Source organism: Ornithodoros turicata, chromosome 1 (assembly GCF_037126465.1).
Source record: "Ornithodoros turicata isolate Travis chromosome 1, ASM3712646v1, whole genome shotgun sequence".
In the NCBI taxonomy this organism is placed as follows: domain Eukaryota; kingdom Metazoa; phylum Arthropoda; class Arachnida; order Ixodida; family Argasidae; genus Ornithodoros; species Ornithodoros turicata.
The window spans coordinates 217335605-217407693 of NC_088201.1; the positions used below are offsets into that span (position 1 = coordinate 217335605).

The following is a 72089-nucleotide window of genomic DNA, read 5'->3' on the forward strand; positions in this document are numbered from 1 at the left end:
TAACGACTTTAACCAAGTACATCCCAGTATTAAATTTACATTCAATTACTCCTCCTCAGCTGTTAATTTTCTGGATGTGGAAGTTAAACTACATAATGGAATCATAACCACCAGTCTGTATCGAAAGCCTACCGACTCCCAACAGTATCTATCGTTCCAGAGTTGCCATCCCAGACACACTAAGCTAGCTATCCCTTATAGTCAGGCGCTGCGTTACCGGAGAATATGTTCTAACGATGATGAACTAGACAATCATCTTGAGAGCCTTGAAGAAACTTTCGCAGATAGAAAATATCCTAATCAGGTCGTAAAAGATGCCATAGCCAGAGCTAGATCAACCGATCGAGAGAACCTATTCCAAACACAGCCCCGAGCCGATAAGAATTCTTCGGTAAACCTCACTATTAGCTTCAACGGTTATGCCCCGGACGTAAACCGCATACTTGAACGGCACTATGCAATCCTCACCCAATCTGACCGTATGAGTCAGGTGTTCCCGGAACCACCCCGCGTTACTTATCGTCGAGCAAGGAACATCCAAGACAGACTTGTGAACGCGAAGTTAAACAAGCCGTCGGAACATAACGGTTGTCAACCATGCAACGGACGCAGATGCCAGATCTGTAAATTAATGCAAACTGCTACCAGAGTAGAAAGCACAAATTCCAGCTATCGCACAAAAATTAATGGTCCATTTAACTGTAACTCTTCTAACGTCCTTTATCTCCTTCAATGCAATGAGTGCAAGGCCCAATATATCGGTCAAACAGCTACATCCTTCAGAATCCGATTCAACAACCACAGGTCCGACGTATCAAAGAAACCTAATCTGCCAGTGTCTCGACATTTTAGTAAACCCGGCCACTCAATTAACGACATAGCCATTTTCGTTCTGCAATCGGGTTTTCCATCCCAACGCCTTAGAGAACAAAGAGAATCGTTCCTGATCTACAAATTTAAAAGCCAGATTAACGAGGACCCCGGCGTCCTCTCAACAGTTCGCAACCTAAATTCCTGATTCTCTCAAAATACATACACTCTTTTGTATCTCTTTCAGACTCCCCGGTTGGTCACCCCATGAAATCATTGCCCTCCGGCGAAGAATATGACTGCCTGTGATTCATTGTACCCTTTTACCTTTGTTTGACAAAGCACGTGTGCTGCCCTCTCCCCTTGTACATATTCCCCTCTCATTCTTTGCAATTGTCTTGCGTCACCATAATATCCCATTCCTGTTGAAGACAGCGCTGCTGTCGAAACGTCGAATACTCCCTCTTAGTTTTTAATAAAGTTCCCCTTTTATTCCTTGTCCTGTAGAAGCACCGTCTCCACTTCTGATCTTTATTGAATACCTATATATATATATATATATATATATATATATATATATACTCATTGAACGATGCGACAGCACCAGAGGACACGTGTTTCGCCGTGTTTGCGGCTCGTCGGCCCTGGGTAGCTGCGCATCGTTCAGGATTGGCAAACCAGGGCTCACTCAGCGAGCGATATACACCTGGGAGGGTGACCGAGCACTCCTCAATGCCACAGTGCAAGCCAGTGAATTATAAAGAGGGGGGAAAGCCATTAAAAAAATAGGTAAATGATGCTAGACGTGTTTGAAATTCAAACTTACAGTTAAGATGGCTTCTATGGCTGCACGTAGAGAAACAGATACTCATTGAACGATGCGACAGCACCAGAGGACACGTGTTTCGCCGTGTTTGCGGCTCGTCGGCCCTGGGTAGCTGCGCATCGTTCAGGATTGGCAAACCAGGGCTCACTCAGCGAGCGATATACACCTGGGAGGGTGACCGAGCACTCCTCAATGCCACAGTGCAAGCCAGTGAATTATAAAGAGGGGGGAAAGCCATTAAAAAAATAGGTAAATGATGCTAGACGTGTTTGAAATTCAAACTTACAGTTAAGATGGCTTCTATGGCTGCACGTAGAGAAACAGCCATAGCCAGAGAGCAGCCATAGAAGCCATCTTAACTGTAAGTTTGAATTTCAAACACGTCTAGCATCATTTACCTATTTTTTTAATGGCTTTCCCCCCTCTTTATAATTCACTGGCTTGCACTGTGGCATTGAGGAGTGCTCGGTCACCCTCCCAGGTGTATATCGCTCGCTGAGTGAGCCCTGGTTTGCCAATCCTGAACGATGCGCAGCTACCCAGGGCCGACGAGCCGCAAACACGGCGAAACACGTGTCCTCTGGTGCTGTCGCATCGTTCAATGAGTATCTGTTTCTCTACGTGCAGCCATAGAAGCCATCTTAACTGTAAGTTTGAATTTCAAACACGTCTAGCATCATTTACCTATTTTTTTAATGGCTTTCCCCCCTCTTTATAATTCACTGGCTTGCACTGTGGCATTGAGGAGTGCTCGGTCACCCTCCCAGGTGTATATCGCTCGCTGAGTGAGCCCTGGTTTGCCAATCCTGAACGATGCGCAGCTACCCAGGGCCGACGAGCCGCAAACACGGCGAAACACGTGTCCTCTGGTGCTGTCGCATCGTTCAATGAGTATCTGTTTCTCTACGTGCAGCCATAGAAGCCATCTTAACTGTAAGTTTGAATTTCAAACACGTCTAGCATCATTTACCTATTTTTTTAATGGCTTTCCCCCCTCTTTATATATATATATATATATAGGACAGTTTCAGTGATCCTAATAATCCTAGTGATCCTAATAATAATGTTTAAAAAGGGAAGCCAGCGCAGCTTGTACCTTGGACTTGAAACATTACATGGGGAGCACACCAAATTTTAATTTGTCGCATTGTAACAATTTGAGATCGGCATCGTTTAGCTCATTCTCAACATTACAAATCTTGCGGGAGGTATGGTTGCTTCTTCTGCAATAGGCATTGGAGGGGATTTGTGAGATACACCGCTCAGCAAAGAGGTTTTTGTCGGAGGGATGATCAGAGGCAGCGTCAGATAGGAAAGCAGCAACATCGAGTTTCGAAGGCGTCACTGGTAAACAAAATTTCGGGGTAGCAGAAAGGACATCCAAAGTAGACTTAGATGTAGAGGCATTGGTTGGACTAGACTGGCATTGGTTGGACTGTGGCATGTAGGGCAAAGGAAAATATGCATCAATCTTAGCCTCCTCGAGCATAACCTGAAAACGGGAAAGAAAGCAAACTTTGGACAAACGGACGTGAACCTATCTTTTCTCAAAGTGAAGTAGTCCTATTTAAACCTTGGTCGCCATTATGTTCTGTGTCTGAGAACTTGTCTGTTATTTGCTCATTATTGTCTCCTCAGGTCGTCAGTATGAACCAGCTAGTCTGCGCCCTTTCACTATTTTCACCGGACGTGCGGGTTGCATTGACCTCACCTCACACGCTGATTAGACGATGGCTATTAGCACCGCCAAACACTCAAGGTGATAATCACCCATCATCAACTGTACTTGATATCGAAGCTCTATTGCAAGGCAACTGTATGATGTAGAGCAAATACTACGCTACGTTTTCACAGGTACGCTTGAAACATTGTTTCCAGGGTGGCCTTCTTTCCTAGTTGCTTACGTTGAGCGGCAGATCTAAAATACCAAAATGCGCGGCACTGCATCATTTGATGACTCATGTCCTGGTCGCGCTCGTCAGCCTTGTCCTCTGTCGTCTGTCCTCGCCTTGTCGCTTGTCCTCCGGACTCCGCAACAAAATCACAATAAAGGATGTGGTATATCGGAAATATATCCAATTCGAATTTCCAATTCCAATTTTTCTTTATTGAAAGTCAAGAAATAGCGAAACATAGAAACCGGAACCACAGGGCAAGCCCATGGAGCGGTTCCCCTTCAAGGATGACAAAGACTTAGAACTTAATGGAGCGCCATAAAACAAACAATGTCACAAGCAGCAATAAATGAAAGTGCAAGCGAAATGATAAAGTAAATCCAAAAACAATAGTACGATTAAAGCAAAACAGAGCACCAATATAGTAATAAACAACATGTTGTATAGCACCAATGTATTACATGAATACAACAGCTGTAGGGCAGGAGCATAACTGCAAAAATGGAAAAAGAAACCATCGATCGAAACACATCGAAATTCACTTAAGATGTGAAATAATCTTATTTCGAAACACATAAAGCGATGGGGAGTCACGGACGTCATAGGGTAGACAGTTCCAAAGCTTCCCAGAATAATAATAAAATAAAAACATACCCTAGTTAGAACGGGGATAGGGAAGAGCTACTGTTAGGTTATCAGTTCTAAGATTACACACATTCCTATTGAACTGCGGGAGAACTGAGCATGAGTAAACCATACCATGAACGATTTTGTAAAAGAATATAGGGCATTTGTATTTAACAAGTTCAGACAACGGTCTAACGCGCAAGGGTGTGAAAGCAAATGAAACAGATTCTCGAAATGGTATGTGAAGCATAATGCGCAATGCACGTTTCTGTAACACATACAAGACATGGAGGCGAGTGTCATGAGTGATACCATAAACCTCCAAGGCATAAGAGAGATGACTGTGGAACAACGCGTAGTAGACTGCTAGCAGTACCTTCAGAGGAAGGAGATACTTTAAACGATAAATAGCATACAACCCTTTCTTAGCCTTTTTCCTCACATGTTCTATGTGAATTGACCAAGATAAATAGCACTCTATGTATACGCCAAGAAATTTCGTGTTGTCGACCCGCGGCAGCCGCATACCCCTAACTAATAATTCCCAGCTACCATGGTCAATAGATTTTTGTTTTGGATGAAAAATCATATAACATGATTTGTTAACATTGGGTTTTAGCCCGTTCACAGATAACCATAAGCTGAGCTTACTGACCACAGACGTAGCCTTGTCGTATAAGTCACGAAGGGAACTACTTTCAACAAACATATCCATGTCATCTGCATGTAGCGCGGTTAGTGGTTGATAAAAAATTAGGTAGGTCGTTAACATAGACTAAGAAGAGGAACGGACCAAGAACTGACCCTTGTGACACACCACGAGACATGTATTGCATGGATGAGGTGTACTGGCCTAGTGGTACATATTGTTTCCTTCCTGTCAAACAACTAGAGCGTAGATCAAGCGCAGTACCCCGAATCCCATAGTATTCAAGATTCCTAATTAATATTGCATGGTCCACAACATCGAAAGGCTTCGACAGATCGATAAATATACCCAAAGTGAACAATTTATTATCAATATTACTTTTAATTCTTTCCATATTATCCACCAGAGCAAGCTCAGTTGACTTGCCCTTAGTGAAACCGTATTGAGAAGACGACAGGAGCTTGTGATCAATAAAAAAAAAATTATAACCTAGTCAAGATTACCCTCTCAAGTACTTAACTAAAAACAGATAGGACGGTAATTGGAAACGGAAAGAGAATCAGCTTTTTGTAGACCGGTATAACCTTTGCAATCTTAAGATTATCCGGAAAGCAACCCTCAGAAAAGACAAGGTTGATTAGGTGGGCAAGAGGACCTGCTAGCAGGTGGTGAAAAATTTTAACGATGTTTACTGAAATACCATCATGACCCACTGCAGCCGTATTATTTAGTTGCCAGATAACAGATTCCATATGGCCTTCATCTACCGGCGCTAGAAAAACTGAAGCCGGATGTCATTCAAGATTCAATAAGTGAACCGATTGACAGTCACACTCTGCCGTTCCAATGTTCGTGAAGAAGTTGTTGAACATATCGGAAATACTAAGTTTGTTCGAGGTAAGCGTTCCATCGTCATCTCTAATCGCCATAATGTTGTGTTTCTTGTTACTTGTGTTCAACGCCTGACTGATGGTTTCCCATACCGTCTTTCTGTTGCCGCGAGCTTGCGTAAAGCGGTCCTGGTAATACGACGTTTTTTGCGTCTCGAAAAGCCGAACGTAGAATGTTGTTATATGTGCTAAATCGTTTACGTAGAATTTCATTATCTGGATACATACGTACTTTTTTTGTAGATGTTATTTTTGCGTTTAATACATCACAGCAGAGATGCCGTTACCCAAGTCTTCCTTAATTCATTGCACTTACTAAATTATACAACAGCAGTGTTGGTAGCCACGCTATTGCTAATTTCGTCGATGAGTTGGTCAGTCTTGTTGCTAACAGACGCGTCATCGGTCAGAAATTCCCAATTAACATCCCGCAATGATTTCTCAAGCAGATTATAATCAACTAAGCGTTTCTGCAGTTTTCTTAGAGGTTTTGTAGTAATTCCTGTATCACAAAGGAATACCGTTTCGTGATCTGCGACATCAACTGCCACAACATCAGCAGATACACTCTGACCATTCATATTTGTGATATGATCTAGTGCTGAAGCAGTTCCTGTTTCCATGTATCGAGTTGGGGACTTGGTCACTTGTTCACATCCATAGGATGAGATTAGCTCCAGATATTGCATAGAAGCTGAGCTGTGTCTAAGGACGTCAATGTTGATGTCACGGAGCAATAGTATATTGAGTTTTCGTGAAGAAAGCTCATGGAGTAAGGCCTCTAATGCTGTTAAGAATACACTGTTGTTCACAACTGGAGATTTGTAAATAACACCGATAATAAGCGGAGAATCCTTAAATGCTAAGGAGGTGAGACCACTAGTCACAGGAATGTGAATGAACATATTTTCGCACATAGGGACGTCGAGTGCAAAGTTACCACAGACGCTATAAGCTATTTCGTTGCGAATATATAGTGCAACGCCACCATGGCTACCTGACAATTTATTCGCAAATGTGCTCGTGTAGCCATTAACATTTGTGTAAAAAAAAAAACATTCTCGTTCAGATATATCAAACAAGTCTCAGATAGTGCAACCACACTAGCTGACAAACAAAAGGGCAAAACATTTGTGATTATTGGATCAAAGTTCTTATTTAAGCTTTGTACATTCATATGTATTACACTTAGGTTGGCGTCCTTTCCAAGAGAGAAACTGATGTTCTGAGGCTGGAACATCAGTTTCTCTCTTGTTCAACAGGTGCCGCTTGCGTCGATTTCCGTCGTATGAATGTGTGTATGAGTGAGCAAAAAATGTAAGAGTGAAAGGAGGATGAGTGAGAGTGAGTGGCTGGTTTGTCGTCCCTTCAGATGACTCACCCCGAAAGTCGCTGGAGAGGCGTGTTAGCTTAGCTCAATTGGTAGAGCCCTGGACCGGTAATCCAGAAGATGTGGGTTCGATCCCTACAGCTGGCTAACCTTTTCAGTGACTTTCATCTTTCTTCGTCCTTTGCAACGTTTGCATATTCACACAAAGACATTAGTGCCATTCGCACTGGTGGTGTGAATCGATAAAACGAGGAAAGGAAGAAAAAAAAAGTTATGGCACGCATCATTCAGCTGCAACAGCCTACAGTACACTTTGATCATTGCTCAATGCGTACCATTTCAGATGTGGCCATCCTTCTTTACAAAGATATTTCCATTACGAACCCACACAAACATGTATCATTTTTGTTTAGCTTGAAGCCTGGCTTGCCATAACAGTTTTTTGTTTACAGCCGTCAAGTCCTCGCACACAAATGCGTGTTGATACATCGTTCCAAAACTGCGCAGATTTTAGTCAAACATATTTATTACAAAGCGAGCGCCCCTGTGAAGCTGTAGGGCGCTCAAATAAACAAACTTTTGATATAGTGGACTAGGATTAGTGGTGTGCTGAGCGAAGGATGGTACTCTAGCTATTAGATGTGTAGCGGCACCTGCTGACAACGACGAGCCCAGTCTCTGCCCTGCTCGTGCTGACTGTTCGTGCGATTATTCGTTAGTTGAGATCCGGCACTCACGCAGTAAAGTGGTTGTTGCCTCTGTCTCCTCTATTGTCGTAACTTGACTTCGCGACAATCTGGTGACCCGAACACTGAATGCCGATGCCTGATCCTCCTGCCTCTATGCCACTGCTCCGATCGGGTACCGACACCTCAGCGGCAGCCACAGCTGCGGCGCAGATTGCTCAACGCAGCACCACAGAAGCTCTCGGGGGTTCCGAAGATGCTATTCGTCTCCGTTTTCCGCCGTTCTGGACCCAAGACCCCGAGCTCTGGTTTGCCCAAATCGAGCGGCTGTTCGACGCCCGCCGCGTCACACCAAGCCGCCAGGATCAGGACATGTCGTCAGCGCTCTGCCCATGGATGCCGCTGCCGAAATTCGTGATATCATTCTCCGTCCGCCGGCAGAAGTGCCGTATGATACCCTGAAACGGGAATTGCTCGCCCGTACTACTCTCTCTACTCATCGACGTCTTCAACAGCTCCATAGCGCTGAGGAGTTGGGCGACCAGAAGCCGTCTCAGTTACTCCGCCGCATGCGCCATCTCACAGGTGACACACCTCTCGACACTACCATCCTGCAAGAACTCTTTCTCCACCGCTTGCCATCCGACATTCGTGTGGTCTTAACCGCAGCCGGCGAGATGACGTTGGACGACATGGCGCGGCTGGCGGATCGTATCCTCGACTTACGCTCAGACTCCGTTGCAAGCGTTACCCGCTCCGTTCATGCATACGGCAACCCCGTACCTCCCGTACCTCCCGGAACCCGGACCCCGTACCTCCCCCGGCTCACACGGTGCCGCCCGTTCCGGCCATCACACCTTTTGCCGACTATACTGATGGTCAGCGCTCTATCTCAAGTATTTCCGTCAATGTCAACACCCTACAATCCAGCGTTGATCGGCTCACACAGCTTGTAGCTGGATTGACCACTCTGGTTGCCACGAGAACCGCGCGACAACATCGATCGCCTTCACCGCACTACCGGGATAACCGTCGCCGGCACGCTCGCTCGCCCCGACGATACCGCTCTCCATCTCCAGCTCAGTCTTCACCTTACTGTTGGTACCATGCCAGGTATTGCATACGGTACCCAAAAAGGAGCCGGGAGATTGGCGACCGTGTGGGGATTATCGGGCGCTGAACGCTGTCACCATACCCGACCGTTACCCTTTACCACATCTTCACGACTTCGCCGCAAATCTCCACGGTGCCTCACACTTTTCCAAGATCGATCTTATAAAGGCTTACCATCAGATCCCCATGGAGCCCAGTGACATTCCGAAGACCGCAATCACGACCCCCTTCGGCCTCTTCGAATACGTTCGAATGCCCTTCGGTCTTCGCAACGCCGCGCAAACTTTCCAAAGATTCATTGACGAGGTCCTTCGCGGTCTGCCTTATTGTTTCGCCTACCTCGACGATATTCTGTGGCTAATTCCACTCCCGAGTACCACGCCAAACACCTTCGCCAATTGTTCCAGCGTCTACGCCAGCATGGCATTGTCATCAATCCGGCTAAATGCGAACTCGGTGTTCCCTCCCTCACCTTCCTCGGCCATCGCATTGACAGTTCCGGCATCACCCCTCTGCGGCAGAAGGTTGACGCCATCGACCGCTTTCCCCGCCCTGGCGGTCCGTCGTAAACCACAGAGTGGATGCCATCCGCTGACCAAGCTTTCCGGAAGATAAAGGAGGACATCGCCTCCGCTTCATTGTTGGCTCATCCCATCCCAGACACTTCACTCGCACTCTTCGTGGATGCCTCCTCAGAAGCCGTTGGGGCCGCTCTGCACCAGCTCGGCCCGCACGACCAGTTACAGCCGCTGGGTTTCTTTTCAAAACCCCTCAAGCCCGCCGAAGCACGGTACAGCACTTTCGGGCGCGAGCTGTTGGCGGTGTTCCTGGCTATCAAACATTTTCGCCACCTTCTCGAGGGACGCCAGTTCATTGTTTATACCGATCACAAACCTCTCACCTACGCAATCACATCTGCCTCTGGTTCTCACTCGCCCCGAGAGATCCGTCACCCGGCCTACATCGCCGAGTTTACGACCGACATCAGGCACGTTCCTGGTCATGCTAACGTCGTTGCGGACGCTCTCTCTCGAGCTCACATTGCTGGTCTGGCCCACCATCTGTCACCAGACATCGACTATGTTGAGCTTGCAGAAGCGCAAGCGAACGACCCCGACATGCCTGACATGGTTCAGTCATCCCCGTCACTCGACATCCACAAGCTTTCCTATCCTGGAACCTCGAGCCTCTTGTTATGCGACACCTCTACGGCTACCCCACGTCCTCTGGTTCCCCAAGACTTCCGTCGCCGCATCTTCAACCGCTACCACTCTCTGCATCACCCCGGCATCAAGTCGACGCAGAGACTCATTGGCACCCGCTTCGTCTGGCCGCCCATGAATCGGGACATCCGCCAGTGGGCTCGGAATTGTTTGGGCTGTCAGCGTTCCAAGATCCAGCGCCATAAGACATCCCCGTGGATGCCCTTTCCCACCCCTGATGCCCGCTTCCGCCATGTACACTTAGATCTGGTGGGTCCTCTTCCTGCGTCTGCCGGCTACGCCTACCTCTTCACCTGCATTGACAGGTACACCCGGTGGCCTGAAGCGGTACCTATCAAGGATATCACGGCTGAGACAACCGCTCTCGCGTTCCTGTCCTCCTGGGTGGCGCGTTTTGGAGATCCCGCCGTTATCACGATCGATCGCGGACGCCAATTCACGTCCCGCCTCTTCGCCGACGTCTGCAGATTCCTTGGCGCTCGCCATCACTTCACCACGGCCTACCACCCAAGCTCCAACGGGCTGGTCGAGCGGTTCCATCGCACGCTCAAGACCGCTTTACGTGCCGCTGAAGACCCAACCCATTGGGTCGAGCGCTTGCCGTTAACGCTCCTTGGCATTCGTGCAACCTCCAAGGTGGACTGTGGCGTTGCACCATCCACCCTGGTCTTCGGGTCTGCCTTGCGTCTCCCGGGGCAGTTGTTCGACGCAGCCACTCTAGCCCAGCCCGCACCCGACCCTCTCCACTTCGCCACACGCCTCGAAGAACAAGTGGCTGAGTTTCGCTCGCCACTCCCACGCCATTCATCTTCTCGTCCGATATTCGTGCACCCAGACCTTTCCACCGCTACCCATGTCTTCCTTCGCCACGACGCCATCCGCCGTCCACTCCAGCCTCCTTACGACGGCCCCTTCCTGGTGCACTCAGGCAAGACAAGACCCTTACCCTCAAATTTCCGGGTGTCTCGAGGTCGTGTCCATAGACCGCGTCAAGCCGGCATTCCTGGACACTTCTCCAGCGCCGACCCCTCGGCTCCTGTCCCCTCGCCCTTTACCCCCGCAAGCTGCCCTCCCAGCTCCGCGGTGCGTCCATTGGGCTCCAGACTCCCCGCAAATTCACACCTTTCCCGCTTCCTACCCATCCGGGAGTCTGCGGTGACGACCCAGCCGTGCGCGGCCTTCCCGACTTCCGCCACGTCTTCCGGCCTTGCCTTCGTCAACCTCCGGTCTAGGCGGGGGGCCCTTGTAGCGGCACCTGCTGACAACGACGAGCCCAGTCTCTGCCCTGCTCGTGCTGACCGTTCGTGCTATTATTCGTTAGTTGAGATCCGGCACTCACGCAGTAAAGTGGTTGTTGCCTCTGTCTCCTCTATTGTCGTGACTTGACTTCGCGACAATCGGTTCTACATGCGTCTGGATAGCGCGCGATTGAATCGCCTCTCACGAATTTCCGCCGAACTAATCGTTACGTGGCCGCTCCAGGGCCGTTAGCCCAAGATCATGTATTTCTTCCTTCTTGCATGCGCTGTGTTTCACCTTGTCCGGGGCAGAGAGCCCCGCCAATGCCACACGAAGATCCACTTTCTGAAATATGTTTTCTGTGCATTATCTGTATGTTATCTCAACCAGCACGTTAATATCGGTATGCGCGAGCTTCAATGACAATAATAAGGCATACGAAGCCAACTTGGATGTTTTTCAGTCTGCGCGGGGAAGCTGGCAGTTCATCATCCTTACCTCACGCATTTAAGGAAGATGGATTGTCTAAGTGTGGCCTCCGCATATTTTTGATAATCAGCGTGACAACATCAACGTTACACAAACAATCTTTAACAAAGTTTAACACCGCATAACTTCATTCAATAACGATCATCATATTTACAACAGAGACAATTGATACATTATCCCATCCCAAACAAACGGCTCAACCGCTGACTACTTATGTCTATGAAGGTTAAGCATGATCACCTAAAATATGTTGACAGTTGACAGAAATAGTTCATAGCGGCGGACGCCATCAACTCTTTTCATCACGAAAGATAAACATTGTTATCTGCTAGCAGTGACGGTGCTATGGAGGGACTGCCATCCCCCTCACCGAGGAGAGCAATATATCGGGTGTTTCAGTTAAATTCGCCAACCGGTGCACCAATCGAAGAACTTTGTTTTTTATATTTGTATTCTTATATAATTACATGTATTTATCTTTTTATAAGAATGTTCATTTGTTAAGTATCTGTCCGACACCTCCTACAAGCTGCGCTGAATGAGTGGGAGGCGGTCATTATTTAAATAAAACTTCAAATGAATTTCATCCAAAAACATTATTCATGGCGCCGTCGCTTTCGAAGTGGGTACTACCCGTTTGGCACCTTCAGCGGACATCACCGAAGCCGAAGCGGGCCACTGCAGTAATTAATCAAAAGAAAAAGAAAAATGTGTTTTTATGTTCATGCGCAACATCCAAACTTCCGTCCTTGGTTCCGTATGAACTGTAATGTGGAACGGTTACCGGTATTTTTCTAACTGTTCAGTTCTAGCTCAGCACCAAAACGGCATCGACGGTTGCGGTTTGGTTCAGTTCCGGCTCGGCCAAAAATAACGGTTAGTAACAGCGTTCGTTTCGGATTGGGTTTGACTCTCTGACACACATTGTCTCAATAAACAAGTGCACGGTTCATAACCTATGCATGGACGTAGGAAAGTGGGACACTTACACTTTTTGTCCTCCATGACCAAGCAAAAAGCTCAGGGGAAGAAAAAAATGTGCAATGAACCACTCGCGCTAAACTATTCCACTAGTAAAACCGCGATCTAGCACGTTGAGTCTGATGACACGGTCCCTTGATTGAAGTAGGAAGTAGCCGATAGGTGCACGAGGCAAGTAACCTCTTCGCTTTCTCCTGCTACGTATATATATATATACATATACAGGCAATATATAGTGTGCATGTTTGATGGATTGCTCTTTGCGAACTCACTGATAAAAATGAGCGGCCACCGTGCCTGCGAGATCGCATGCGTTGAGCTATTCCATTGTCTTTCCTTGATAGTGCACACGGACTGAGTGGCGTCACAGCCCGGGTGTCACCCGGCTTGAGTACAAATACTTGCTGGCGAATGAAATAGCTGACTATCCAGATAAGCAAGTTGCTTTGAAAAAAGCTTCTGCACCGAAAATAGCCACACACTTGAATAGTGAGGCCGTCGTAGTTCGACAAAAAACCCGCTTTGTGTGCGGCAATCGCGTGCTGTCAAAGATCACGTGCCCGGCTTCAATCGAGGGGTACACGCCTGCAATGCTTTGCATAGGCCACTAACACTAGTCCACCTTACTGCTGACGTCATCCGAGGAGAACGAAGGTTTCCAAGCGGACGATAATGCTGGTGGGTGACGTCATAGTATCCTGCTCCGGGCGAACCACCCTAGTACGGAACTTTTTTTTTTTTCTTTTGCTCTTCGCATTTCGGTTTGGGTGTGCTATTGTCATCATGTACGAATTAGCTACCAGCGCAAAAAGAATTACTTTGTTGTATTCGGCATCGAGGAGGTGCTCCGTGTTCGGTGTGATGCTCACCTTTTTTTTTTCGAATCCTTGCGGAGTCTCCCTTTAACCTAACCCAACTGAACCAGGTGTGCAAGTGACAAGTGTTCTTGCGTGCTGGTATTGTGGAACTATTTGGCATTCCATTACTGTATTTATAACGCGTAATGTGTCATGGTCATCTCTGTCCTGTCGTTCACCATGACATACGCAAACCAAATTTGAAAACATTGGGATAACCCACACTTACAAAGTAGTTTGACGGCACTCACAGCGCGTAATGTAGGATCACCATCCAAGAATCAGCCTTGTTTCGAGTTGCATCCCACTTTACGCAACCTCATGTTATAGCTCTTGTAGCAGAGTTTCAACAATTATCGCACAGGAGTGGCAACCAATGCGTTATAGAGTCACATAGTCCACAATTCTGACCAGTTCTGAAACAGTGTCTCAATGCAGTGAACATTGAACACAAGTCAGCCGCAGCAGTCACTTAGTCAAAGTAATGTGCACTGCACGACCAGGTAACTTGAGCAGATTAACGCCACATCATGGATATTTATCACAGGCAGCAGTTTCGTCGTAATGGCTGTCTGGTATGTTCCAGTTACGACGGGCCAGCGCTTTTATCTCCCTGTATTGCTTTCCACATTGCTTGAAGAAGCACAGCTGTAGAAAGAAAAGGAGAAACGATTATTGTTTAGCACGGAAAGTAGAGCGATTTTGTCCTTTATGACATTCCGGTGACTTGTGACAATTCGTGCGTAAGCCAGACGGGGAGGTACAGCTTGGGACAAAAGTTTACGGAACACCGGGGTGTCGCATTCCTCCAATGGAGAGACAATCTAGCAGCAAAAAGGAGTGGACATACATACAGAGAGATGGATAAGATAGCCCGCCACCCGTTTCCTATTCGATCGCCTCGGGATAGCTAGCAGGGAAGCGCTCCGATGAAGAAATACGCAGGTGCCGTGTTCCGTAAACTTTTGTCCCAAGCTGTACGTTAATGATGAGGTTGTGTAACCTGGTACTTCTCTGAAATCAGGGACAGGAAACAATTTGGTGCTGAACTGAGGAGCATCTGGCTACTGGCCTATGTTAGGGAGCACTTGGGTTTTCGCCAGACAGAGAGATCAGTGCACTAGAGCGATATTCGACGTGACAGAAAAGAAAGCTGTGTCTGTGCACTTTGCATTAAGCTTCAACTACGGGAGATTGCCTATCTAGAGGCGTCTTCTGTGTAGCCGATGTGCCCTGTATTCCCTTGTTTCCTCCCATTTCTCTTTTCCTTTCCTGCGGTGCACAGAATAAACTTCAGCTGTTACTCAGCGCCTATGTTCTGTGTCTCGATGGTTGCTGCGCTGTGTTGTTGTGTTCATTAATCAGATCGCACCATGGACGTACACATAGACGAACACCTGTGTCTGAATCCAAATCGCGGTCCAATAACTTCAATCTTATGAGAGTTATTCAACTTTAGACCCATCGTCATTTCAGCTGAGTCGTTGGAATGAAAGCATCGGCACACGAATTCTCTTTTTTTTTTTTTCGGCAAAAATAAACATTCATGTGATATACGTAGAACTGTACATGAAGAGATGCGAGGTTGTACAAACTCGCTTAGATAGCCAATGATTTTTCGTCGTGTATTGTGCGGTATTTGAGTACAAAATGCATCTCCGCGGCTATATGAAGCATGAACCTTCGAACATTTTTTTTGTTTCATGCCACGCAACCAGGGATTGTGACGGGAAACAGATGCGGAAACTATGAACGGTATCTACCTGAATTTCATCGGAAACAGAAATAGAAACAGAAACGATAATGGTTTTGTTACTAATACCAGAAACCGAAACAGAAACAAAGATATATTGTCATTCGTCTTACCAAGACCGGGAAGAGAAACGAGAACGGAACCCGACACCGAAAGAGCTGAGACACAAAAACAACCGAAATACATTCTGCAGGAACGGAAATCGTTACCAATATTTAATCACCAATGAATGAAAACAGTAAGGAATACAATAAGCGGGTAACTTCGAGGGACAAAAAATGGAAGAATGGCTAGTCGCTGACGGCCGGTTATGACAAAAGCAGCAGTCCAGATTATGTCCCCATGTGACCAAGATTGATAGTGATGGATAAAGGTAATGAACAGCAGGCGTTTTGTGAAAGGCATTAGCTCGGTCATAGGTAGTACGAGCTTGTCGAGAGGTCAGTGGCAAAGCGTTCAACCGAACTTGCGTAAGATTAATGTAGAAAATGAAAATAACTTCTTGTTGACGCAATCATCCGCGATCGGAGCCATAAAATGACGTAAATGCGTCGCGTTCAACTCCCATATATTGCTAATCAGCCTTAGACAGTGTTCCGCGGCGAGAAAAAAGTACAAGATAAATAACTTTCCTGACCTCCAAGACGTTACAGCTTCGGAGACAAGCTCGCGAAAATCCTATTCTGCTCCGAAAAGGAGGTGAACACAACAGTGACTACTGAACGATACAAAATAGATGCCGCAAGGAATCGGAACCGACTGAATATGGAACCATCTTGCCTTGTCATGCCATGCCATGTCAGGCACAAAAAAATTAATGACGGTGTCGCCCAGCTGGTCGCGTGATGACACAGTGGTGGTCCAGATGACATCTCCATTTGGCCAGGACAGATATCGATGAATAAAGGTGTGAACAGCAGGCGTGCTACCAAAGCCGACTTTTATTCAAGTTAGACGTTATAGAAGATAGCATTAAGACTTTAGGTTCGTAGAGGGTCGAATTAAAGAGCTCGTAGATGTTGATGCGTCGATTCTGGCCTATGAAGTCTCGTGGCCTAGCCCATCGCTTTTATGAACGCAACGGTGAAAGTGATGAAATGTCAGAGGCAGTGATGACGACGATGATAATGCTCACACAATATTCTTTTCAGTAACAATCACTGCACATAACGGCAAAGGTGGCTTTCTTGAAGGCCAACTAAATCGTACGGATAGAGGTTAGAAGGAAAGGCGGGGAGGAAGACCAAAAGAGAGCAAATGAGCTGAACGGAGCTCTAATTTCTCTGTGGGTGGCCGCAGGAAGGCATACCGAATCAGTCGATGGAACGTAGCGTATTTTTAGCTGGTGAAAGCAGGCGCAATTCCGAAACCAATTGGCAACGTTTGCTCCGGAGCTTCCGTTGGCTACGGATTTTGTCACAGTGCGCTTCAGTCGAGGCTCGTAGCCAAGGCTAGTGGAGGCAGTTGCGTTGGTGTGGCGGTGGTGGGGCAGTCTGGGATGTGGCATCCACCCATCGAGATTCAAACTTGTTCGACCGCGTTCTGGCAGTAGTGGATGGTTCTGCGGATCATTATTTTTCTATTCAGCCTCAGCTTCTTAGTATTTCTCTTAAATATATTGGGCGACCAGGTTGTACTGAAAAAGTGTTGTTACATGTATTGCCCGTGTTCTCAGCAGGCAAACAAGGTCCCACGAAAGTCTTCAGGTAGCACAGAATATTGGCCCACAAAGGCGAAGCGTTTCCAGGATTTGGATGCCCCATATTGGCTGAGACTTGACAGAAGGGCTCCATATTGCCAAGTGCGAGCCAGTAATGGGGAAAATGTCGGCAATATGATATCATATTGCAAAGATTCAAACAATTTGGTGAAAATGTCTGCAACATTCCCCATATTACCCGTGTGCACCCCCTATTGGCTGAAAATGCAGAAAATGGGACGAACCCGTATTGGTACCTGTACCAAATGCCGAAGTAGCACGGCGAGATAGGACGTTGAAGCGTGTGAAACGCACTACTCAAAGCTTCGTTACCTTCAATAACTTCCCGTACACTATTCACATTGCTCGAAACAATTAACATATCTGGCAATGCCACTGTAAGATGCACTGGAACTCTGCTTGTACGCCTGCTGTAAAGAGTCATGATATCACTTGCATTGCTACGCGATGCCAATCGGTCGTAACTGTGGATGTCGTACGACTTTTCTGTTGCTAAGGTGGTCCAAAGTTCGTAATGATTTCGAGAACTAAAAAGGGATTAGTAAAGTTAAAGAATTGAAAATATATAATTCATAAATAATAGGACAAAATAACTGAATGTTAGAATAGACAAATTGGAATACTAAGTGCGAATCAAGATGGACTTACAAAAGAACTACCCCTAAATTCGCACTTACTATGCTAATTAATTTATTCTATCTTTCAACACCATACAAAGTAGAATATCTTTCATGCTGTAGCATTACAATTCCCGAGTTCGAAAACAGTGACAGTCTGATTGGTGTGTGAAGGGCCGGAGGAAAACCTTTCCGCTCCCTTCCTTATTCAATACTGGCATGCCGTGCAAACACATTGGTAGATGGAATACCTCTCTACGGCAGCGCGGCCAGGGGGGGGGGGGAAGAAGGCTGGCGTCCCTGTTGTGGCTTTGCAGTTAGTGATAGTGATTTCTTAGGGGTGGATAGATGTGGGTAGAGGTGGATAACGCTGCGCAGTAGTAGTGCTATAAAAAAAAGAAAAGAAAAAACAACAACAAGAGAATACGCGCATTCCGCTGCATTGGTTAATCGTACTTCGACTTTTCCAGTGAAGCCGTTCCCTGGGATAGCAGAATTTTCTAGCAGAAATTGCGTGTGTAAACAGTGGTCAACAAATTGTTCATCAATGTAATTGTTTCATGTATTTAATGTTTATTTTCACAGGTGCCTGCAGTATCTTGGATGGGGTGACGGAAAGAACGGCGGTCTGTCCATGAAGCGTCTGCTTGCTAAGTTGTGATTGTGAGATCATCCTATCAGCTTGGTCTCAGTCAACTCAGTAACTCAGTCTCAGTATCAACTACAGGGTGACTATCGACATAGTGACTCTCTTGATTGTTAAGTGCCCTCCCGTCCTGGAGGTCGAAGTCAGGGCTCAAGTATTTGCCCTATTAGCGCAGCACAGCTGCGTTAACAGAGCCAGGAGAGTGGTAGCGGACGTGTGCAAGACATTTTAGGATATCCTGAGGGTTGAGGGAGGTTCGGTATGCCATCATCTCTATATCTAGATATGTTTTGAAGTTATACTAGTCGAATGAAGATTGAAAGACAGAGCGAGCTCTGGAAGGGATGACGTTTTTCAGACGCTTCAAACGGGTGCGTGAGCTGCAAGCTGCGTCATCGGAGATGAAACAGGCACTTCTCTCCAGACATCAAGAAGATAGGTGTCTGCGTCGTGTCTGTCTGTGTGTAAGCGTCCGTCCTTTGGGTTGTTTCTGGCACTGGATTAATATTGTGGCATCAATGTCCTATGGTGCTACCATAAAGCATTAAAGAGTGCTTGACGGAATGCCGAATGGTGCAGCCAGTTTTCACGAAAGATTCTGGTGCTCTCTGTCAATCTATCTGGTCATGGTATAGCTAATAAAATTGGTTGCACGTACCACATGGTCGTCGTCGAAGCATGCTTGTCCGGACTGAAAGGCAATAACAAAATGTTAATCAATTTTATGACGCTCTCGTCCATTTGGATCAGTTCATAGCACACTCAAGGGTACCAAGGAAAATGTTTTCTCTGTTTTACAGACAAACATTTTCTGTGCCCCATTGTTTGATAGATATATTATCATACAAAGTTCGGCACCAACCCCTGATGTGAGAACAGATAGGGTACGGACTATCGCATTTGTTCTCGTTAGGACGCTACGCTACGTCACCATACGCTGCATGACGATACGTCATCTGTAGACGTCTCACTGACGGAGATGTCTGCCGTGGCCATGGCCGTAATATCACACAGTGAGCTCCAGTATTCTTGGTATATATTTACACCCTACTACCTAGTTGGGTTCACATAGGAGCAAATGTACCCTCCTTAAATTGGGGTATGTCTATATATATAGTTATTCCTCGAAAATATTCTGGCACAGCGTCGCTGTATTGTGTGTACTAGGATTGTACTGAAAAAGCGTTCTGACATGTGTTCCCACTGTTCGACATGGCCCAGAACGGTTCTCAGCGCACCACCAACCCAGGCAGCACACGACATCGGGCCGCTATCGGCAGCAAGTTGGGCATGCCGGCCCAACATATCCCCGACATTGCCAACTTGTGACCGATATACGACAGACTTTGGCAATGTCGGCTCGATGTTCTGATTCGCTGACTATTAGTAGTTACGCCACGTCCACGGGTGACAAGGCTTTATCCATTTAGGTAGTGTACTGTGCACTGTGTACTTACAGTCTGTGGCGCCTTGCATGGGCCAAGGAAGGTGGTGTCATACGAGTTCCCCGAAACCCCACACAGCGTGGTACACGATTCGTTTATAAAAATGTATACATGCCAGGAGTTTTGTTTCTCTGGTAGCGAGGTGAAGGGTCCCCCTGAGGTAGACGACTTGCTTTGTGAGTGACGTATTCATTGTGTGGGTATTATATTAACGTATCACTAATCATATGTGAAGAAGGACACCACGGCAATAACTCCTCTAGGTTTGCAACACTGGGTTTCCTTAAACCTGAGTGCAGGATTTATTCTTTGGTTCTATCAAGAAGCGGTCCGTCTGTAGTACCAGAGTACCTCATCTATACGCTTCGAGCTCGCACAATACTAACCAATCATTAATACGATGCATCGCTATTAAACGTTAATGCCATGAATCCTCGTATCTTCTTTTCATCACGCGCGAAGCAATTTCCTTGGAAATGCAGTTACAGGAAAATTCAAAAGAAATTATTTTCACAGAAAAAAAGTTTAAAGGAATTCGAACAATTGAAAAAAAAAGTTCGATTACTTCGCAGCACTACGACCTCGTTTACATTTCCATAATTTAAACAATACGAAAATACGAAATATATGATTTTTCCCGTAGTGATGCTTACCTCTGTTCGTCCAGTAGCGGCCGCCTTACAGAAATTATCTACGTTGAATCCCACTACTCTTGAAAATGTAGGAGCCTTTTGCGCGTCTGTCGTTGTGTAGCATAGGCGTCTATTCAAGTCATCCCTGTAAACAAACAAATTAGCTTCCAGAAATTTTCGTACAGGCAGACTAGCTACGCTATGGGAAAAGAGCTGTCCCAAAACAGGAACTAAGATGGCCATCTTCAACACTCTCGGAGCTAATCATCATTGAGATACATTCCGACTTCTTCTTTGTTGTAAATGCGAGCCGTATTTGTGTCTCCGTGCTAAGCGTCTATGCTCTGCTCTCCGTTGAGGGGCATCAGGCAAGGGTACCAGTGGGCTCTGCGACTGGGACAGAGGGCGTCATGCGGCAAACATATTTTGCGTGAGTTTTTATGAAAACAATGCGTCTATTCAGCAGCCTTCCTTTCATGTTGGCACTCAGACGAAAGACTACATGCCATCATTCCCATCATTCCATGTCTATACCTTCGAACGGTATTGCTTACGTGCAGTGTAGAAAACACGTACTTTATACGTTAATGTAAGCATCTTCCCCTTTCATGGAGGCCAACTGTCCCATTGTGAAGGTAAGTAATCGTGATCATAATCATAGTTCGGAATTTTTTGTCGGCAGACAAGTGCGATCACGAGCGACACCACGACGGTCGCGTCTGTGGATTAACGTTGTACACACGTTACTTTTTTAGCGAGCACCGAAATCTCGGCACATGAGGCACCAGATTTAATGTCAGTCGCGGAAGACTGAGTTCTTCAGCAACTTGTGCACTCTAAAGAACCATCGTCATCGGCTTGCTTTGAATCTTCCCAGGTAACCAGAAACGTCATAAGAAACATCAATAAGACGTGTAGTCTTGGATATTGTGCACGTGTAATATATATCCACTTTAATCCACTGGATATTCCATGGACGTACTATCAACATATAAAAACCATCCACACCGGAGTTCCTCAGCGATTTGTACCCTTCCAAAAAAGTTACCAGCGTCATCAGCCTGCTTTGAATCCGCTATCTTTGGATCGGCGGGCGGACTGGCCACCGACTCTTCCGCCGTGAGAAGTCATTATGAAAGGTGACCCTTACTTATATGCAGGGATGAGATGTTGGTAGCACTGATCAAGATGCTTGGTATCGCATTCATCGCGCTTCGCTATCCTGCAAAACGAGAGTCATATGGTCATGTGAGCTTATTGACTGCCTCTGAGGCTTCGTGGCGCACATGTGGCAATCTCCAACTGCTGCAAGCGTACAATACTTTCACGTACATTTAGAGCCCCTTGCTGAAGAAGATGACTTGAAAACAACGGCAATCCCGAAATGCTCAGCGTAGCAGAATATTTTTGTGCATTTGTTTTCTTCCTTCTCAAATATTTTCAAATTCTTCCTGCGCGCATGATACTGTGATGATGCGTCAACCTGTACGTTGACTTTTCTTTATTTTGTTCATTGCGCATCTTCGGAGACCCGTCTTTCTTTCACCCCCAATGTGAGAGGAAGAAAGACACACTGTCGCCTCTTGCGTCCTGGAAAAATTATTTACAGGAAACAGAAAATGCAACCCAAGGTACGGGCAGTTCAGATAGAGTTATCCCATACACACGCGTTTGTTTTATTTCTGCAAGTTAAAGCTCATCTTCGATGCATGAGGCGGTACTGTGCTCCTTCACCCTCTCACACTGGGGGTGAAGGAAAGACGCGTCTCCGAAGATGTGCAGTGAACAGAGTAAAGAAAAAAAGGTGTTCCTCCACAAATTTTTCACGGACTATCTACCGAACGGATTCTATTTATCAAAACGGTAACGATATCATGTCACCGTAAGGAACAGATGTTCTCTTTTGGGACAGCTTCCAGCTTTCCCTGGGAAAACTTCGCAGCTTTTTCAACGATTCTTAGGTAATTAGTCGTTTGATGGTTGAGCAACATATGGCCAAGAACGTCTGCCGGCCCAGAGAGAATAGTGAAAGTAGCATGTCTATCGCATATACAGGGTGTCCCATCGAAAAAGGGCCAGGGGCTAAAGAAAAAACGGAGTGCTCTACACAAATGGAACCAACTGTACATGCTTGGCAGTTGTGTGGTCTATCCACAAATATTTTTTCATCGCTCCTTGTCAATTAATTAGCGGTAATTAATTTTCTAACTTTTTAATTATCGGTTTTAGCTCTCAGATGTCAATGTGGAAGTTGTAGTACATGTCGAAAAAGACACAACTGAAGTGGTTCGAGGTCGCTATGGCTTGTGGTTTCGTTTTTTCCCGCTTTTCAATGCCGGGCGAACCGCAGATCGCTGCCCACAATCCGGCACCCGCGCGCGACGATTCCAGCGCCCTCCGGCGTACAATGACCTTGAGGTTAGCGCTTGGAGACCATCCTTGGGGCACGTCACACAAGAGGAAGATATTTCACCTGTTTCACGGCACACCAATCAGAGTGCACTGCAATCGTCGCGCGCGGGCGCCGAATTATGGGGAGCGCTCTGTGGTGCGCGCGGCTTGTGAAACCAATTTTTAAACCCGGGAAAAAACGAAACCACAAGCCATAGCAACCTCGAACCACTTCAGTTGCGTCTTTTTCTACATGTACTACAACTTCCTCATTGACATCTGAGAGCTAAAACCGATAATTAAAAAGTTAGAAAATTAATTACCGCTAATTAATTGACAAGGGGCGATGAAAAAAATATTTTTGGATAGACCACACGACTGCAAAGCACGTACAGTTTGTTCCATTTGTGTAGAGCACTCCGTTTTTTCTTTAGCCCCTGGCCCTTTTTCGGTGGGACACCCTGTATATATATAATCCAAAATGTATAAAAAAGACACCCTGTATATGTACATACACGTACATACACACATCTGTGTGTTGTCTGTGGTAAGGCACATGACGTGAAAGCGAAAGCACAGGGCTATCTTCCGACAGCAGCAGTATATTGTGAGCTCCTTCGGCCCACTTTGCCGGTAGGAGCGCAACCATCAAAGTTTTTCTTTTTGCATCGCAGTCATACACAGCCAACACTCCCCCTGCACCGGCAATTACCTCATGGATACGTGGATGTACACTTGAAAATATTTTGTGTTTCTGCCATTGTGTAACGTGAATTACAGATGATACTGACGTACTGACAATACGGCGTGCAAACAACTCCCCTGCTGACACCAGTGCGCCGACAAACATGTCGTACATACTTGTAGAATGAACAGTTGACAATATTTCTTAATTATTTCATCTGCATTCTGCGACCCTGCATCAACTTCCCGACCACACATGCGCGCCAAAACGCGAGCAGCTCATGTATCCGTAGACACAGATAAGTGTGACAACACATTGGAACAAGTCATAGCGAACAATATATTTTTACTTCGTATATCAGACACAAGAAATTGTGTGTCTTTTGTCACCTTTTTTATCATTGGCTCACGGTTTTCCTATTATGATACGCGCTAAGTTTATGTGTTGTCACAATAAAGTTCTTTGTTTGTTTATGTTTATACCACCAGCCTATTGCGGTGTCGAAGGGAATGAACAGGCGGACAGCGCCGCAGCAGCAGCTCTCACGTCTCCGAGACGGACCCTTATTGCGTTGCGGAGGAGAGATCGTCGTTCCGTACTTCCACGCCTCGTCACTCCCCTGGCTTCCTGCCAATGAACCGCTGACATTTTCCCCCGGGATATGCAGAGCAAAGTTGATTCAGCGCTCCGTATACCTCTCATCAAGGTCCCCAATTAGTTCATTGAATGCCCGTCGATGTGTGTTTTACAACGCGTGAGATAAGTTGACTCTCCCCAGTGCTGTCACTGCGGTGCTGTGGAAGATCTACAGCATATTCTCCACCTTCCACACATTCTCCAACCGGACTACTCTCCGGATTCCTTAACGAGCTGGGCTCCCCCGCCCCCCTCCCCGTCACAAAATTGCTTCGTCCCTGCCCACATACAGCCCACCAACACTCTGCCCTCAATGTTTTCACCTTTCTTGATACTATAACACATCTATCCTTATTGTGACGAGTCTCATTCTTTCATTCCCCGCATCACCACAAGTAATGGGGTAGAGCATCGACCATGGCGATGAAACTCCCCATTCGTCATCTCAATATTATCAGCACAGTTTTGTGTTGATAATATTAGGGGATGGGAAGAATCTAGAATTTCTCGGATCCAAATTCGAATCCAAGGAAGGTTCTACGAATCCACGAGTCTTTCGAGTCATTTCTTTCAAAAGAGTTCAAAAAGCCAGGGAAGAAACAAAGTGCTGTGAGCAGAATTTGATATCTGTTAAATGAAACACACATTTCGGAAGACATACCCACCCAGTCAGCACAAAGTGTTGCAGTGACATTGCACCAATATTGCAATGCAATATTGTTGTTATGTCGCTAATGGCCGCTTTATTTATGCTACAACGATGTAATTCAAACAACATTGCAAAAATATGACATTACAATTCTGATGTGACATTGCTAAGGACAGACTTTGTTATTTTGCAACAGTATTACAGAAACAACATTGAAAAGAAAAAGTGATATAGCAATGTTGATGCAACAGTGCCAATGACCAGTTATTAAAAGTGAAGCGACGTTACAAAAATTACACCGGACACACACTACATTAGTTACACTACACAGTTAATTACACACTACAGTCTTGGTGATATATATGCAAGTGAGAACAGTATGCTTTCATATTCAGTAATTATCCTCCTCCTGGGCAGACTTCAGGGGAATGATGCCGACATTCGTCTGGAAAGCCTACTGGGAACAACGAGATTTGGCCGAGGCAGACCACACTTAGGGACGACACAAACATGTAAGCCTCATACCCCAGAAATCAACGAATGCAACAACTCAGGGAAAAGAGGCGCTGACGCCAGGAATCGAACCTGAGTCTTCTGATTTCCGGTCAGATATGCTACCACTACACCACACCAGCACGCCGTTTCCCATGAGCCATTGAGTGCCTCAAGTACGGGGGGGACGGACAACCAACCACGCTATTCCCATTCTCTCTTACATCTTTCTCACTCACTCTCTCATTCATACACGCCCAGGGCGATCTGTAAACGACGTAAACAACATGATTGCATTGTTGCATTCCTTGATTTCCGTGCGTATGAGGCTTACATGTTTGTGTCGTCCCTAAGTGTGGTCTGCCTCGACCAAATCTCGTTGTTTACGTCGTTTACAGATCGCCTTGGCCGTATATGAATGAGAGAGTGAGTGAGAAAGATGTAAGAGAGAATGGGAATAGTGTGGTTGGTTGTCTGTCGCCCCCGTACTTGAGGCACTAAATGGCTCATGGGAAACGGGTGCTGGTGTGGTGTAGTGGTAGCATATCTGACCGGAAATCAGAAAACCCAGGTTCGATTCCTGGCGCCAGCGCCTCTTTTCCCTGAGTTGTTGCATTCGTTGACTACCGGGAAGCTCTGGGAAAATCGCAGACAGCAGAGTCACGATTCGAACACGTGTTACTTCTCAGTCTTTGCGCGGAAGGCGATTGTTCTAACCACTATGCCACGCGAGGGCTGTGGTCTCGCAGATGTTATATGGAAGAACGCAACATCCAGGGTTAGAGTGTATTCACATGTGCGTAAGAATGGATTGTAATTAATCGCGGTCGGTTAATTTTCTTTGACCTTATGTTGTCCTCGTCTCGATCCTTTTGTCCATAGTCATCTTCCATACTGCGTCCGCAGTGCTGTCCCAGAATATATCTGAATTCTCCCCATAATGGTCACACTAATTGTAATGTTAACTCACTGCAGCACCTGAAACATTGCCTGGGCAACATAATCGTAATGCTCCGCCAATATTGAACTATTCGCATTGTGGTCACATTTAATTTGTGCATGAGACGTTGCCGCAATGTTTGAACACGTCGTCAACAACCAACAGATAAATTACGAGTGAACGTCACGCGAAATAGTCAAGATTTCATTCATTATTTATTGGTGGGAATTACAGACAGAACAATATCGTGCAAACATTGTGTTACTGGAGCACTAGAAGCAAGTGCCTCGGAAATAATGCTCCATGCGAAACGTGCAATATTGCAGTACTATGTTTGTTTCGATGTTGCTGCAGTGTTTCAGACGTTGCTTAGAGGTAACATTTCTTAGTTGCACCGTATCCTCAATGTACCATGTGCAACATTGCTCTCGCAACGGAATCACACTGCTAGCTCTACGCATCCTTTGAAATATAGCAGACACATTGATGTAATGATAGTGCTGCAACGCTAAAATTATATGTATAACGCACTCTTTTTTGAGTAATGCTATTGCAACATTGCATTATAATTGATTGACAAACACCACATCAGCAATGTAACAGCGTAGCACATGCCCATTGCTTCAAAAACGCAATCACACTGTTCGCTCTACACATCTTTTGTAACACGACAAAAACTTGGAAATAGGATAAGGAAAGTACAAAAGAAAAAGAAAAGTATCGTGTCTGTTGTTCACCGAGAAGAAAAAAGAATTATTCTTGGCTATGACTTGGTCCAACATGTTCTTACACCTGTATCTGTTGACTGGATTAAGATAGTTAGATAGAGTATATATATAGATATACACAGAGTATATGCATGCGTGAGCTGGTTGTATTGTTGGTTGTGTCCTCGTTGGTTAAGTCGGACCGCAGGCGTGTGCGAGAAGTTGTCAAGTCGGATCGCAGGGTATAGATTAAATTATTAAGACATTTGTCAATTCTTTGCATGTCAATACTCTAGTGTTTGTGGGAGGTTTTTTGTGTAAACTAAATAACTAGCTATTTAACAAAAATAATGACGAAGGTAAGTTCTGCCAAGGGAAGCATCTTATGATGCACCGACGCCGAAATTAGACCCATCGATTGATAAACTTTTCCTTTACATCTTCGCTTCCAGGGGAGCTATTCTCGATGAAACTAATGCGTGCATTACTTGCACGTCACGAGCTCTTGGGTGGAGTCCACGCGACACGCTCCACCCGAACGCTCCGCCCATTTCTAGGGACATTTGTCCCTAGCGAAGTCATTTCCAAGTACATTCTTTGCTGTGGCATGCTCTGTTATAAGATAATGTAACGAGGTAGCGCTACGTACAAGATGTAATAACTGTGGGAGCAAAACGCAAGCGAAATCGTAATGCGGCAGTAGAAACGTTCATGAGAAAGCCGTTCATGAGAATATTTTATTTCCAACTTTTACAGTTTCAGCAAGAAATTGCAGAGAGTCCTTTATGTAGACATGCATGTGAAGATTTCCAAAGCGATACAGTGCAGCGCTTTGACTTCTACAACATTACACCTAGATTTGCCCTAGCCGGCAGACACAAGCTAACATCGCGTTAGGCCGTACGTCATTTTGATGTAGGCAATGACGTACGGCATTACTTTTAACGCAGAAACGTAAGGCAGCGTAGGGGGTGCATTACTTTGATCAAGGACGGCGGTATGATCAACACAGCATACACACTTTGGGTTATGGTGTTTTATCATGTTCGGCAACTGTTTTCGCGATTCAACGATGGCGTACACTGCATTTGCTTGGGATAATGATGACCGGTGTATGTTGTTGTTGGTTCGTACTTCACCACATAGCACCGCACGTCCGATGTACTTCACCACACAGCATCTCCATTGAGCCGTTTCTCCAATGTAACGTCGTGCAAGCAAAGGGATGGTCTCAGTAGTTTACACAGAATTTCTTCTTCCGGGGGGGGGGTACTTTTACGTGCTTTTGAGGAAGTATTGTGCGATGTCACAAAATTGTAGGGGGTCTCTTCCAGATTTTGGGGGTATTAGGGGGGTGCGGGGCGGGTGGGTGGGGAACGGGTGTCCTCCCATTTGAACAACTTGGCAAACACTGATTCTCAAGGGAAATAAAAAAGACGTCGGCAATGCGAGCTATGCATGGTCACTTTGATGGTCACTGTCGATGGCCCGAGCTCGCGAGGATGTGGCTGCATCATATGTTCCATGCACGCGACGATGCCCGCACATAGCGAATAACTATTGTGTATTTGTCAAACGAGGAAATTAGAGGAATGTCCTCAAACATTTTGGTGAAAACTGCGACGGTGTTCACAGGACAAGAACTAGCAATCCCTCCAACGGTCATTATACACTTGCACAAATTTTGTTCGCGCCCATAGAAATCTTACGGAGGCTAGAAGGAAAGCTGGAGAGGAGGATCGGAGGAGAGCAAAGCACTTGAACGGGGTTCTTCCCTCTCTCAATGTATGCGCTCGGAGGCAGCCATATTGAATCAGCCGAGGAATCGTGTATTTCCAGCCCGTGAAAGCAGCCACAGTTCCAAAAACTGTTGCAACACTTGCTCGGTTGCTCCTCTGCTTCTGTCGGCTACATATTTTGTCAGTGTCCGCCCCTATCCAGGCTTGTTGTCAAGGCTGGTTGAGGCAGCGGCGGAGACGGCGTCCCCATGCGGCGTCCGTGTCGTGTCTGTTTCTTCGTGTCTGTGTATGTGTTTTCATATATCTTACGGTTTCATGGGTTCTGGCTGTGTGTTACTGTTCCAAAAACATTTTTGGCGTTATGTTTGCTGTATGCTTACGAGATTCCTTTGTTTGCATGCGCCGCGGCAACAGTAGCTGATTCAATATGGCGCTCCCCTCGCCCGTACGTCCCAGTTTCGGAGGTTTCCTTCTAGCATACTCCTTAAGATTTCTATGTTCGCGCCACTCGGTTTGTTCAAAATTGCAGTAAAATTTCATGCGCGAGCGCCACCATACTGTCCGCAACTTCATAATGCAATGCGCTCACGTTCACATATTTTCTTCCCTTTGGCTCTTAGAAGTCCGAGCAAATTGTCTCGTCGCAATTAAGTTGCATATTGCTACACTCTTACATGTTCCCACAAATATTTCCTTCGCATTGTGCTGTTCTGTTTCCAGCAACGGAATGCAAGGGCGGTCTCGTGAGGCGGTAGCCCAATGCAACAATGCAAATGCAAGCTTAGTTGCTTTAGCATTGGTTGCGTGCGCGTGAGGTATATTCACGCCTTCTTCGCACGGCGACCAATGATAGCTTGCAAACGAAGTAATGCACGCATTACTTCATCGAGAATAGCTCCCCAGGGGTTATTATGGTGTAAGTTATACCACGCCTCCTAGGCCTTGATAATATATATTCAGAAACAAACAAAAAATAAACCTAGTTTATTAAAAAGTAACCTCAAATTAAGTGTGAGGCTTGCTCCTTGCAAGGACTCTCTGTGGCTGGGCGTCCACTCAGCTCTGACCAACAGCAACGCTGAGGAACGAAAAGCGTGAGAGCAAGGAAGCGCGATTTGCCACCAAAGGTTCAGTACTATCGAGAAAATGCAAAACAAGTAAAAAACTGGCTGGGCCGTTTGGACTGGCTGGGACATTGTCAAACTGCACCTCACGGACAGAACACTTCCCACGTACGACGAACTGTCAGTTCACGTGATATCGTAGGGCCATATCCCACCGTCTCCACCGTCGACGTTGTAGTACGTTAACCCCTATTCTTTTTTTTTCCCTAAGAACGGTTCTTTCAGCCGAGAAATTAATATGCCAGAAATTTTGCCGGGCGAAATCGCTGTACTCCGTGAGAAGCGCGGGCTTCCGCATTCCTCCTCTCCAGTGCGCATTCCTCCTGTGGTTCGAGCTACTGTGCAGGATGTGCTGCTGGGTCCCGTTACGTCACCGGTGTTGCGCAACGCCAAGTAACCCTCGCCCCAGGTGTGAGGATGAGGCTGTGAGGGCGGTGGCGCCTCCCAGTCCAACCTACAATGTCATAAGGTATCTGGTCGCGTCTGAGGTCTGAACCATTACGTTTCTCTTCGTTGCAGGCGTTTCGATAGCACGCTATAATGAACAGCTTATTGTGTGTGAATCGTTTGCTATACTTGTGCTGCCAGGTAAGACAAGCGAGCTGCATCTCTTCGTCGAATGCAATCGTCTGTTGCTCGGCAGCCATTAACATCAAGGAACGCAAGCATTCATCTTCGTGGCTATGACGTTTTTGTTGATGAGGTAGTATCGCCGTCAGAATGGAAAGTGTCTGGTTGTTGCCTGGCTTTGCAATTATATTTACATGTAGGCGTATGACAACACAGAAAGTGCATTGCGAAGTGCGACTGAGTGTCGCCTGACCTCATCAGTCTGTTCTCTCCACAAGTTCCTCCCCACGCGAACGACAAATAACATACAGCCGGAAAATTAAGTGAAATTTTTTTTGTGGTTGAGAGCTGATGTACATGATTCTAGTTGCGTAGAACTGTAATCGTGTGGCCTATTTTATATAGGCCAGACGGGTCGATGTGCCAATATTAGGCTTCAAAAACATGCGTCATCTTTGGGTGGCACACCCTCGGGGCATCTGGCCATGCACTGAAGTAGATGTGGGTATAGTTCGACTTTTCAAGATACCGTTGTTGATGTGGTACCTAATGCCTTCGCAACGAAAATTGTAGAGGCGGAGAAGTGCTTCAGTCAGCCGTCCGTGGCCTTATCGGGGAGGGAAGGCTTCTTCCTTGATATCAGCGCATGGAAACCCCTTATCCCTGTATGGGATGACCCTGATTGAGGTTGTTGCCTTCTGTAGGTGGCGCTGTGGCGTTCCCCAAGCTGCACAGAATGCTGGACCCATATTGGCTGGTCATTGGCGATACGGGTTCAATATGGTACCCATTTTACCAGGATTTTCCCCATATCGGCTCAAATTGGTCCATATGTACCCCATATGCCCATGCCGTTTCCTGGGCTGCTAGCCCCTACGGAGTCTAGGGGAGGACCTTGTGGCGGCGCTCTTCAACGAAGTTGGCGCCACGCCTTCTCGTGGCACGTTTTCACTATCTTCCTTTTTCCACGGATCTTGCCCGACCGAATAAACTTCAGTTCCTGTTCAGCACTTCTTCATCACTTCAGTGAGCACTTCTTTAGCTTAGCCACTACAGGGTAATTATCAGGGGATTAATTATTGATTGTAATTACTTTTTTTTAGACTTTTGAACGTCTTTCGACCACGTCTCAAATAGAATGATATTGGGTAATCTGAGTTGATAACTTGGCTGGACCATTGGATCCTTGTATCAATACGTCTCCATCGGTGACATTCAGTCCGAGACATTACCAGGACCATCAGGATTGCCACAAGGTTCACTTTTGGGTCGACTTCTTTCTTGGTGTGGGGTTCGCTTTTTTCTTTTTAATCTTTCTCAACAATTTTTTAGGTAACCTCGCATCTACATGTAACTTATACGCAAATCACTTAGGGCTATTGACGACCAGCCACGTCTCGATGGTTCCTTACACGTGTTTTCTCAGTGGGTGGATATCTGGCAGGTGCAGCTGAATGTTTCAAAGTGGGTACCAATGTCCTTTACTAATAAGAAAACCCCATTACGTCATCGATACTACATTCACAATATCGCGCTTAGAACGGTTCACAAAGTCACGTACTTCGCTGTTACACTGACTTCGCAACTGCGATGGACCACACATATGGCATTAATAACAAAAAGCTAATCGGAAACTGCACTCAAGGGGCACCTTGCGACAGTTCACACAAGGAATTATCTGCTTATGTGTCCCATGTGGCCTATTTTTAAATACGCCGACGTAATATGGGATGTTTAGATGCTTACACTATGCCTTGCGCATATTTACTTCAAATGGCTCAAAGTAGGGCAATTCCATTAACCACCACCGCATATGGGACATGTCTCTCCTCTCTTCGCTGAACTCGATCTTCCATGCTTGCAACTCACCGCAAAATACACATCTGAACCATTGAGTTGGTAAGTAATTGTTTCAAGCGTGTCGGTAAGTAATATATCCCATTCAATGGGTTACCACCAGACCTTACTCGACACCACTGTCATGTCAGTTTCCCAAGGTCCCATACTAATGCGCAGAAGGTTTCCTTCATCCTGAGAACATCGACTGAACTAACGCATAATGTCGTGAATAGCAAAACCGTTACGAAGTTTGTTGAACAGATTGTTGCATGCACTCCATCGCACTGTATTGTATCCTATGCGTTCGTTGGTTTAATGTTGTCTTTCTTGCCTTGCCTTATGTCGATGTTGTTGATAGCAAAATAGTTACCAAGATAGATGAACCAGGTGCTGCATGTACTCCATTTGGTTTGGATTCCTCCGTTCGCTCCTTCAACGCCAGTGTCATACGTATCGCCGTTACAAGTAACGTCCTTACAGTAAGCGATAGTTGTTCCGTATCGGAATGCGTATCGTGATACTTTCTTAAGTCGGTATCGCAAAAGTATTTCCGTTACAAATTTATCGTAACGCGATCTCTGTATCGTTACCGATACCCATACTTCTTAGTGCCCCACCCTTTCTTCACTGACCACATTTCTCACTCTTATTCATTGTCATTGGTCCGCCTAGCCCTCGACAAGAAGCTTGCAGACACGCCTACGTGCTTCGTACCCGGAATTATTGAATTATACCAAACACGTGTTCACCGTTTTTCTTTGAAACTGAAGGAAATAACCAGGTTGTGTTCAACAAACGAACAGGTCAAGACTTTGACAGTGCGCTCTGGATTCCACTGCTAAGCTGCCGTTTCGCACTGAGTCAGGCTCACACACTGTGACATTGTTAAATTCGGATATAGGATTTTTTGGTCATTGGATTTCATGGCATGTGTGGGCCTGACACTAACGCAAATGTCACACTGGCCTTTGTCAGCTGCCGGAGAGACCACGGCTTGCAAGGATGGCAGAGAACGATTTCAAGAATCAGCCATTGATAAAAGTCAAGCATAACGTTTCCGAGCAACATATGAAATATGTTGTCTTCACTGCAAAACTAGACACGTAGGCGATATTTCACAATTGCGACATCTCCGTATTTCAAACAAAAGTATCGCCCAAAGTATCGCGTTTTCCTTACTAACGGTAGCGGTACACCGTTACTTTTATCGATATCGCTATTTCGATACATTTTACTCAAGTAAGCAGTATCGGTATCGCGATACCATATTTCGGTAACGGGTACAACACTGTTTAAAGCTCACTCTTAATAACTTGTCTTATTTTGTAAGAACCCTGATGCATTATTCATGCCTTGACAACCAAAAGGTGGTTGATTTTGTGTATAAATGAATAAATAAATAAATACCCCAGATACGGTAATTCAGCAATACTGTGCAATGATACGGCAATTTCAGCTTACCAACATTGTATTATACAGGGTGTTTCACCTAACGGTTGAAAATATATATAAATTTGTTGCCCGAAAATGTGGTCAACGGTATTTGTGTTCCACAAACTTGTGCCATGACCCAGAGGCACTTTGATCAGTTTTCAGTAGTGAAATTTAATCAAATGAATCCAACCCCGAAATTTACCAAGCCAATGGAGTGCCAATGCCAGTGTTGTTCTCTTTCACTTTTTTGCCACAAACAGGAAATGCATGTCAGATATACCGTGTTCCATCACAAAATAAATTGGCCTGCTGTAGTGGTGAGACCTGTAAGAAAGAAAGACAAAGAAAAACAAGCGAAACTCGTCGCTTCGAGAGGCAGGAACTGCCGGCCGCGCGCGGTCTCTGAAGATCTAGTGCAAGAAGCGGTGACACCACCCGTTCAGTGCCTTTTTCCATGCTTCTGATTATAACGGCAGCCAAAGTTATCTAAAAAGGCACTGAGTAGGAACGTAAGGGGACAGTGACTTTTTTTTCTGTTTTTGCGTAGCACTTGCCTCTTTGGTGGGACATCCATGTTGTGATCGTACGGGGCAGATCCGACATGGGCTGTTTTTGGCAAAAAAAGAAAAAAAGAAACGTGATATTGGATTCGCATTTTTCCGAATTGAATCTAGAAAATTAAATTTATCGTGATTAAAGCGATCAAAAAAATTGATCAAAGCGATCCTGCGTCTTTGTAAAAGATTGCGGAAGTGTCCCGTTGAGCCGAGACTTCTCATGCAAGTAGATTTTAACACTTTTTGGTGACACCTTAGGTGAAGCACCTTGTTTAATGTCGCGAGTGTGACGCCACAAAAGTGTAGGAAACAGTAGTGTTGCACTGCTCGATCTGGAATGCGGAAGTGGATACTTACTCTGATGAAGTCGCTGGAAAGTGACACCGACCTCATGTCAAACACTAGCAACAACTTAACAAATGGTTCAACATGTGCCCTTGTGCATGACCATGGTTCTTTCGGTATGTGGCCAACACTCGCACATTCACAACATTCGCCGGATATTCACTTGGCAATTTTTTAATATCGACGCGAATATTTATATGTAGGATTATAATTCCGAAGCGAATACGAATTCCGATGTTCAAGTTGCGAATCAAATCGATCCAATCCCTTTTATACCGATTATATTCGAAGACTCGCCGGGGAAAAAAATAACGCAAGAACAAGCAATGCCGGTGTGGTGCAGCGAAATCACCACAAACAGTGTTTGAGTGCGCTAGTAGACTTATCCTATCACTTTCCTTAAAGCGACAGTCCGGACCTCCGCAGGGTATTCGGATTCCGACTGCATGCATTCGACTGTGTTATCGTCCACGTAAACTAGAAAGTGTGGAGGCTTCCCCGTTTTAGAGAAAATAGAGAGTTTTAGTACATCGTTACTAAAAGGCGATTCCGTTAAGTAACAGCGTTGACGCCCAAAACAGAGATTTGCGCACGGCGCATAACCACCAACGCTATCCGTTACGTACGCAAAGGTGATAGCGCTCGATATACTAAAACTTACTAATGAATGACATCGTTCGCTTAACCCATATCCGATTTTGGTTTCCCTGTGACGTCAGCGGTGTTCTTGACGTCATCATTGAGCCAAACAACAGAAAGATCGGCGCGTTCAACCCGAGCGCCATGAGCTTGCGGGTAGAGAAACTGGGTAGTTGGTAAGTCATACTTAAGGTTTTCTCTTTCTTTTTTTTTTTTCAGCAGGGAGACAACAATAGAGGAAACAGACAGGAAGGCTGCGTACTCACAACTAAAGGGAAATTTTATTATTGACACATTTAAATTGGTAATTTCCAAGGCGTAGGCATGTCACAAACACGTGAGCACTAGGAACATCAGAGCACTTGAAGACTAGGAATCATTATCGAGATACATTATCTCAGCTTATTTGAGATCAATGGATGGTGCGCTTACACATTTATCACTAGCTTTGTTAATCAAGTAGGCTTCAAGGAGCTCCCTATCCACTTGGCTTTCAAAAGTACCAACTATTGCAGTTTTTTTCTTTTTCTTTTTTTAAATAGTGGTTCACATCCGCAGTTTTTGCAGTGAACTGGCTGATGACCAGACGGGGTGCTAGAGTCTTGTGCAGCAGTGTGTTCTCTCAGCCTCGTGTTTATACATCTGCCCGTTTGGCCTAAATAGATTTTGAAGGGATAGTGTACACAGCCCCTTGTGTACATTATACCCATTTATTATTGTGTTGTATCTGACAACCTCTGACCTTGTTGACAATCTTGTTTATGGCAGGGTATCTTGAGAAGTTTATTCGGTGCCGTGATCTCGATGATGATTCCTGCTCTTCGCGTGACCTAATGTTCCTAGTGCTCACGTGTTTGTGACATGCTTACGCCTTGGAAATTATGTATTTAAATGTGTGAACAATACAATTTTCCTTTAGTTGTGAGTACGCAGCCTTCCTGTCTGTTTCTTCTGTTCTTGTCTATCTGCTGAAAAGAAAAAGTGTGAGCCTTGCGGGGGATGAATAATTCTATTCTTGCAGTGAAGACGACCTGTTTACTTGATGATCGAATGATTGTCTTATAGACGATCGGGGCGCACAAGGCATTCCCTGTCGTACCTGCGCGTGGTTCAGGCGATTTTCAGGAGGGACTTGACCCAGTCGAGATTCGCGATTTGTTTATCGTTACTCCGAAGCATGTAGTGTGTGACACTTGTTATGCGGGAGTTGGTGCTGTAACTTATGTTGCGTAGGTGACCAGAACGATATAGACACTTAGTAACATTTCCTTGTCTCTTTAAAAGTCTTGGTACTGCAACCACCTTCTACCCAGGACGATGAGTCTATCCGAACTGTTTTAGGTGCTCGGTCTCCAGTAATCGGAAACGCACGTTGTTTTTCTTGTCTTCACGGTGCACTAAACAACACCTAACCCTGATCGCTCAGCAACAGCGTCGCATATGCAATAACCACACACTGCTAATAAAGAGCAGGAATGCAATACGTACTATGCATACGGCATCCAGGAACGGCGATGCACATAACGCAAAACACAGCCAATACCGCCTAGACAGACAAGGCCTCTCCATGCTTCCCTCTCCCGCGCCCTGACGTCACGCAATCCCGTCCGGCAGCTTCGTTTGCTGTAGTGAGATTCTACATTGCTAGGTGCCCGCGTCCCACTGCGTGCGTTATTATTTTATGACTGAATGAGCTTACATTCACTAAAAAGCAGGAAACACACAGACAGAGCGCTACTTTCAACATTTCAACGCATACACACTGAAACCGCTGTTGTAGCGAATGAGCTTCTTAGCAATGTAGCACCTTTGACCGACAAGCCCGTGAGCAGGGGCAGTTATGAGACGTGTGCGACATGAATTAATTTCAATCCTTCTGAACCATCAAAAGCAAAACTAATCAGTAAAGCTGTCAATGGTGTCCATGATATTTTCTTTGGTGTTTAACAATCGCTCGACCTTGCCCATTGAAGGAGATGCACACATATATCAATACGTATCTAGTTTATGAAGCGCAAAAATGCATACGAGGCATCGTTGCGAAAATTCAACATTTCTACATAGCTTTGCGAACTTGATTTTAAGACAGAACCAATGTTGAAAGGGACGAGGCACGCAACGAAAGTAAGAACAGCTTTACTGACTGAAAGCGAAAGCGCAAGTGATCATAAGAACTAGTGCGCGAGAGATGTGCGCGCCAAATGTCAGTTGTCGTCGTTTTCCAACACCCTCCCTCGACAACTACTGCTCAACAACACCCATGCGATCTCGTAAGAACTGTAGCTGCTGCCGAGGGAGCAGTTTAGTCAGGGCATCAGCGGTCATCTGGGGTGTCTCGCAGTATATTCCAGGGTGACCACTCCGCGATGCACCAAGTCCCTCAGATGGTGATGTCGGACGTCGACATGTTTTGTCCTCGCGTTGACTCCTTCAGCGAGTGCAAGTTTAACGCAGCTTTGGTTGTCTTCAAATAAGACGGTTGGCTTAAGTAAGCAAATACCGAAAGACGATAGAAGTTCTTGGAACCATAGCACTTTCTGTGATGGTAGTGCTGCGGCGACATACTCCGCTTCTGTAGACGATTGCGCAACCGATACTTGTTTTCGGGTGGACCATGAGAAAGGGCTCCTTCTAGGAGTATGAAGTACCCGCCGGTAGACTTGCGGCCCTGCTTGACTCCTGCCCGGTCAGCGTCCACAACAATTCATCTCAAATTCCGAAGTCTCTGGTGTGCTTCAAATACCGCAGAAGCTTTTTCACAGCATTCCAATCTCGTTGACGTGGTTTGCTTACACGCCGGCACAGAATCCCTGCCGCGCATGCAATGTCTGGTCTTGCCGTCGTACTGAGATAGAGTAGCTCCCGAACCGCTCGGTGATATGCCGCATGTCGTTGCTGGGAAGTAGATCTTCGTCTCCCGTGAAGTTAAGATACTCTACATCCATTGGTACTGGACTGGGTTTGGCGTCCTGGAGTTCGTACTTCTCCATCGCTCGATTTTGCTTCGTTGGTGAACTAGGAAACAGCTATCTTGCGGTCTTTCCAACTCTATTCCTAGGTGGCGACTGACTTGACCTAGATCCTTAGGTTCGAAGTATTCGTTCATGTCCCTCCAGGCCTGAGTGATGACTGTGTCGTCTTTGTGACAAATCAGCATGTCATCTACCTACAGCAGTATGTACAGGCGACTGTCTCCTATGTCCTTGAAGTAGAGACAGGAATCCGCTTCGCTACGGCTGTACCCCTCTTGCAGAAGAACAGAATTTGCCTTCAGGTTCCAAGCTCTTGCAGCTTGCTTAAGTCCATAAAGGGACCTCTGGAGCTTGCAAACAAGCCGTTCCTCCCCTTCTGCAATGAAACCTTCCGACTGCTTCATGTAGATATCTTCTTCGATACCTCCGTTCAAAAAAGCTGTTTTCACATCAAAATGCCGAACTGTTAAGTGTTGTGCGGCAGACACCGTAAGCAGAATACGTAGGGTGGTAAGTTTAGAAACAGGAGCGAATGTGGCATCACCCATACTTCCCCATACTTTTGGGAATATCCCTGTGCGACGAGGCTCGCCTCGTAGCGTTCCACGTTGCCATCCAGCTTTGTTTTAAAGATCCATTTGCACCCAGATGGTCGTTTACCCGGGGGCAAATCTACGAGCACCCACGTGTTTAACTGTTCAAGCGACGTAATTTCCTCGTTTGCAGCTTCGATCCACTTTATCCTTTCAGAAGGAGGCAACAACTGGACTTCTTCCAAACTCTCAGGATCAGTGGACGGCGCTGCACGCGCGACATACGAAAAACCTTCTGGCGGGACTCCTTTGTTACTCCTCGCTGAACGACGGGGACTGCACGCTTTTTCCATGCTTTCACGATGCTGATCCACGCCATCGGGATCGATGTTATTCTGTGGGTCGTGTGCGCTTGGTAACAGTTCCACGACAACATCACCCTGAGTCGCGTGTTCGTCTCGATCACCGAAAGACGCAGAGGGTGAAGTAGTTGGTCCTCCAAGTTATGCTTGGGAACAGTCCCTCTCTGTGACGGGAGTTTCGTCGAACACCACGTCTCGGGATACCTTGAGGAGTATTCTGTATCCCTTTTGTGTCCCACTGAATCCAAGTAGTGTGCCTTCTACAGCACGAGCATCAAATTTGGATATCTTCTGCTTGGGCACATGTACAAAGGCGCGGCTTCCAAAGGTCCTTATATGCTGTAGGCTGGGCTTATTGCCATGCCACAGTTCGTAAGGTGTTCTGCAGAGGGCTCTACTAGGAAGCCGATTCTGAAGATAACCGGCTGTCAACACCGCTTGCCCCCAAGACATTTTCGGCATGTGAGCTCCGAAGACCATGCTCCTGGCACCCTCACAAAGCGTGCGGTTCTTGCGCTTAGCTACGCCATTTTGTTGAGGCCTGTAACGCCACAATCACGAAGAATCGCTCGTGATCTTCCTCCAGTATATTATGTCCCATTGTCTGCGCGAGGAACTTTGGGGTACGTTCCGAACTTGGTCTTCACCATGGCCAGAAGTTTTGAAGCAACTTCGTCCTTGGATTTGAGCTCATACAGCGCAGTTTACCGAGAGAAATCGTCGATGAACGTCAGAAAATATCGATTTTTGCTCGGTGTCATGACCCTCATTGGTCCACAAACGTCCGTGTGAACCAGATCAAAGACAGCTCCAGCTTGGGATGTGCTGACTTTCGGAAACGGTTTCCGCTTCATTTTTCGTCTGACGCAGCTTGTGCACTTGAGCAGGTGACCGCAGTCTTCGATGAGGATTCCATCTGCTAAGCCTTCCTTCTGTAAGCGCTTAATAGCGTTCGGATCACGGTGTCCTAGGCGCTGATGCCAGTCGTGAATTCAGTTCCGGTGATCCGAGGCGCGAGTCGCATGTGCTGAGTGAGAATTTGCTGTCACAAGCCGATACAGGTCCTTCTCAGCTCTTGCCTTCGCTAAAACCACCTCATTCTTCGTGATAGAGCACACGTTCCCGTTAAATGTCACGACGTTCCCACGGCTAGCTAGCTTTTTGACTGAGAGTAGGTTACTTTCCAGAGAAGGCAAGAAAAGGACATCCTTGATGCATATCCTATTGACGGTTGATCGGGACACCTGACAGTAGGGAACTCCATCACCGATCCAGTGAGAAGAGAATTGCTGACCATTTGCTACAGTGACAAGCTCTGCTTTCTCCTTGAAGTTCCTCGTGAAACACCGCTGGTCATGGGACATGTGACTTGTAGCACCGAAATCAATCTACCAGCTCTCCCCAGTAGAGCCTGTCGACGTAAGAAACGCAACCTCTGAAGACGACGAGTGTTGTGACACTGCAGTGCGAGCTCTCTGTTTGAGACGCCCTTTCCGGAACTTTTTCCTCTGCGCCCTCCAGGCATGACAGTCCTTCCTGAGATGTCCCACCTTCTTGCAGAAGAAGCATTCTCTGGTGTCAGGGGAGAACCTCCCATAGTGCTGTTCTTGCACACGGAGTGCCGATTCAGAGTCGGATGCGCTTATACTCATCCATAAGCTTTCCTTTGCCGTATTCCAAGGTCAGGTCGTCATCTGGTCGTCTAAGCTGGCCGAGTGTCCAGAGCGGTGAGAGCGCTTCGTAAAAGTCCGGAAGCCCGCCGAGAAAAAGAGCAGCCACTTGGAAGTCGGTGATTTCTTGCGCGATGCCTCTGATCCGCTCTACTAACTCCAGAATTCGCCTGATGTAAGTCTACATATCTTCATCGTTTTCCACACGTGACTGGTATAGCTCCCTGAGTAAATAAAGCTTGTTGCTTAAGTTTGCTCGCTCGTGAACCTTCCTTAGCTCCTCCCACATCTGCTTCGCTGACGTACAGTTACAAACGTGCACGATCTGTCCGTCATCGATACTCAGGCAGATTGTGCTCTGGGCCTTGCTGCCTCCGGTGATCCATGCAGTCGTTGGGTCCGCTGCGGCGTCACTCGTAACGTACCACCAGGTGTCCCCCGGATGAGTAGCATTTTCATCTTAAACTTCCATACTTGGTAGTTGCCGTCAATGAGCTTCGCCACAGAGAATTTGCTTGCTTCTCCAATTTCCAACTCGACGCATCAGGAGATGACGAGCACACGGTCGGTTGAACGATTACCGACGATCAACGCGCCCTGGGCCCATACCCTGTTGATAGGGACGAGCCTCTTAGCGAAAGTAAGAACAGCCTTACTGACTGAAAGCGAAAGCGCAAGTGATCAGAAGAACCGCCAAATGTCAGTTGTCGTCGTTTTCCAACAACCAATCACAAAAACATCACGCAGTGTTGACCGCAAGACAGGGAAGGAAGTCGTAGTTACTGAAGGACACACGGCTGACTCTTGATGATGTGTCCCGCACCTGTTCACCACTTACACCAGTTGTTTGTCTACTGCAAACACGTCACAAGAGGCACCTGAGAAGAAAATAAAAAAGGGATATTAAAAAAGAAAGCGAGCACTGAAGCAAATGCAAGAGCTGAAGCAAGTCAGTGCGGGGAATTATATCACAATGTTCTCAAATGTAAATCAAACTCTTCCTTTTTTACATGTTTAACCCATTCCACCCCCTCTAAAGTGTACCTGCAACAACAGGCTCAACGAAAAGAACACTCTAAGGTGCTTCTTCCAACCAGCATTCCATGACGTTGACAAGGAAGTCGACGTTGAACGAGCATCATGTAGTGCACTGTATAATTACTATGCGCTTAAAGGTACTATAAAGCAGTCGAGGGCGAACCTATGCAATCAGCATGACATGAGAGTGCTTGACTCAAAGGCTCAGCACAACGAGTAATATGTTCAGGAGTTGACTCTAAGTATTTTTAATCGGTAAATAAAAACGCAGTCAAGAATGTCGGGGCGACGCCTGGTGGGAAGAAGCCCTCAATTTGTCAAGCAACCCTGTAAGCAAGGAGACCGATAAACAGATGGCTTTCCTGTCGGGATTTGCAAATACTACCTTTTGAGAAAAATGTAACGTGTGTGAAAGAAACTAAACACAAGCCGAATCTTGCACTCAGTAGCTAAGTTACACATGGCGCACATGGTTCCAACCTATCAAGTACCTCCGTGGCGCCCGAGGTGCCGCTGTGTTCGGCCCAGAGTCGTGCGCATGAGACATTTTCGCCGCCGTACTTGGCGGAGTGGACGTTTCGTCCGTCTGCTTCGCCACAGTGTTGCCAGTAGAGTTTAATTTTGATTTTTTCGGGATCTATAACGTCTATGTGAGAAAATTTTGCGGCATTTTACTCCTGAGGACGTACACAATTCAGGGCACACAAAATATGAGGTTGCACCTCGACTGCTTTATGGTACCTTTAAGAGAAACTACCTAAAAAGGCGTGCTACTGAATTGACATTCGAGGCCCTCAACGAAGCAAACATTGAGCAACAGAATGCGAAGATTCCCAGCACCTTTGTAGCCGAAACGCATACGTTTGTTGTCAATGCTGCTCTTCATGAATCGTACTTCGACAAGTTCTGCATGAGAAAAAAGAGAACAATCAGAAACAGAGATCCAGCGTCATTGCTCAATACATTCGGAAGAAAGAAGATAGCTATAGCAATAGAAACTTTCGTTTCAACACGTTCTAGCTGTAAACAGGCTGTAGAACAACATTAAGCTGCGACAGATCAGTTGCACAGGGAGAAGCAGCAAGGAACTTCTCAGAAACAAAAGATAAAACTCTACAAGGTGAATACTAATGGTGCCATTTAATAATAATAATAATAATAGGGGGTTTACGTCGCCAGACAACTCAGATCATGAGCGACGCCACAGCGGTCGGTCTGTGGATTGCGTTTGCCCACCTGAGGGTTCTTTAACGTGCGATGAAAGCTCATCACACGGCACCCCTTATTTAACGTCCCTCGCGGAAGACGGCGTGTCTAACGGCTGTAAGACGGCTGCCACCAAGTTGCTGGCGTCCTCGGCCGGGTTCGAACCCGCGATCTCGGGATCAGAAGGCGAACACGTTACCGACTGAGCCACCGAGGCCGGTAATGGTGCCATTTGATCACAGCGTTCTATGGGTGCCATTCATAACGTAGTCAATGTTGCATCCAAAAACTGTAATTGTACGCCTCAAAGTACAACTTTTGCATTTATTTTGAAGTATGCTGCTGACAGACCGTTCTAGAACTGTTCCTGAGGAAGTATTAAAAGCTACACCAGTCCAAACGAGTAGTAAAGCTTTTCAACTCACCTTTATTCGTGCTTTCGTGTACTCTTAACAGCAGAAGCTGTAAGTCGCTGAGCTTGCCGCTGTGTACGCAATTATTACGTAAGTTATGGGCACAGACACTGCAGTAGGATCCTATTCTTCGGAAGTACACGCTCGTTCGCTGTTTCACATCGAGAAAACGAGTGAATTCGTCTTCGAAATAGCATCTCTGCCGAACGCAACCACAGCAAGCGGACGCTATTGTTGGCTTCCCCACGGACGGCATAGGGTGACGTCACGGAGCTGTGGAGGGGCCTTGTGTATGTAGGTGGTGTTGACACAGCTCGCTCAGAGGAGCCATGATGATGCCGGAACAGAACGCTCCTGACTTCACTACTGTTCCAAGTGCGGCTTCCAGTCCAGGCCAAGAGATGCAAGTTCGGAATTGCATTACAAATTCTTGGAGTCGAATATAAAGGAAACATTTTGCATGGTACATCGGAACGATATAAGGAATCATCTGACAAGGCCGGTTTTACTTCACATTTCGGGTCCAGACTGGCCCTTTATTATGTCAGAACAATGGTGGTGAAACACCATTTCGTCCTCACCTACCTCACTACCTTCTCAATAGATACTAACAGAGATTTCGCGCTTGTAGAGCTATTTTAAACATATCATTTATCTGCTAACATTTCCGTTCGCTCTTGATTTCCACTCCGCCTATGCGGGCAAACCGGTCCATTTTGCAGCTATTCGCTGCCTATTCGCTACGGTTCTACACTTATTCGCTTCGTATTCGATTATCCAAATCTGTTGTTCGCTTCATATTCGCTTCGGTTTTAAACCACTGTTTGCACGGGATAGTTTTAGTAGGGCGATAAGATATCTAAGTGCGGTGCTCACTGAAGAAGTAGCGATAACCATATTCGTACTCACATTCATCGACGAGATTTACTTCATCAGGACGTTCAGCACGAGCGGGAGCAACATCTGCGGTACCAAATGCAATGCATTAAGCAACACAGGTAAATGAGTGAGTCAATCAGAACTTGTGGACTGCGCACAATCTGCAACTCTTCTAACCTTTCCATCAGCGTCATATCCTGATGGGACCATTCATCCGGCTGTGGAATACGAGTCATAAAACGGCCATAATGGCAGTTATCAATTGTTTTTGAGAGTATATATTTCCCGCTCAACATATGCTGCTTGCGCAGAAATGCTACACTTGAAGAGGCCGCATGTTATTTGAAAAACACTGCATGGACCGGTGATCTGTGCCGCAATGTGTGGACGGTTTCAAAACCATGGTCAACATGTCAGTCCATAACGTCGTTTAGTTAATATATTGTTTCATAAAGTGCGCATTATTTCCTCGAGTTCATAGCACTGCTGCCGAATTAGAACCCTCATAAAGTGTATTGAAATGCAAGAAGCAAACACGTACAAGAACAGCACAACACACTCCGATAACACTGATAAAGCACTCCCTCAATAGCCGAAATCCCCATGTCATTTACATCCTCGACTCGTGTAATACTCTGTCCGTCCATGAGACGTTTGCTGTGCGCTCATACGCCGAATTTCGGAGGCGATGCCTGGTGGCATTCTTACTCTGTTCTCAACTGTATCTTACATTTTTTTTAGATGTGCACATCATGACAGTGCACATTCATCAGACACTGTTGCTACACTTTGGACCTTCACGACGGGATGGAAAGAAATGGTCGCTCAATCGGTGCACTGCGTCTGTCACCATTCTGACGTAGTCAGATAATGTGCATCCTCGCGCGACTACTACGGGAAATGCACCGACATATGTCTGAAAGCTCCTGAGGAACACCCAGGAAAAACGAGATGCCATTAATTATTAATGTTGTGCCATTGTCACGCGGACCAATCATTTCGCTCCACGAGCTTACATAGCGCGAAGTTTGATTTCGCAATGACATTCAATAAACATACAGCAGTTGATGCATATTTCCATTTCGACGCCACGTATTGCTTTTTAATTCACCGGAGCACCAAACCTCATGCCCGGCGTACCCCCGGTGTATTTACTGTTGCATGTTATCTATGCGTCTCCTCCCTGTCCTTCCCAGAGTTTTTTTCCTCCTTCTCACATATCCTCGTGGTAGTCTGTGAAGTCAATATGCACCATAGCTTGGAGTTGATAAAATTCCTACTCAGTTAGAACCTATGTTGACACAGGTTTCCTAAAGTGTAATGGAATGAGAGGAAAATACAAGAAAAGCGCAACACCCGAATCAAGCACTCCCTCAATAGCCGCAATCCCGCCTTATTTACTCTCTCGACTCACGAAAGTCCCAGTTACCCCTTAGTACCCTGAAGATGGGATGTCATGCCTGTTCATGGGATGTTCGCTGTGCCGCAATGCATCTCGTTTTGTTTTGCTGGTTGAAATGAACTGACAAATTTACGATTTTGAGGTCTTTCGTAGTTTTCTCAACTGGTATGTTGTCGACACTGCCGATGTCAGTACACGCTGTCGCTACACTTGGGACGTTGACGGTCAATTGAATGCAATGGCAGCTCAATTGGTGCAATGAATCTTACTGCTGGCAAAGCCAGTGAGAATGTTCAGGGATTCAACCCCCATCGACAACCGTGCCTTTGGTAGTGCTTTTCAGAAAACGAAATGAGGGTGATATCCTCATTTCATGTGTAACATTCCCATAGAACCCCTCCCGAAATATATACGCTGCTGTCCGTCACGTACCCGGGCCTATAACTGCCTCCGACGTCTGAGCACTTGCCATTCCTGAAATATGAATTGAAAAGACAGAGTCAGCATCTCCCAGAACGCGATGTCCATTGCAAGACGCAACTGCTATGCCGCCAAGTCGCAGCGTTGAAAATTCAGGGTCTCAATCCTACAAAGATCATGGGGCCTGAAAATGACCATGTTTCAAAACACGATATTACGGAGCAACATGTTTTTTTTTTTTTAATGTTCCTTCAAGTCGCTTTACCGAATGAAATATAACTGTTATGTAATGAGTGAACTGTTATCTTATTTATGCAAATGTAATGAATGTGACTGGTGGAGTGGTCGCGCTATAAGAGCATTGGGGAGAGACAACTTGTCTCAAGCGGTAACGCCACTGCGCTGTAGAAAAACACATCAAGGCTTATTCGATTAACTAATGCAGCAGCTTGACGAGAGGTGTGTCGCGCAGAGCGAGCGCTGTATTAGCTCTGCTCAGCGTGGCTGGGGGGAGAATGTCAGTGGTCTACTGCGGGGAGTCACAAGGCATCCAAGTACGGAATGACGATCTCCTCTCAGCAGCGCCATACGCGCCCGCCTCACAGACGAGACAGCTGCTTCTGCTGTGCTGTCGGCCTGCTCATTCCCTTCGACACCGCAGTAGGCTGGAACCCACTCGAGAACCAGCCTGTGCCTTGCTTCGTAGACGAGCTCGTAAGACATTAGCATATCTATCACCAACGGTGCGGATGAGTCTTTGATGCCAGAATTTTGAATTGCTTACAGCAGATTTAGAGCGTGCCGACATATGCCTGAAATGGTCTGAAGGAAACCCATAAAAAACGTAAGCCAATTACTAATATTAAGCTCCTGCCTGTGTTACGTACACCAATCATTTCCCTTCATGAGCTCATGTAGCGAGAATACTGATTTTGCAACGACATTCAACAAAGTCGAAACGCTTTATGCGTGTTTCTATTTCGTTACCACAGACTGTTCGTTTTTTTTTAATTGGGTGGTTGTGCGTGGTGTTGTAGCTGTTACTGTTACAGACTGCTCAAAAAAGCGCAACCACACATAAAGCACTTCCTCAATAGCTCAAATCCCCTCTGTACTCTCGACCCATGAAAGTCCCAGTTACCCGTTGTGACAGTGAATATGCGATGTCATGTCTGTTAATTGTGCGTTTGCTGCGCGTCCATACATTTCGTTCGGTTTTGCAGGTTGTAATTAAATGCCAAATTTGATAGCCTTGTCTCTTTTTTCTTCATTTCCCCAACTGTGAATTTCAACTCCTTACATGTGAAATAGCCTGCAGTTTCGCATGTCAGTAGAACTGTCGCTACAGATTGGACGATAACGACGTAATCGAATGGAATAGCCGCTGAATCTGTGCAAAGCATCTGTCAACACTGACGTAGCCAGAGGGGAAGTTTGGAGTTTGGGAGATTTAACCCCTGATCCAAAAACGTTCCTTTGGGAGTGCTATTGGGGAAGGGAGATGAGGGTGACATCCCCCTGTCCCCATGTAGAATTATCATCAGGTGTATAATCAGAACTGGCATGATTTCTAGAAGCTATCGATAATACCACAGCATCATTACTTTCGTTGAAATATCAGACACGACTGCACTCGATCTCGTGATAACCAAGAATTGAACGAAGAGCGAGCTTCTCGCGCCTCCTTGTCCTAACTTTATTTTTATCTCGTATAAACGTGTACCGAAGCACCCATGGGAAACATGCCCCATACACCCGCCCCCCCCCCAAAAAATAAAAAATAAATTCATCGCTACGTTGCTGTTTTTCACATACCCAAGTCAGAAGCTGTCGACACCTGAGCACTTTGCGTTTCTGAAATAAAAGTTAAAATGAAAGCGTCAGCATCTACCAGAAGTGATGTTCACAGGAAGAAGTCACTGGTGTGCCACGATGTTTCAGCTTTAAAAATCCAGAGCCTATATCTAAAAATGTCTATATATCTGCAGGGTCCGAAAATGACCGTGTTTCAAAATAGGACATTACTGAGCAACGTGTCTGTTTCGCGTTTCGTCGACGTACGTCCAAGTGGCTTGAATCCACTTCCAAGAATGATCCAAGAAGCAATGGTTGATGTACGAGAAAATAAAATAAATCTCAGATCTGAACAGCAGAGGTCCAGAGGATAATTTTCGTCTCATTATGCAATCTCTTCCATTTCTAATGCGAAAGAAACGAGGAAACATTAGGCTCCAACACTTCGTTGCAGTCAAACGTGAGACTTCTTGTGTGACTATCGCCAAGCACAACACATCTCACCCATCATGTTTGATGCCGAGCTCAAACGACCGCCCGTTCAGAACTTTTACCTTCCAACACTCTGCATACATCGTGCATCGGAAGCGAGACGGCTGTCGCAAGGTGTCCAGTCGGGAGGGCTATCTTGAAGAGGTGCGTATTTTGAAGAAATGAAATGAGAACGATTCTTGCCGATTTACAAATAGAAGGTCGTTTTCATCACGGTAAGTCATAATATGGGAAGTGAGGTTCAGCAAACTTACTTAGTGATATTTGGCGATAATTTTCTACGTTTATCGTGTCAGTTGTTTTGGGGAAAAGTATCACGTTTGCATGAAGCCAGTCGACTGGTAGTACAACGTTTTCTAGCGATCCCTGACACAAGTGTTGTGTAATATTTATGCGTAATATTCCGGAGCACGGCAAATAATTTACTATATATAATACTGTAGCGGCCGCCTGGTTGCGAAATGGGCGTGATGAACATCGCGAGGAGGTGCGACGTATGTTTCGTAACTCCGCGCTCGTGCTAGATTCAAAAACTACCTGGACATCCCATTCGGTCGAAGAATAAACCCACACGTTTTTCGGCTTGCTACATTTTGGTGGCAGCGGTAGGATTTGTCTTAGTGACACGGCAGCTGAAAACTCGTCAGTACTTCAGCAATTTCTTCTACCCGACACATATATTCTTGAGATGGGTACTTCCAATCCTAGGAGAAGCACTTTTTCACCTGAGCTCCAGGTATTTCTTGGACCGACGAGCGAAAGTTATTGCTCTTCCCGTTGTTTGTTCGCCGCAAATGAGAGATAACATGGTTCCGTTTATAACGAGATCCGTTTATTCTTGGCCTCGACTCGACCACCAGAGACAAGGTCCCTTGGCTATCCCTGCAACGTTTGGTGATGCTTTTCAAATAGCCGATACTTTTCTAGTAGTCTTGCAGTTATTCGCCAATTTCCGCTATCACCTTCCGCAGCATCACACACAGTGGCGTACGTGTCACAAGCCACACCCACGACAGATCCACTGGCGGGACTTGCATCAGCGATAGCTGGATTGGACAGGAAAGTTGATGCCCTTACCACCTCTGGAAAGTGCACGCCCTGCAAACGTCCCAGTGTGCTACTGCTGCAGCAATCTGAGTCACCTCGCATGCTGTTGTACACGTTCTACACGGGGTCCACGAGGATAAGCCTAGTCCCGGTTTCCCAGATATCCGGCAACAGGAAACTAATCGGCATTCCTTGTTCGGCCTCGCTGGGAACGCCTATACAGTGGTCCACCGGCAACGTGGGAGGTACCTCAATCATGATTACAGGCGCTGTTGAAGGTTCGCCAGTTAGGATGCTGCTAGACTCGGGATCCAGTGTGACTACCCTCAACTACAATATCTGGCAGCAACTGCCGAGGCGTTCCCCGACCCAAGCGACTGTAGCCCAGCCTGTTTACGACATCAATGGTAACCCATTGGATGTCGCAGGAGTTTATGACCTGATATCTGTCCCAGGAACCACCAGTACCGTTCTACCTGGTTTCGTTGTCTGTGGTATACCGCGTGACTCTCATCGTAGACTTCCTCGTCAGACACAATTACATCATCGCCTTCGACGCTCGCACCCTCAAGCTCGTTCGAACACAAACAGGACCACAGGGAATCGTACGTCAGCCACTGGACCTCTGCTCAGCGGTCACTACTATACTGCCGCCACATCCGGGTGACTCAGAGGAGCATGAGGTGTTACGTGTGGGGGTTTCCGTGAGCAGCATTTAAGACACGATGTACACCAGTCTGAGACGCTGGAGTTCATGCCGATCCAAAAGAATCTGCATTTAAGCTTCTCCAAAGTTTTTTCCCCTATCGAGGTTGCCTCTGAAGGGGATGTCGTGTGCAGATTTGGGGATTTCGGCAACCAAAGTTTTTGGCTCTACAGGGACGGGAGGACAGGTGGGACTCTTTCTTCCACACTAAACAGCTGTCGACGATTTCCAAACAATGTTTGTGGCGCAGGTAGTGCTTATATTCGGCCTGGGTACGAATAACCTCAGACAGAACTGGGTCACGCATCTGGTGCTCATATATATCGGCATGGGACAGTGCTGTGGGCGGCAAATTCGCAGACGAGCCATGCATTCGCGATAGGGCGTCGGTGTTACGGTGCTGTATTCCCGATGGGTAAATAACACGAAAATTAAACTCAATGAGCTGTTCCAGCCACCGTCCAATCTGGCCTTCTGGTTGCTTGAAGCACCTGGGTCATTCTAGTGCACTGTGGTCGGTCCTGCAGACAAGCTCCTTACAGTGAAGATATTCAGGGAATATGCGAATCAAATAGACAAGTGAGAGCACCTCTTTGCGTGTGAGTCTGTACTTCCTCTCGGGCTTGGTTAGGGCTAGACTTCCGTAAGCTAGGACTCGCTCCGTCTCGTTTCGCTCTTGAGAGAACAGCGCCGAAACCGCTGTCGCTTGTATCCGTGTCCAAAATGATGGGCAGACTGAAGTCTGGATAGCGAAGACTGGCGCGCTTATGAGAAGGCGTTTAAGGTGGACAAAAACAGCCTCACAGTCCTCGGTCCACGCAAAGGCTGTGCCCTTTTCCAACTGACGATGCAGTGGAGAGGCGATACTGGCGAAATGTCTGGTGAACCGGCGTTAATACGATCTAAACCCAACAACGATCGGAGCTCCTCCGCACTTGACGGTGAGGGCAAGTTCACGACCTTCTCAGTCTTGGCCGGGTCAGTATGAAAGCCATCTGGGCAAACATGGTGCCCAAGATACAAGACATTGTTCTTTAAAAAACTGCACTTCTGAAGTTTGACCTTGAGGTGAGCTGACCGCAGCCGAGAGAGAACGGCGTTGTGGTGCCGCAGGTGTTCTTGAGGAGTCCTACTGAAAACGATGAATGTCGTCCAACTAAAAGGGACAGAATCTGAGGCCCCCTACAACGTGCTCTTTAGAACGTGGAAGGCGCATTACAAAGCCCGAAAGGTAGCACATTGAATCTGAAGAGACCGGCATGTGTCGTGAACGCGACCTTGTGTCGGGATTGCGCACAATCTGTTAATAATCGTGTCCTTGCCTGCTACACGTCAAACACAGAATGCTGCTGCTTCATGAACCTATTTTCTTGTCACCGCTATGCAGATCTGGCTGCGCTTGAACATGTTCATCGAGCCAGATCACGACAACACTTTAGTTTGAAATCCGATTGGCTGTTCGTAGTCTGATGCTTCTGTCGAGGAACAGTAGAACACGATCAAAGACACCATCATACACAGATGAGACGGCCGCCGGCCCGGCGTCCACCGTTCGAATTTCAAATGAAACCGCCGAGTACCGAAGTGCCGTTTTAAAATTCCGGCAACCAATCCGGACACGCTTGTGGCGTCCGACCAATAGAGACGCACGGATTCCTTCGTGGGCAGTAACACGCATTTTGATACACATTTTCCTAGAGCTGTGGGGGACTGGCCGTGCTGAGATACGCTCAGAGTCTGTGACACGCAGAGCAAAGTCAGAGGCTACCGGGTAAGTACTGCAATAGCAAACGAAACCCTGCTGAAAAAAGACTCAGGTTTATTCGTATGTATAGTCAAGTGCTCACAGACCGGTACGCATGAAGAACATTATCTTAAAGAATTGTTTTTTGCTGGGCTGCTTATGGAAGCGATCGTTTCAACGTAGCAATGGCTTCAATCCAATCTAAAGTTCTAACTCGGCTAGCTGCACAGACAGTGCAGCTTCAATAAATCCATGCGGTTGGATATGTTAAGCCCTTTCAGAAAGTGTGTGCTATAAAATACACTAAAGATTCCAGAAATAGGAGAATTTCTTTTTTAGTTCCCTAATCATATTACCAGCTTTATATTATGATTTCACTGATGTAAACTTCACTAATCATAACACCAGCTTTATTATACTCGCGATTTCAGTGATGTATCGATATATCGACGATACAGAATCGAGTATATGTACCGAAAATCAATTTTGGTCCTGTATCTTGTATCGGTATTGGTTTTTTTGGAGGGTATCGAGTATTGGTATCGAAGGTACTTTTTAAGAATCGTGCCTAGCCCTGGCTGGAACACACAGAAAGATCAAATACATACAACGCCTCAAGTGCATAAGAAATTAATGATGAAAGTTAAAAGTCACTGAAAAGGTTAGCCAACTGTTGGACTCGGACACACATCTTGTGGATTACCGGTCCAGGGCTTTACCAATTGAGCTATACTGACACACCTCCAAGTAATTTCCAAGGGTGCGTCATCTGAAGGGACAAACCATACACCTGCACTTGAGGCTTTGTATGTATTTGTCCTTTCTATGTGTTCCAGCTTCAGCACATCAATTGTCTCATGTTCAACAGATGCCGCTTGCGTCTATCCTGTCGTATGAATGTGTGTATGAGTGAGAAAAATGTAAGTGTGAAAACGGGGATGAGTGAGTGAGAGAGTGTGGTTGGTTTGTCCGTTCAGATGACGCACGCTTGGAAGTGGCTGGGAGGTGTGTTAGCTTAGCTCAATTGGTAAGCCCCGGACCGGTAATCCAGAAGAGGTGGATTCGAGTCCTACAGCTGGCTAACCTTTTCAGTGACTTTCATCTTTCATCTTTTAGAGCGCCCACCCTGTAGGTATAACATCTGAATCGAATGAAACAAACACCCTGGAGTTATATCCCTGCAGTTGATATCTAGTTGGAGCTTCGGCATACTGTGTGCCTATATCTATAGTGGGACAAAATTCTAGTCGCGGTTCTTTTATCAATAAAAGCAGCTCCATGAGCATCACATACGGTACATATTTTCTGTCGGATAACATAGTGCGTTCATGATCGATTTTCTGAGGAGACATGGGCTGTCTCGCAGCTTCCTCCTCCCGTGCCACCTTGCCCCTTACAGTGCATCAACACCCGTTACGTATCTCCTGCCATTTGGGCACGCAGAACTCCGACGCCTGGAGTTCCCCCATGGGAAGTGCTCCTGACATTCTTCTCGCCCCAGGCGAGACACCTTTCTCCTATCTCTTTTGTCCGATGGCGTAACCAAATAGCACAATGTTATTTTTTCTTTCTAACGGAGACGTGAAAATCAAGCACTCTTCCGAATGCTTCAGAGAGGAACAATCTTCGAAAAGCAAGGCGGTCCTAATAAAACAACAACCAACGAGAGAAACTATTTTGCATAGGGTGTGTCTAAATAGGCCCAGGTAAAGTTAAGCATAATGCGTGTTAAAGAAGTGGTGTACTAACAGACTAGGGAACGACCTCAAGTCACCAGTTCCTTCTCAAATACCTCCCGACTCCTGTACATCATACGCTATATCGTTATGTGACTGAAAGTAAATCAATGTCTCTCTTTTTTTTTCTTGTAGAAGATACGAAGGCAGAAAAATAGGCGATGTCAAGTTGCCGGTGGTGAATAAAGCAAAGAGTGACATTACACGGTTAGAGCAACTTATTTATTTACACAAGGTAAACAAGACTTTCGTGCACGAGACTGCACTTCTGGTTAGAAAAATATGAACATGGTACAGGAACATATATACAGTTGATGGGGGAGTTTTAGCATCAAAGGGTAACAGGGTGATGGAAAGCATGCAAATACAGGTGAAAATGAAAATAACAAAAATACAAACGCAGGGGTATCGTCCCCTGCGTTTGTATTTGTTCTTTTCATTTTTATCTGTATCTGCATCCTTTCCATCACCCTTTTACCCTCTCATGGTAAAACTCCCACGTCAACTGTATATATGGTCCTCTACCATGTTCGTATGTTTTCATTCTCGTGCATGAAAGTCGTGTGACCATTTGTAAATAAATAAATTGCTCCTACCGTTTAATATCACTTTCTTTTTCTAGGTTAGCTCAATGATAAGCTGGTCCACGTAACTCTTTGATTTTATGGCAAACCTCGTCAGCGATGCTACTTGCTTACACGTCACGCGACACATGGCGTGCATGCTTATAAATATGTTGACGCAAATTTTCAGTGGTACAGAACTCACCACTCATGCTGCAATGTGATACTTTTTTGAGGTGTGAGGGAGGGGGCTTTGGGCAGCCTTGTATGAGGACGTAGATGTCGATACTCCCAACAAGTAAATCATCTTTCGTACAGCGCAACAAATTTATCCGCACCTACAACACTTCGAACGCCCACAAATGTTTTGCAACTCCACCAAATTTTTCCTTGTGTACCACTCTTACTTGTACCTGCACCCCTGTCTTGGTGCAACTCTCCTCCGCCTCCAAGAGCTTACGATTCTGAACAAAATCTTCGAGCGCAGACAGTAGCCATTATACTGTCAACATGAAGGGGTACTTACGCAGTGCCGCGGTAGAACCGGACATGGCTGTCATCTGGTTTGCAAAAAAGGTATTTTAGGAAATTGTTTTTTTGCAAGGAAAACATTAAGTGTCTGAAGGATACGAGTTAACACACAGCAATGGATAAGCGAGTCCGAAACGGAAGAACTGTGGTGGTTTAATAAATAAGTCAAGATAATGATAAATACTTCGAATAAATGGTTTCTTGTAAAGGCTTTTAAGTGTTTCTGGGACGATGTCCCAGCTGGCTAAAACCAGGTATTGACGGTCATGTAATTTCAATGAACATGGACGCAGGCTAGAAGTATTGTATTGCCCCCAATATGTGTTCAGTCGAAACATTTCAACCACATTCCACTGGAAACTACATCGATGAAATGTCAAAGTGTGACAAGTGAATATTTCTTACCTGATAACACAGTTCAAGTAATATTTCAAGAAAAATGTTCGAGGATCCAACTCAATGTTGAAGAAATCCTGGACCAGCACTGTTTGATCAAGAATGGATTAATTAATTCAGATTGCTTGAAGAAACAAATGAATCACAAAGACACAGACTGAAGCGAAAGCTTCTCAAGTCAAAAACAAGATGAAGAAGATTCTAGAAACTCCAATGCCGTACTTGAAGACACCAACGGGAGCCAAAATAACTTTAAGCGTGAAATGAAACGAAGGAAGGAAGAAGTTCCTTCGTACTCGTCCAGTGCTGCATGCACTCAAGAAAAAGTATTTGCCAAATTGAAACGAGTAGATTAGGAAGGTATCCTGACAAATATCAATGTCAGTGAATGGGCTACTCCCACAGATTTTTTCGTATATCCCAATGGGACAGTCAGGATATGTGGAGATTTCAAGAGGACCGTCAATCAGCAATCAGTAGTGGATCAGTATCCTTTACCACTGGTCAGAGGTGGGCGTTTGTCCTTACGAGCCTGGCCCTCACCTCAATTTTCTGGGAGAAAAATTTTGCTCACCTCACCTCAAAAAATTTTTTGAAAATTTTTCCTCACCTCACCTCACAATTTTTTTCGAAATTTTCCTGACCGCACCTCAATATTTTCAAGCTATTTGTGTATTCGATGTGACGTTCGTAGGGATTGAAGAATCTTCGTCATTGAAGTCGCGTTGGTTTTGAGTGACTGCCAATGCACTCGTGAAATTGCTTAGTCGTTTTTTTGTGTGTTTTTTTTTGCTGGCGTCTTTGGCCTAATCAATCACAGAAAACGCTTCGTGGGACGATTGTAATATCCGTAAAAGTTGCGCGTATCACCGGCGAGAGAGGAGGACAGTCCCCGCCCAGGTGAGAGACAGAAGCTGCAAAAAGAAGGAAACATATCCCGTGTACGCGCGGAAAAAGTTTTCATCAAGTGCGCGTTCATAAAGTTTTCCTCACCTCACATTACATCAAACATCACCACAAAAATTGGCACTCACCTCACCTCACATCAAATATCGTGAGGTGAGGGTGAGGAAACCCGCACCCTCGCACGGCCTCGTGAGGGTGCCCACCTCTGCCGCTGGTTGGCGACATTTTCAAGAAATTAACTGGTGGACGGAAAAACACTTTCGAAACTGCCAAAGGAATTATTGCATGTGACACTCGTGCACTGCAATCCGCAGCTACCATCCCGACTCGATTGTGACGCCAGACCAAGTGGTCTCGGCACGGTGTCACGAAGTGCCTGATGGGACGGAAAGGTCAATCGCGTTTTTCTCGTCAACTCTGAAAACGGCGGAAAAGAACTACTCACAATTCAACTTAGGCAATTTGGCTTCACAATTCACAAAGAGGCCCTAGCCATTGCCTGGGGTGAGAACATGTTCTACGCTTACTTATATGGCACACTGCAGGCTTCCAACACATCAACCCTTGACGCTGATACCCTCGGCAATGAAGGGGATATTTGCAATCTAATGTAACATCTAAGCAGCACGCTTCCAACGCTATGCTCTCTTCATCTCCGGCATGGACTAGGATATAGTGCATAAGGAGTCGGAAGCGAACGCCAATGCTGAAGTTCGTCGCGCTTATCTGTCCCAGATGTTCTACCGGTGAAGCTGAGCTTGAACATTTAAGCCACCTCCTGTTAACTTCCTGTTGTTCATGCACAACTGCGAGACGCTACCCGACGAGATGTGTCCAAGATATATTTGAGTGTCACGAATGGCTGGGACTCTGACCAAGATCTTGTGCTTTACAGCCAGTTCCAACATCTCGTCGTCATATATGTCGTCTCTATCAAGCTCGCTCATACTCTGAGTTGTCTCGCGACGTAGACCCCGAATTATTAGTATCTATCAAGCGTCGACGAAGGAGAAAGCCCTTCCTTTTCGTGTTTAGAGATAACCGCTATAAATTCGACTGGATAACTTTCCACGACCGCGTTCCCTTAATAAATTAACCAGTGACTTCGATTGGACTTACCTTTATCTTGAGGTGGATATTTCTGCAAAACCAAGTCGCACAATGAAACTTACTACATCCACAGAATGAAAGATCATGAACGCGTGACGTACTTCTTCTGCTTCATCCCATGTACGCCATGTATGAGCGCTGTGGAGAAATTCGCTCTTCCAGATAACTTTACTGAAGAAGCGGTAGGTATTTACGCACCAGACACGACTGGCAGCATCTAGAAAATTCACAGGCAACGCAATACGTTAAATATATATATGACTAGGATTCCTGCTTTCCTCGTTTATCCGGAATAATCGGTAAAACATACCGCAGTACATATTAAAGCCATTTTAATCTGTCCGAACAACGCTAGTTTTTGGGGCTTCCACAAAACTGCTGAGTAAGAAGACCAACGCTCTCATGACTGGATGAAAAGGTCGGTGTCCTTTTGTGCCGAGAGAGCCTCTTATCGCCGATGTATTGTCCGAAATCCACTGTGCAGCTATGGAAGTCTTTGGCTAAACTATGCGCCAAGCATCCCTGTAATGTTGGTGAAACCCATTGTTACCTACAGAGGAGCCTTGACAAGTTGACAATGAAGTTAGTACAACACTACTCTGTGACTCTATTCGATATAAGGACATTCTGTACACTTCGCATGTGCACTACAGAAAGGTAAACAACGGGTATTATACGAGATACCCTCGATTTATATGAACATGCACCAACATGGTATATTATATACATACGATTCCATAATAATATTCCATGATATTCGATTCCAGGAAAACGTCCCGTCCAGCAGTACTGTCCACCGACTAGGACTTTAATTTCTCTTCTTTTTTGTGTGAATTATGCTTCCTTTTTTGTTCTGAGTTGAGAACGGGACACAGCACACATAGACCTTGTTTTCATGAAAGGACAGCTCCTTGTCACGCGATCTGCAATGGCTTTGCCAATAACTTGGACGAACACAGCGCTCAAAGCGACAGTCTGGAGCTCCAGAGGGTGTTGGGGTTGCAACTGCATTCGATTGTGCTCACACGTATGCCATCCGCGTAAACTACGAAGGGTGAAAGCTTCGCCGTTTTGGGGGAGAAAGGAAAAAGAATGAAACCCTACGGTTTACCCATATCCCATTTCGATTTCTCCGTGTCATCACTGTTGTTCCCAACGTCACAATTGTGTAAGACAACACAACAACAGTCTGCGATTGGTTGAAGCACAAAGTGAGATTTTCACGTGGGACTTGACCCAGTAGGGATTGGTGATTTGGTTTAATAACTGATGTCATTCCGAACTATGTAGCGTGTGACATTTGCTATGCAGGTCTTCATTCTCGACCTCAGAGAAACGCGCCTGAAAAACGTTTATTTTCAGTTGACCAAATCTGTGAGCGAGGTCGACACTTAACACATTTAGTTGTCACTTGAAAAGGCACTGGACTCCTGAAAAACGACACGGACGTTGTGTTTTCCACCTTGATCTCACTATGCACGAATCAACACATATGCCCGATCCCTCAGCAAAACCGTCACAGATGCAGTAACCAGTCATTGCTAATAAAAAGCACGAATGTCATGTGTATTGAAAGTACGGGAACCAGGTACGGCGACGCACAAAGCACAACACACCGCCCGCCGAGAGGAGCCGAGCAGACGCCGCAAGGGCCGGAAGAGGACACACCAGTCGTCACGAGTTCGCAATGCGGCTTTTACTCGGGGGCAAAAGACGCAAGTTAAAAAATACATTACGAATTCTCGAAGTCGAATACAAACGGAATATTTTGCATACTGCATCGGAAAGATATATGGAATTACCTGATGAGGCCTATTTACCTAACATCGAGGGGTCGAGAGTGTCCCTTTAACACTTAGGTCCCACTATCGTCCTTCTCCTCCTAGTCTCCAATGCCTTCGCTAAGGGCGGCACCACCCGGTGTTTAGAAGAGCCGTATATTAAAAGAGGGTATGGCCATTGTGAAGAGTCACAAAAAGACGCTTGGCCTGTCAATCACAGTTTCGCGCCTCTGATTGGTTTGCTTTTTACCAAGTGGGTCGCCATGACACCTTAATGTCACCTAAAATGACGACCAGCTCCCGTGGCTCAGTGGTTAGCGTGCTGGCCATGTCACGTCGAGACTGGGAGGTACCCGGGTTCGAATCCCGGTGCCGGCTGTGCTGTCTGGGGTTTTTCCTGGGTTTTCCTCAGACGCTTTCAGACATATGTCGGCACAGTTCCCTTAGAAGTCGGCCCAGGACGCACATTCCCCCAGGGCGTGAGTCGTGACGTTGCCCACATACGTGAGGCCGACAACGGCAAGCCCTATCACCACCACCACCACCTAAAATGACGACGAAAAAAACGCAGTGAAGCGGGGATCTCGTGGCAAAGAGAATGTTCAAGGACTACTCTTACATTACGCTATGTATATCATATCATCATATACATTTCTCGGAATTGGGCTTCAACTGATGATCCTGTATCGATATCTAACCGTCTAATCTGTCGACGGTGTTACGTGAACACGGCGATCGCGGCGATCACAGCGAAATCATAACAAAAAGAGCACTTTCCTGTTCAATCTTACATTTCATTACCGGAGTTACAGACTACCCACGACAGAATGTGTGAGAATGGCGTGTTGGATAGGGAGACAACTAGTGAGGATAGGTTGATTGATGGCGCTCCATATTTCAAGACTCCATTAGTCAGAAAGCTGAAAAAGTAGGTGGAGCTTCAGGTATAGACATGACCCATTAATGGCCAGACTCCTTTTTAATATACGGCTGTGGTGTCTCCAAAAATTTGCATCAAAAATAGCCACTCGAATTTACAAAGCCGGATCCATGTCAAGAGCTGTTCGATGGGACAAACCTTCTCTGAAGTGGTTTTCGATGACAGTGCAAGGCGCAGAACCAGTCTTTACACTTAATCACGGTCACAAGTGACATAAAACCGCTCAGTAACCTCACACGTGAGAACAATACATACATACATAGGTGAAATATATGTGATCAATCGTATATATTTGTGGTATATTTTAGCCACGTACTACAACACAAGCGACTTTGCCTAACACCAACAACTTTATTACAAGATGATGACACAGGAGTTTCATCGTCAGGGGCGGTTGACTGTGTCTGGCTTTCATTACCAGCAATTTCATCTCGCCAATGTCAACTTATATACGTCGCTGATCGGTCGTTTTTCCGTCGCGTGCTCATTTAATCCGTATTTCCACATGCTTAGTGAAACACTATGCATGGGTGTTGCACAGTTCTTGGAAAGAACGCTATCATGAGCTAAAACGTATCCCTATGATTCTTTCCGCCAACATCAGCATCGGTAGAAGTAGTTGAGGAGAATCGGCATGCAGTGTCCAGGATACGACCCCAATGCATATATTGTTGCTTTTGGTTGTTGAGGGTCGCAGTTTCTTTCTGTTCTCGTTCCCCGATGCTTATACATAATTTCATATGTGGAACACAAGAGCAGGACACATAAATGTCAGATAGGTACAACATTTCAAGCAGCATAAATGCTTATCTGTTGGTATAACTGTTCTACTATGCGTTCTACCTGCACAGGTAGAGACATCTCGCCGTTAACAGTTCTACCCGAGGAGGGGGTTTATTTGTGCCAACAACGCCGGTGTACCCGAAGCGAAACAAAAAACTCAAAGTTGTTCCTTTTACTAGAAGCACCTTGTACGGAGACCTGTGCGCATGTTAAGGAGTAACTGGTGCACACTGATTGTCCTCGTTTAAAGGAATGCACCCGTTCAGTGCAGCACTGTGTTGCCTCAAACCCACACCAAGAAAACCGGCCGAGCGCCTGAGCGCAATCCCAAGAAGCATCGCGATTCCTGGAAGGACGTCTGAAGCGGCGAGCAGCCAGGTGTAGCCGGGAAGGAGGAGGAGACAGTCATCGTCAGCATGGTATTGGATTGGCGCCGCTCGCCAGGTGCCGCTCGCTACGGGTCTAGCAGCCTAAGAGCCACAACGAGCACATATCTATCTGTAGGTGGCGCACGCTATTATCTAGCAGATCCACCAGTGCTGTGCAGTTTCATATTCGATAATGCCTCCGCCCAGCGCACCGCCAGTGTAGAGCTCCACGCACACCGGTGGTTTCGGGGCAATTCCGGTGCGAGTTTATCGAAGACACTATTAGAATTTTGACTCGCGCGCCGACCGTTAGGTCCTGCACACATAGAGGTGTTCGCAATCACTTCCACAAAAGATACCTAAAATCAGCAAAACGCCGATTCAGAAATGTGAAAACCGATGAAAGATTCACTGAAGAAAGAAGTCACTGAAAAGATTAGCCAGCTGTATAGAATGAACGGTCCAGGGCTCTACGTTATCCTATATGCGTTTCAGGCTTAGAACATCAATTGTCTCATGTGAAAACTGTTGAGCATTATTTCGCCAAAACGTCGTTCAAGCCTGCACTACAGGTGCACTGTCTCTATTACAAGGGTCAATCAGGTCCCATAACAGAATAAAAATTTTATAGGGAGTGCGGTGCACTCAACATCTAAGTCCTCAACTGGAGTTGAGATGCTTTGTCGGTCACCAAGCCACATTGTCACATCAAGTTTTGCATTTCTGCTTGTTGCGTCGCATATGAAATGCATTCGGAGGGTGCAGCAACGTGTTACTACGGTTTCTCATCGCTACAGGAGACCTAACGTGAAGAGAAAAAGCAAAACTCAAGAACTACATGAAGAACCACTACAACTGTTGTTGAAAATCAACCAGTACAATAATCCCCTAAATGTCTGCTTCTCAAATGTAAATTTTATTATGCTATGCTAATACCAAATGACATTTACTCATTCCACCGTTAATGAAACGCGATATAGTGGAATCTTCGATACGCGCCCCGCCTCTGCTTCGACGGTTATGGCGCGAATTTTCTCACGTTCTCGGGGGCACGATGCTTGCGCAGTTGGTCTCAATGTGCATCAAAGTGTATTTTGTACTTAGCGCTTTAGCCAAATTACGTCTTTACTGGCCGCATCCGCCTATCTATGAGGGTTTATAGCCGAGACACGAAATGTTATCTTACGTCAACAACGTTTCGAACTGCGGGAAAATCGCCTCCACAAAGGATAACCAAACCTGTAGCTATATGCGCCGCAGGTGTCGGAACACACACACACACCTTCGCCAGACCTCCTTCGATAAGCTGATAGCCAAGATGAAGGTTATGAAGGGTATACGAGAAATCGCAATTTTCATGCGAATGAACATACAAAAAGAAAAGTCCTCATGGCACGCGGGGCTTATGCATTGGCAATACGAGAAGATGAATTTCGAGAACGGGGGTTCCACATCCAGGAATAGAGAGATCCTCCTGTATTCATCACTTGACAGGGAAAGAAAGACAGCACGTGAAGAGAAAAAATAATAAGAATGCAAGAATGAAAAGAAAACCGGGAAGGCACGTACAGAGATAGAGGAACGGTCGGAACGGAAAAAAATTACATGGCTTTCCGAGTTCCTTTAACAGCGCAGTGATCCGGCATTACTGGGAATACGTTACAACACCGTGTCAGCGAGTAATGATAATTAATTATACTTTCGAGACTCAAGAGTGCACATAACGTGTAATGTATAATGCCATTAAATTCTTGACGGCAATTTATCTCTGTTAGCAACTTGAAGAATGTAATGACCATGTGATGCATACCGTACAAAAGTATAATGATTTGGCAATGCATTATAAAGAATAATGAGTGACGTAAGTAAGTACTTTTTGAAGATTATGAGTAAAAGTAACACATCTCTCTAAGACATTAATCCAGTTGCACTATGACCTGTACAGTCAGTATACACTGGATTACAGAATCTCCAGTGTCAGAACCACTTCTTCCAGTGAAATTCCAGTGCGGCCAGTAACCAGTGTAGGCTGGTTTCCATGTACCCAGTGGAACTCCAGTAGGTTGAGTATCCAATGTTCACTGGTTTCCGGTGTACCCAGTGAAACTCCAGTAGAGCCAGTAACAAGTCTACCATGTTTCCAGCGTATCCAGTGAAACTTCCAGTACTGCCAGTAACCAGTGTACCCCCGTTTCGCCAGTATCGCCATGAAACTCCAGTACTGCCAGTAACCAGTGTACAATGGAAAAATGGCTAGGAAGCAAGCGAGCTGTTGAAGATGGTGCATAGTGTACACTAGTTTGCAGTATCCCCTCGAAAATCCGGTATATCCCGTGACCAGTATCAACTGGCTTCCACTATTGCCAGTCTTATCTCGAGACTTTTTCAGTCTTACCAGTGGCATTTCCACTCTGATCAGTAACATGTCCAGTTTAAAGCTTACAGGTTTTGTCAACAGGGTGCTGCGTATGTTTCGTATGATATGGCGTCTCAAGATGCCGTCACTCTGTCGACATCAGTTTGCAATGGACTCCATCGTTAGGTCGCACGTTCGAACAGTACGTAGCGCAGTTATTTCAGACGTTACAAGTTGGAAATTACCAAGCATATTTCTTCACATCTCTCCGCTTCATGATAGTTTCATTTTGTAGGTGCTTGTGATATTTTGAACTGAAAGTAATGAAAGCAGCGGTGGCCTATTCTGTGGTGGCCTCTACGGTGGCCTATTTCACATCAGAAACCAGTTAGAAGTAAGCAATAGGCGCTGCTTTGGAGGAACTTAAACTCTCTGATGGAACCACGTGAACCTCAACATGACTGTGCTTCCATCCCTGTCGACGGCCGGGAAATTAGTGGCACAGAACTTGCCTCCGCATTTAACCATCACTTTCTTAAGTCATTTGGCACCAGTGACTACAGTCAGCCTGCCTTCCATGCTGAGCCCCTGCTGACTCATTGTTTCTTGGTCGGACTGATGTACATGAAATACTTGCCACAATTAATTCCTTGAACAGTAGCATCGCCCTGGATGCTCTTGGTCTATGTGTAAAGAGCATGAAACATGTTGCCCACACTATTGCTCCATTGCTCTTTTGGCCATAATATATCTTCGTCAAGAAAGAAAGTCACTCTGGGGGTCTACGTTTATTTCACCAAAGCGTTTGACACGATTAATGATAATACTTTTCTAGCCAAATTAAACCACTACGGGTTCCGCGGTTCCACCCTTCTTCTCTTTCAGTCCTGCTTAGCTCATCGCTACCAATTTGTCTCTATTAAAAACGCTTTCGCTTCGAGGCCTTTCTGCATTACAACGGGGGTTCCTCAGGGCAGCATTCTCGGACCTCTTTTGTTCGTCATCTACATAAATGACATCACTGCTCTTCATCCAAACATTGTTCTTTATGCGGACGATTTGATTTGTCCCTCCTAGTTCCTGGAAATACATATCACGAAGCGCTTCATGAGGCAAGCTCACTTCTTGGAAACATCACTGTCTGGGCTCACCATAACCAGTTGTCCATAAATGCTGTGAAAACTGTCGCCACCTTGTTTGTTCCACGCGGGCAATATGTCACCTCAACTATGGATTTGTACGTGGGAGGGTCAAAAATACGATTCGCTGAATGCATAAAAATTATTGGCGTAATCTTCGGCAATAAGCTGCTTTGGCACCAACACGTCTCTGAAATACGTTCCGAAATTTGCAAGGTTCTGGGCGCATTAAGAAAGGTAAAATCCATATTGCCCAGCTTGTACAAGCTTATGCTTTACTAGACCCTAATTCACTCACGTTTACGTTGTTGCACTCTTGTCTGGGGGTCTGTCACAAAACTACCCTCCACCGTCTATTCTTACTGCAAATATGAGCCCTCAGGTTCATCGAGAGGATTCTATATGATGTCACGACTCAAACACTGTTTTGCAAGCACGGCATTCTCCCCGTTTTTAAGCACTACCCCTCTCGTCAAGCCTGATCATATAAACAGTCTTTCAAGCCGTAAATGACTTATTCACCCTAGCCAATGTTCGACTCAACACTAAACATTATTCCTTTCGCAACACGGACAGATTCACTGAGCGTTTCTCTCGAACTAATTATGGAATCCAGAGGCTGCAGTCTTCAGTACCTGGTCCTCTGCCAACTTTGCACCCAAATGGTGTTGACATATACGCAATATACTTTCGTCATTTAAAAAGAATATGTAAAGAAAATGAGTTAACGTTTTTATGAGAAATCCTAGTTAAATCGTGCACCATCTGTTGTTACTTTATGTTGATCGTTTTACGTGTTCTCTCTTCCCTTGAGCACATCAACCTTCTAGTGACACTGGGTTCTTCGCTATTATTGTAGTGTGCGTGTCTAGATATATCAGTGCCTAAATACGTAGTGTATATTTTTTTTATTTGTGTAATATTGCTGACCCCCCAGTGGCAGCCTCAGCAAAGAGACACTAGGCCGAACAATAAACACAGCAAGCATAACCAGCAGGATTGTTAACATTCGGCGGCAAGAATACGTATGACAACATGGTAATATAAACGAGTGCGAGAGACTATGTGAAGATGTTCGCAAATATGTTCATACCGGATACATGTTCAAAGCAACATATGTTCGATGATGCATAGGTTTTTGCATATTAATGTACACGGTTGCTGATACTGTAGTGGAGTCGAGGCACTCCTCAAGCCCTTCGGCTTTTAGCCTCGACTCCTCCCATCTACTAATGGAAATTAAACGTTTATGTATGTATGAGCCGTCTCACAGCTTGGTTCCAAAGGAAATCAATTACCTTTTCACATGTGACTGCGCTATTCTCCAAGGTCCCTTATTTTTTTATTACCGCTAATCTGGTTGTTGAGTGAACTAGTATCTCTTTTCGTAGTTTTTATTAACTAGTAGCTTCTGTTACAGTTGTCAGAAAGCTCGAACTGCGTATGCTTTCGTCGTATCCAAATACAGCCTCACGTGTGGGGAAAGGAACTGATGTTTCTACAACAATGAAGAGCAGGGCATAAACCAGGAGACGAAAACATTGCTTGGATCTGCCAGTGATTAGGATGGTTTCACATCACACCATCTGTACTCCGAAAGAAGCTGCAGTAAAACACTGTCATGCATATGTTCCCACTGCCTGTTGAGCGTGTTTTTCACGTCTATTTTTGGCTGTGTTTGAGCTGCTATCCCACTAGATGGAATGACCTATGTCATTCATTATCTTTCAGGGATGACCATTCCAAAGAGGCGTAACGACCATCCATAGCTTTATTATTGGTATTATGACCATTATCACTGACTTTCGTACATGTTTCACTAATAGATATAAGATTTTAATAACGAGCACATAAACGGTCATGCCCCTCATTATCTTACTGAATATTCACCATTACACATCTGTAATATTGTATTTAGACACAACTAGGTTTGGTGATACCCGCGCTTTTGCGCCAGAAGATGTGGAGCTTTAAAGTACCATAGTAGGAAGAAGCAACAATAGACAACGCAGAATAAACAGCAATTCAGAACATTTGATGAGCATTCTAAGAACCTAGAAAAAACAACAGTCAACGTATGAATTAGCTTTATACAATTATAGTTGATTTACGTGTGTCTGACCGAACATTTTCTCCGTATAATCTACGTTGCACGCTATCGCAGATTCTAATGGTTTCGTAGATTTTCAATGTTATTTCAACGTTGATTCTACATTTCATTGTTGACTCTGTTTTTTTCCACGTTAAATTCTTACATGCCAAGCAGCATGTTGAACGGCATACGTTATTTAAGCATTATTTGATTACGAGCAGTCAGCATGTTAAAAGCATGTGTTATTTCAGCATTAATTCATTACATGTTGAGCAGCATATGTTATTGAACATTACCTCATGACAACTGGGTGCAAATAACAATGTTTGTGTAAAAAACACAGGCGTCTTGCTGGTACCGACCTCATCATCCAAGCAATTTCCCACCTGCGTAATCAGTGGTTTATGCTAGAAATTGTCTTTTTGTAACTACGACTACACTGTACTCTGTAGTGGGATACAACAACAGCAACTTAATTTTATGATGAATGAGGAGTTTCATCGCCGGAGGTGATACTCTACTCCATTGCTGGTGGTGATGTGGGCCTTCAAATAATGAGGCACCTCACAGTAAGGATCGATGTCCGATTGTGTCCAGAAAGGTCAAAAGAGCTTGGTGCGCAGAGATTTGGGGTGCTGGACTCGGCCAGGGATAGTACGAGACTAGCTGCACGATTTATGACATGTTATGACTTGTTTATATTTGAGCTTCAAATTAACTATTTATAAATACGATTAGTAGTTCTTGCACGCCACTGGGAGAATATAAGACTGCCTGATTTATGACCTGTTATGAGATTCCTTGCTATGGACAATTGGACAAATGACAAATTGGACAAATGAACTTTTTGTAATTACCACTATTTCCATACATCACAATAGTGTACTATAAGGCTACTTTCAGAATAACGCTTCCTATGTGAGAGTTCGAAATCGGGGGCCCACGTCACTGTAACATAGACGGCCTGTGACGCGAAGAGCGAAGCGATAAATTATAGGCAAGCATGAAGTGCATTATAAAGAACTCATCACCGGGATGTGATACCGTGACGTGCCTCTCATTGCTGACCAATTTACAGCTCGAAAGAGGCGTGAAAAGAAGGGGACTTTTTCCAATGAATGTCATATTTCAATTGTTCTGGTTTCCAAATAACAATGTTTGTGTAAGGATCACAGACGTCTTGTTGATGCTGACCTCATTATCAAGGCAATTTCCCACCTGCGTGTGATTTACTGCTTAGTTAGACTAAATATATACACCTCACCCTTCGACTTGATTCACAGACGAACAGGAGTCTCGGATTCGCGGCAGCTTCGAGGAGAAGCAATGTAACATATATATTTTCCTATTTTTTCCATCGCAAAGGCATATTCTGCGGGATATGCTTTTGTCTCCGTTGAAATCCGCGTACGCGGTGGAGAGAGGCAAAGGAGGTCGGTTATACATTGGAGGAGGCAACGCCGTCCGCCCCTGGGTGGACTGTGTCTTTGATTGCGCAGCCTATAAAACGGTTGTCAGGGCAGTACCCTTTGTGGTGCGCTTCACGGGAAATTTCTTTCCTAAAAATACTTGGGTAGCCGGTCCAGGGCATATGTAGAGAGGTGGCTAAATGCCAGTTAAACGTCTCGGTCCACTGTTAAATCTGCAATAATTTGAACATTCCGCTACGTTGTTCTCACAAATGACTTCCATCGAATTCACTTTATTTTAATCTTAGCATTGTTCCAACACGACAATTTGCTTGTTGATTTTCCATTCTTTGTTGCCATTGAATCTTCGTTAATTTTGTAAATTTGCACTGTGTTTTCGACACTGAATCTACAATGCTGTGTTGACTGGGGTAGTGCAGAACAGGCATAATCACGAAAACTTCATTTATGGCTGTGAACAAGGAAGTATTTAACGCAGGACATAAATCATGCCTGTAGTCCCATACTATCCCAAAGTACTGCATCCAGTAGGCATAGCCACAAAATTCAATGTATAGCCGTAAACAAGGAAATAGTGCTAACAGGTCATCAATCATGCCGGTAGTGTCATACCCTTCCACAGCAGTGCATAGAGTAGGCATAGTCACAAAAATGTCAATTCATGGCTGTAATAGAGGAAATAGTCAAAACAGGTTGTAAAACATTCCTGTAGTCCCATAGCATCCTGCAGTACTGAATAGAGTAGGCATAGTCATACAAAGTCAATTTATAGCTGTAAACAATGAAATTGTAATATCAGTCACAAGCTATGCAAGCAGTTTCACACTATCACATAGTAGATAGTGAGCAGGGTGATGAATAGATAAGGATGAAAGATTTAGGATTTAATTCCACGAGATAAAGAATAACATTTGTAGCATGAGGATTAAATTATTCAGAAGGAGGATAAAATCCTTGCGGTATTGGATTAAGAGCGGTGGCATGAGAATTGAATCTAGTGAAACAAGGATAAAGAGTGGCGATATCAGGATTAAATCCCACAGCAAAACAATTGAATTCCTCGGTACACGGATTAAATAGGACATGAAAATCTGTAGTCCTAAGGTTATGTTAGTTTATGTTGGGCCCGGATGGGTTAGGTTAGTGTGCCTTGAACAAAGAAATCTATGACCACCATATTCTTCTAGTCATTAGGTTATGCTACATTACGTTGAGGTAGGTTAGCAATGTTTAGGATTTTTTAGGTTAGGTTGTATCCCTTTGTTTGTTTGACGTTTGTGTATAAAGAAAATCTACAACCAGTATATCGTTCTAGTCCTTAGCCTATGTTAGGTTGGGTTAGGTTACATTAGGCTACGTTATTTCCTATGTTTCTTTTTGTGTTTGGCTATCAAGGAAGTCTTAACTGTCATGTTCTTCTATAAGTTTTCCCATCGTATTTGATCCTTATACTGTTGTAATTTAATTGTTATTCCACCAACTTTAATCCTTGTTTCACAGGGGAATAGTCCCAGAATATCGTATCCACATTCACAGTCACACATTATCTTATTACAGTACGGAAACCCACATTTTAAATGAAAATATGGGTAATATTCATACACATGGAAAGAGTGAGACAATATCATATCCAGATTGACAGTCCCACAGTATCCGATTACAGTGCAGAAACCGAAGTTTAATGAAAAGTATGGGATATTTGACATGGGAATAGTCCCACGATATTGTGATCCAGATAGAGAGCCCCACGGTATCCCGTTACAGTGCAGAAACCCGAATTTGTAATGAAAGGAATGGGTAAAACCCGTTGACATAGGAATAATCGCAAACGAACAAAAAAAAATCACGTAACCTGTAGATAGTCATGCGGATTCAATTGTGTGACCAGTGGATTAAACCATGGGAAATGAGGATTAAAAATAAGACGAGGATGAAGATTAAATGTGATGGTGTCACGACTATAATGTTCAAGAGAATTCATAACAGGCAGGAAAAAGGCCGTAGTCCTAGGTTAGGTTAGGTTAAATTAGGTTTGGTCGGGACGGGTAGGATCAGGTAGGGTTCGTTAAGTGAGTGAGGTTGGGTAGGGTAAGGTAGGTTAGGTTAGGGTAGGTTGGAGTGGAGTGTGATGGGGTGGGGTGGGTTAAACGAGGTCGGGTTCGGTCGGGTCGCGCTTGCTTGGGTCATGTTACATTTGGTTAGGTTGGGTTAGGTTAGGTTAGGGTAGGTTAAGTGAGTGAGGTTAGGTTAGGCTAGCGTAGGGTAGGTTGAGATGCAGTGGGTTGGGATGGGTTAAGTAAACTCGGGTTTGGTTGGGTACCACTAGTTTAGGTTAGGTTACATTGTGTTGGGTTACGTTAGGTTAGGTTGGGTTGGGTTAGGTTACGGTAGGCTAGGCTAGGCTAGGTGTAGGGTACGGTAGGGTAGGTTGAGTGAGGAGAGGTTGGCATAGGGTAGGCTAGGTTAGGCAAGACTAAGCTACGCCAGGCACAGGGTATGGTAGTGCAGGTGGGAGTGGAGTGTGGGGGGTTGGGCTGGGTAGAAGTGAGGTCGGGTTCAGTTGGGTCGCACTAGTTTGCGTTAGTTCACGTTGGGTTACTTTAGGTTAGGTTAGGTTATGTAAGGCTAGAGTAGGCTAGGCTAGGCAGGGTATTGTAGGTTAAGTGAATGTGTGAGTGAGTCAGGATAGTTTAGCGTAGGGTATGGTAGGTTAGGTTAGGGAGGGTAGGGTAGGTTCGAGTGGAGTGTGGTGTGGTGGGTTAGCGAGGTCTGGTTCGATCGATTTGCGCCAGTTTGGGTTAGGTTACATTGCGTTAGGTTGGATCACTTAGGATAGGCTATGGAAGGCTTCGCTAGGCTAGGCGCAGGGTACCGTAGGGTAGGTTAAATGAGTGAGGTTAGGGTAGGGTAGGGCAGGTTGGAGTGCAGTGGGGTGGGTTGAGTTAAGTGGGGTCGGGTTCGGTCGGGTAGCGCTAGTTTAGGTGAGGTTACGTTGGGTTGGGTTACGTTAGGTTAGGTTCAGTTAGGTTACCTTACTCTAGGCTTGGCTAGGCTAGGTGCAGGGTACGGTAGGGTGGCCTAGGGTAGGTTAAGTGAGTGATGATGTGAGTGAGGACAGGTTAGCGTAGGGTAGGGCAGGTTAGGGTATGTCTGCTGGGCTAGGCACAGGGTACGGTAGAGTAATGTAGGGTAGGTTAAGTGAGTGAGGTTGAGTGAGAGTAAGGTAGGTTGGAGTGGAGTGCAGTGGAGTGGATTGGGTTAAGCAAGGTCGCGTTTGGTCGGGTCGCGCTAGTTTGGGATAGGGCATGTTGTGTTAGGTTGGGTCAGGTTAGGCTAGGCTATGTGCAGGTTAAGTGAGGGTAGGATACGTTGGAGTGGAGTGCGGTGGCGTGGGTTGTGTTAAGTGAGGTTGGGTTCGGTCGGGTCGTGCTAGTTTGGGTTAGGTTAGGTTGGGATAGGTTGGGTTAAGTTAGGCTATGCGCAGGGTATGGTAGGGTAGGGTAGGTTCGAGTGGAGCGCGGTGGGTCGGTTGGGTTAAGTGAGGCCAGATTCGGTCTGGTCACATTGGTTTGGGTTAATTTACGTTGGTTTGGTCAGGTTGGGTTAGGTTACGTTACGTTAGGCAAGGCTAGGCTAGGCTAGGTGCAAGGTATGATAGGGTAGGTTAAGTGAGTGAGTGAGTAAGTGAGTGAGGATAGGTTAGCATAATGTATGGTAAGTTAGGTTAGGGAGGGTAGGTTAGAGTAGGTTAAGGGACTGAGGTTAGGGCACTGCAGTGTGATGAGTTGGGTTAAGTGAGGTCAGGTTCGTCTGGTCATACTAGTTTGCGTTAGATTATGTTGGGCTGGGTTAGGTTAGGTTAGGTTATCGTACGGTACGGTAGGTTTGCGTGGAGTGCGGTGGAGTGGGTTAAGTGAGTCGGGGCGCGCTAGTTTGGGTTAGGTTACGCTTTTGTACGACTGCACCTACTATATGCGCACCAAAAGGATGGTATGGGACTACTGGCATGACTTATGACCTGCTGTGACGTGTGACTATCACTGCTTACTGCACTAGGGTGTCATTGTATGGGATTACCTGCATGATTCATTACCTCATAAGACTA

General features: G+C 45.7%; 1 protein-coding gene and 2 non-coding genes across 3 annotated transcripts; 1 reads left to right on the forward strand and 2 right to left on the reverse strand.

Moving 5' to 3' along the window:
* Positions 1-13902: 13902 nt before the first annotated feature.
* LOC135379050 (uncharacterized) lies at positions 13903-57175 on the reverse strand. The gene is made up of 11 exons (XM_064612302.1): positions 57105-57175; positions 55089-55167; positions 54679-54712; positions 47886-47924; positions 46083-46124; positions 44279-44332; positions 34549-34561; positions 21579-21650; positions 20450-20573; positions 19010-19042; positions 13903-14263 (listed from the first exon to the last, which is right to left on the reverse strand). Exons 3-11 carry the CDS (start codon positions 54710-54712, stop codon positions 14144-14146), a joined length of 531 nt encoding a protein of 176 aa, XP_064468372.1. The 5' UTR covers positions 55089-55167; positions 57105-57175; the 3' UTR covers positions 13903-14143.
* Trnas-gga (transfer RNA serine (anticodon GGA)) lies at positions 25354-25424 on the reverse strand. Its single transcript has one exon. It is a non-coding gene; the product is annotated as a tRNA-Ser (tRNA).
* On the forward strand, positions 25803-25873 carry Trnas-gga (transfer RNA serine (anticodon GGA)). The gene has a single exon. It is a non-coding gene; the product is annotated as a tRNA-Ser (tRNA).
* Positions 57176-72089: the final 14914 nt, after the last annotated feature.

Coding starts and splice junctions, on each gene's coding strand:
- LOC135379050 (XM_064612302.1), bottom strand. CDS start 54,712: ATGACAGCCATGTCCGGTTCTACCGCGGCACTGC. Junction 47,925..54,678: donor CGGTTCTACCGCGGCACTGC/GTAAGTACCCCT, acceptor CTTTTATTTCAG/AAACGCAAAGTGCTCAGGTG. Junction 20,574..21,578: donor CATCTCATCCCTGCATATAA/GTAAGGGTCACC, acceptor GTTTGTTTACAG/GGATGACTTGAATAGACGCC.